At 35.2% G+C, this 60948-nt stretch overlaps 5 protein-coding genes and 1 non-coding gene across 6 annotated transcripts; 2 read left to right on the top strand and 4 right to left on the bottom strand.

Annotated features, from left to right (window-relative positions):
• Window positions 1-3249: 3249 nt before the first annotated feature.
• On the top strand, window positions 3250-6332 carry LOC107631156 (protein DA1-related 2). Its single transcript, XM_016334504.3, has 12 exons — window positions 3250-3573; window positions 3766-3932; window positions 4012-4099; window positions 4181-4301; window positions 4409-4544; window positions 4636-4719; window positions 4802-4921; window positions 4999-5211; window positions 5310-5372; window positions 5468-5583; window positions 5657-5715; window positions 5805-6332. Exons 1-12 carry the CDS (start codon window positions 3522-3524, stop codon window positions 6140-6142), a joined length of 1557 nt encoding a protein of 518 aa, XP_016189990.1. The 5' UTR covers window positions 3250-3521; the 3' UTR covers window positions 6143-6332.
• A 108-nt stretch (window positions 6333-6440) lies between these two features.
• Window positions 6441-9222, bottom strand: LOC107631155 (protein NRT1/ PTR FAMILY 5.6-like). Its single transcript, XM_016334503.3, has 4 exons — window positions 8849-9222; window positions 8557-8774; window positions 7813-8357; window positions 6441-7372 (listed from the first exon to the last, which is right to left on the bottom strand). The coding sequence occupies exons 1-4, from the start codon at window positions 8994-8996 to the stop codon at window positions 6541-6543; spliced, it is 1743 nt and encodes a 580-aa protein (XP_016189989.1). The 5' UTR covers window positions 8997-9222; the 3' UTR covers window positions 6441-6540.
• Window positions 9223-12963: 3741 nt separating this feature from the next.
• On the bottom strand, window positions 12964-15859 carry LOC107631154 (protein NRT1/ PTR FAMILY 5.6-like). The gene is made up of 4 exons (XM_016334501.3): window positions 15256-15859; window positions 14930-15147; window positions 14223-14764; window positions 12964-13912 (listed from the first exon to the last, which is right to left on the bottom strand). The coding sequence occupies exons 1-4, from the start codon at window positions 15392-15394 to the stop codon at window positions 13066-13068; spliced, it is 1746 nt and encodes a 581-aa protein (XP_016189987.1). The 5' UTR covers window positions 15395-15859; the 3' UTR covers window positions 12964-13065.
• A 649-nt stretch (window positions 15860-16508) lies between these two features.
• On the bottom strand, window positions 16509-18132 carry LOC107634666 (ras-related protein Rab2BV-like). Its single transcript, XM_088509248.1, has 3 exons — window positions 17995-18132; window positions 17719-17920; window positions 16509-17137 (listed from the first exon to the last, which is right to left on the bottom strand). Exons 2-3 carry the CDS (start codon window positions 17881-17883, stop codon window positions 16649-16651), a joined length of 654 nt encoding a protein of 217 aa, XP_088365374.1. The 5' UTR covers window positions 17884-17920; window positions 17995-18132; the 3' UTR covers window positions 16509-16648.
• Window positions 18133-21057: 2925 nt separating this feature from the next.
• Window positions 21058-21161, bottom strand: LOC148572515 (small nucleolar RNA R71). The gene has a single exon (XR_015908772.1). It is a non-coding gene; the product is annotated as a small nucleolar RNA R71 (small nucleolar RNA).
• Window positions 21162-47281: 26120 nt separating this feature from the next.
• On the top strand, window positions 47282-48994 carry LOC148572514 (uncharacterized). The gene has a single exon (XM_088510014.1). The coding sequence runs from the start codon at window positions 47282-47284 to the stop codon at window positions 48992-48994; it is 1713 nt and encodes a 570-aa protein (XP_088366140.1).
• Window positions 48995-60948: the final 11954 nt, after the last annotated feature.

The raw sequence follows: 60948 nt of genomic DNA, 5'->3' as shown, positions 1-60948 counted from the left end.
AAAAAACCCTCATGTTATCTGCAATTCCCACTTCTTTTTTTTCTCTCTGTTAGCTTCCATGAGGTGATATATTAAAAATGTTATTTTGTATACTAAAATTAGTCACATATATAGTGATAGATTTAGAAAATTTATGTTAAGGGCAAAAATAATACATATTACTATCAAAATATATATTAATTTAATTTAAAAATATAAAAGTATTAATGATTTGAATATAAAAAAAATAAAAAATTATATTAGTTGTTAACTTTTTTTGCTTCAAATCTTGAAGGTACTTTTCTTCTTGTTTTCATATTTTGAAAATATTGAATAATTGTTTTGTTATCAACTTGATTGAATGTCTCTCTTTCTATATATGTAACCAAACAATTATTCAATCACTCATCTCCTATTCGATTACGAAGTCGACTTTTTATTTTGGATTGTTGTCCAGGATCAGCTACTAGACTTTTCACATTGAATTCTAAGAACTTCTTTTTATTAGAAGAGACTAATAGAGTGACTTCAGAATCTAGTGGTAACTTTCTTCTGAAATATTTGTTTATTACTATTTCTATATATATATATATATATATTCTAAATTAGTAAATTGATCAATTCACTTTTAAAATTTATATGCAACATAATTACATATAATAGAATAGAACGAAAGATAAACAAATAAATAATAATGATCACTAAATTGTGAATAAAATAAAATATATAAATTCATGAAGAGAATAAAAAAATATATTAATACCTAAACTATAATTGTTTGAATTAAAATTTTCAATTGAAAATATCAAAAAGAGAAACAATGAAATTGAAAGATATATAGAGTCATAGATAGCTATATAAAATAAAATAAAAAATTTAAAATTTATCTTTTGATGATGAGAAGATGACCACTAGATAAAAAAGAGAAAAAAAAGGTTAAAAATATAAAACTAAGAAAAAAGGTTTAAGAGAATAAATGAGTAATGGCTGGAATTTGATAATAGAATAAGACTAAATTTAATTAGATTAACTAATAGTCAAAATGATAGAAAGATAAAATGGGTTTGAGCTTTTAATAATTGGGTTTAGTTTATTTATAATAGGGTCATTTAAAATTTAAAATAGGAACATATTATTTATATATATAATTTAAAATAGTGCCTCCATTAATATTTATGGGTCTGTGTCTCTACAAATATATTTGTGTATAAATATATATGTGATTTAATTTATTTTTAATATATATTTATATTTTAATATATATTTTATATTAGTAGTTAATTTTAATAGCTGATTTTAGTATACACGTAATATAATCAATAATATATTACCCGTGTTGATTAGTTGACCATTATTTCATGTGTGTATGAGTTAAGAATGATGAAGGGAATTTTTTTTTTTTTCTTTTTTGGTTGCTTGATTGTCATGTCAAATAGAAGATATAAAATAGAAGAAAAAGGGTTTGTTTTGTTATAAGGAATAAAAAAGGATAGCGATTTATATTCGCAACGTAGTAGGAATGGAATATGGAAAAGACATGGAAGTTGTCAAGCGTTATTATTACCATAAATAGACATACATCAAAGTCCAACAATAACCATTTTTCTCAATTTGTTCTATAAGAAAACAATTGATTTACTTAATTATTATTAAGTATACACAAGTTCATACTTAATACGTAGGACTACTAATATATGCTTTAGTTTCATCGTGATCATATTTCATTGACTTATTAAGTTATTATTATGAAGCAGCATAAATTAAGTAGCTATATTTTTGTTTGATGTGACGCAAGAGAGTAATAATTGGGTCAAGCTAGGTTGGGTTTAAGGGTATTGCTTTATTAGGGATGTTTGTATTTTTCAAAAGTATAAGATAATATTTTATGTCTAATAAATTAAAATAATATTGTTGTGTTTATGTTTCTACTTTTAAGAATTAGGGAGTTATATGTGATGGTATTTTTTTTTTCAATTTTAGAGCTTCTCTGATAGACATTATTTTTTAAAAGCCATGGTAGTTGTGTTTAGTAAACAATATATAAGTTAGTATTTGGGAAAAAAAAATTAGAATGATTAAATAGACATAAATATATTCAAGTGTAATTTTTAATTGGAAACCAATTTTTGTTGTTGCAAGAATTAACTAACTAAATAAAAAATAAACAAAGATTAAAGATTTGAATTGTTATTATTATAAAAGAAAAAATATAATAAATAAATAAAAAAAGTATACCTAACTAATTTTTAATTAGTCAACCTTAATATTTAAGTTTATAATTTAAGATAAACACAATAATTTAAAAAAAATTTAACTCATATTAACAGAAAAAAATTAGTTACTTAATATTACTCATAAATAAATATTAAGTGGTTAATTGGCTAGTTTTGTTTGAAAATGAATTTGAAGAAAAGGAGTTTGACATGGAATCAATTCTACGTATGAAAGCAGAAGAAAGCCATCAGACCACTAAAGAGACCTATTGATTGAATTGAGTTCCATTCCAACTCAGGACTGAGTTGAACAGAATCCATGGCTTCATGATGACTCTTTTTTCTTGTGAAAGAGGAATAATATACGGAAAAATGTTAGAATTTATTATTTTTAGTCATCACTTAGTCATCAATTTAATTTTTTCAGTCTAGTTTTTTTAGTCTAATAATTCAAAAACATATATGATTTTATAATTTAAACATTAATAACTAACTGATGACTAAAAATAATAAATTCTAATGCATCTCGCTCTAATATTTTTTTGATATATAATAATATCTATGCTTAGTAGATTAACGCAAAAGATGAATAATTCTGCAGCTAGCTACCTATAAGCTTAGAAAACGACCCTTCCCTCCCTAGTCCCTACACTACACAGTTGACTTCACCCAACTTCCTTTTACCGCCAAAATATAAAAGGAATGCTTCCAAATTCAAACCTTCAAGCATATCATGGATCACTTTAACCCTCTAAACACGTTACTTTTTTTTATATTCGATTAAAATATATTTGTACCACTCATTTTTTTCCCATACGTGTAGATATATTTTTTTTTAATTGTCCATGGTATTTTTCAATTTGACAGGTTAATAATTAATCCGTCGCGAATTATAGTTCTATTTAAGAGTCTGCAGCTTGCTTAAGCTGATGAATGAGTTGACTGATCGACTAACCCAAATTAATTTTATAGAAGATGATTTTTTCTGAAATAAAAGTAGCATGATATTTAGAAAAAAAAAGGAGTGATGTTATTACCCGTTAGAGTTTGATTGTGTGGAATCCAGCGTAAGTTAATATTCTGGTTCGATGAGGAAAAAGAAGCTATCCTAGCTTTCTGCCATTCTTTCTTTGTTCATTTACTTTACAAGCGAAGAATCTCTTCTGCCCTGTGCCACTTCCCCTCCTCCTGAGATTCCTCTCTTGTTTCTCTCACCCTCTTTTCCCCACTATTAACCATCTCTAATGCACCCTTCTCTCTCTATCATTGTCTTCCTTTTCCATCCTTCTTCAGGGCTCTAACATACATAACAAGCTTCCCTTCATCCTTATGGCTTCTCCTTCTTCTGATATCAACCATCTTTCACACCCTTGCATATATGGTACTCTTTCTCTATTACACTTTCATCTTCATTTTGGAAAGTTTTGAATAACCCCACCAGCTACTTTTTCAACTTTAAGTCCTTTTGGTTTTGCTGAATGGATATGCGAATTTGATTTGTTAAAGCATGTAAATATAGTATAATGATAATGGATTAGAATTAACTGGTGTTGTATGATTTGGTGGGAAGCAGGGGATTTTGTTTCTTCATATTCAGAGAGAAAGTCTGGGTTTATGAAATGGTTTGGTAAGATTTTCAAAATTGGATCATCAAGTAGAGGAAGGAGTGATAGTAGTGGTCGTCATCTACAGCAGCCTGCAGAGGAAAACATGGTTTGGCGAGCACCTTCTAGATCATTGGTAAACACCACCATTTCTTTGTTACCATACCAAAACATTCATTTATGTACTTGTTGATGACATTGTTGTTCTTGATTAGGATGACCGTGCTAGATCCCGGAAGGATGAAGAGGATTTGAACCGAGCAATTGCACTTTCTTTAGGTGAAAATTTCAAGAGACCAAATGGTAGGTACTAGGTACTGCTGAAGTTTCTTATTGTGAAATTGATCAAATTCTAAAGCCCCTTTTCCCCACTTGCTCAACAAGGTTATAGATGGCACACAGGCAGTGATGATATTGATGATTACTCAAAGGCCCTTCAGGATCGCATGCACTCATCTGCACATCCTCCATATACACCTGCACCTTTATATCCCAGAGGATATAGGTCTAATAATCTTGCATTACCATCTCCATATCTGCTTTCAAAGATGAATCAAGTGTGTATATATCAGAAAATGTGATTGCATATGTTTTCAATGAATGTGCATGCAGTTTGGCAAATGTAAGAATATGTGGAGGGTGCAATCAGGAGATACTATATGGAAATTGTTTGGGATGGATGGATACTTATTTTCATCCAGATTGCTTCCGTTGTCACTCTTGTCGCCACCCTATTACTGAACGCGAGGTAAGTTCATCCTTTTAGGATGGATTTGCATATACATATGTAATTATATATGCTTATCTTATTCATGTCTTGTTCTTTTTTTCTTTTTAAGTTTTCTTTGTCAGGGAGCCGTCCATATCACAAGACTTGTTTTAAAGAGTTAACACACCCTAAATGTGAAGTTTGCCATCAATATGTAAGACTAATTCATCTGGAATGATTTTACATTCTACTCATTGTATATATATGCACTTGGTTCTGATATATTTCACTCTCAGATTCCAATAAATGCAGCTGGTTTGATTGAGTATAGGTGCCATCCCTATTGGTACCAAAAGTATTGTCCATCACATGAGTATGATAATACAGCTCGCTGTTGTAGTTGTGAAAGATTAGAGGTACTCACTTCACTCTTGATTTCAACAACTTTTCCAACTTGTTTCCTTTCTCTGATCCTTTGTTTTCCATCTCAAAGTCGCGGAACGAAAAGTATTATAGACTGGACGATGGACGGATTTTGTGCTTCGAGTGCATGGAATCTGCTATAACGGATACTGGTGAATGCCAGCCTCTATACCATGCCATCAGAGATTATTATGAAGGGATGAACATGAGAATAGATCAGCAAGTTCCTATGCTTCTTGTGGGTAGAGATGCACTTAATGAAGCCATTGTTGGGGAGAAGAATGTAAAATTAACTATCAGAATTCACTCTTTTCTTTTTTTTTTCTCAATCATAGAATTAATTTAAGTCCTCTTACTCTATTTTCATTTATCTTCTTGCAGGGTTTCCATCATTTGCCTGAAACAAGGGGTTTGTGCCTCTCAGAAGAGCAAACTGTCACCAGTGTATGTTTAGAAACACTTGCTTGTTTATGGTTTTATCTTATTAGAATGTGTTTATCAATCTCTACTAATCATGATTTTGTTACTATTACTTTCAGGTACATAGATGGCCAAGAATGGGAGGGCATAGATTCATAGGAATGAGAACTCAACATCAAAAGCTGACTAGAAAATGTGAAGTTACAGCTATTCTTGTTCTTTATGGTCTTCCAAGGTAATTAACAAAATCATACATACACATATTGGACAACCTTGTAACAGTTGTTGACACTATTCACCTGACACAGGTTACTCACAGGTGCTATCCTAGCCCATGAGTTGATGCATGCTTGGTTGAGACTTAAAGGTAACATTATTCAACTTAATTGATTCTCATTATTACATGATGTGATGTTCATATGATAAAATCATCACTTGCCTTGACATCAATCACAGGTTACCGGAACCTTGATGCGGAAGTAGAGGAAGGTATTTGTCAGGTTCTATCATACATGTGGCTTGAATCAGAAGTGATGCCAGGGTCTAGTAGATACATGCCATCAACATCATCAGCATCTTCATCTTCTTCCTACTCCACATCATCATCATCATCAAAGAAAGGAGCAAGGTCTCAAGTTGAGAACAAGTTAGGAGAGTTTTTCATGAACCAGATAGCCAATGATTCGTCACCAGCATATGGAGGTGGGTTTAGGTCTGCAATTGAAGCAGTTAATAAGTATGGTTTGCGTTGTACCTTGGATCATATTCGTTTGACTGGTCATTTCCCACTGTAATAAGTTAAGAGAGGATGAACATGAACATGAACATGCATGTTGATGTATTGTATGAGTGAGTGGGAATGCAGTGTTTGAAGTTTGATGTAGAAGCTGGTTTGGACAGTTAGTCCCTCTTGTTATTTCAGGGTGTTCCTATAACTATAGTCCAAATTCAGATAATAATATTCATGCTTCATTCCCTTGTTTCGATTTATGTCTCTTCTTTATTCTACTAGTGATGTTGGCATATGTAGAGAAGATTCAGACTCACATTCACATTCTTATAAAAGCAAGTTTACTTGACAAGATGATAAGATTAAAGCTAGAAGTATGTGTAATAGATTTATTAGATCACAATCCTTGATAAACTTAGAAATTGGTACACTTAATAATGAGTAGTTCTCTCATTCCATGACTCATGGAATGATCTCAACTCCATCATTTGGCAATGTTCTCCTCTGCACAGTCTTATAAGTATACCTTCTTGCCAACAACAGAAACAGACACAAATTCAAACCGTTTATAACTGCCAGCATCCAATAAAACCTATCCAAACGGCTTGAATTTATGTCCTTCCCAATCCAAGCCTTACCATCTTTTCCTGTGACATGGTCCACAATTATGATCAGAAAACTGCTCACGAAGCTTCCAATTCCAATCACACTAAGATACAATGCCATTCCCAAACTCCTCATTGAATCAGGTACTTGGTCATAGAAATACTCTTGCAAACCAACTAAGGAAAATGAATCTCCAAATCCAAGTAACAAGTATTGTGGTATCAGCCAGAAAACACTACTAGTAGTGTTTTTCTCTGCAGCTCTTAGCCTCTTTGCTTCAACTAATGCTGCAACAACCATAACTATGACTGTGAATGTTAGGCCAATGCCAATCCTCCGAAGGATGCTGATCCCTCTTTCGTTCCCAGTGACTTTTCGCAGAACCGGAACAATGATCTTGTCATAAATTGGGACTGCTACTAAGGTGCCGAAAGCCGCGAACGAGGCAATGGAAGCTGGAGGGATTTTGAAACTGTGGGTTATGTTTAGGTTCATAGCAGCTGCTTGCTTCACAAAGAGTGTTGAGCCTTGTGCTACACAGATTCCAACTGTTACTGAAGTTAGCCAAATGGGGATAACATTGAGAAGAAGCTTTGTCTCTTCCACTCTTGTCACTGTTGCTAATCTCCATGGATTCTCTTTCTCCTCACTGTTTTTGTCTTCTATTATTGCAGCCTTGTCAAGAAACCTATTCATTGAATTAATGAATTTCAGTATTAATTTAAATCCAATCAACATTGATAGGTTCAACTCTGTCCTTCTTTGTAAAATTGACATTCATTAGAAATTAGCACACATGTATGTTCTATTGATTCAAATCAAGAGTAAACATTCAATTTAATCCTAAAATTTCAAGCTAGCTTAATTTTAATCTCTGATAAGCCAATTGTTAGTTATTTAGTTAACCTTCACTATTTTGTTGACGTGTCATGTTAATGATAGGTGGCATGACACATTCTTGGTCTACTAATAGTGATGATTAACTAAAAATTGATTGACTAAAAGCTACAATGATCTACAAAATATAACTTTGACAAAATAATAAAGCACATTTATAATTTTTAGGGACAAAATTGAACTTTTTTGTAACAATTGTAAGTATAAGATGTTAGTGTGATAGTGTGATACCTAAGTCTGCTAGTATGGCTTAGAAGCCTCCCTTGGGACTTGTCTGACTTTGGAACTTCATACAACAGAGAAGCACTTGAAGGATTGGTTAAGTTCCTTTTCCTTATGGCTGCAACTATGACCTGCAAAACTTGGGTTAAAGGGTTCCCTTCTGGTCTCCTATACCTGTAAAATGGCTTCCCCACATAAAATGCAATCACAGTAAGAGCCATAAAAATAGTGAGTATAAGGCCTGCAGCTCCCCAACCAACATAATCTTGAACATAGACAATCACAGTTGCACCAAGCAGCAATCCAAAGCACAGTGCAAAGTTCCACCAGTTGAAGAAAGACATCTTCTTCTTCCTATCTTCCGTGTTATCGTCGTCGAATTGATCGGCTCCAAAGCTCTCCAAGCATGGCTTGTATCCACCAGTGCCTAGGGATATACAATACAAGGCAAGGAAGAAAACCACTTCATGAACCTTCCTAGGCTTTCTACATATGCTACTTTTGCATGGCTTGAGACTTGGTATGAATTGAGACATTGTCAGCAAGCATAAACCCTGTTGCATTTCATGTATACACAAAAAAAAAAAAAAAAAATCCTATGTATCAAATTGAGTATTATGTTTTCTGTATTTCTTAAAAGACTATAAACAGTGACAGAAAATATTTATCTTTGTCTCAGAGACTAAAGTAACATAATGTTACTTGGTTATAATTGAAATACTTTGCACATAGATAAGAAATTTAAAGATTTACCATGAGGTATACAAAGGAAGAAAACAGAACCATAAGAAAACGGCCAGTGTAGGCATCAGCAACAAATCCACCTATAAGAGGCATGAGTGTTGATGTCCCTGTCCAATAATTTACATTCTTTGCTGCTGTGTTAAGATCTTCATGAATCACTTTAGTTAGGTAGGAGATGAGATTAGTGGCTATTCCAAAGAAGCTTATCCTTTCACTAAACTCAATTGCTGCACCAAAATTGAAACATCTTAGTTAAAGGAGTAGACAATTTTTGTCATAGTTTTTGGTTCATATATCTTACTGAGCACAAAGAGAGAAGCTTTCCATGCACCAGTGGAAGCTCGGAGAGGAACTCTTCCTTTGTAATCTTTAGATCCATCAAGCACCCATTTCTCTTCTTCTTCTTCTTCTTCTTTTTCTATCTTTCTCTTCTCCATTTCTTGCTCCATTTCTACTACTATTTGCTAATGAATGAGTAAAAGGAGCCTCACCAGTCACCAGTATGCTATGTTAAATAGAAAAATAAAAAGGTGATTTATGTATGTATTGTGTGGTTGTTGGATTCATTAGTGGCATTTAAATTCATAGTTGTGAAGTGGAAATGTCAAAACACTATTTTCTGCATTAGAAACAGCAGCATAATTAGGTGTACTTCTTGTCAACCAAATTAACACCACGGAAAAAAAATTAATTGTAGCATTAACTATTATAAGTGGTCACTAGCTACCATCTCATTTTGTCTAACGGTCATGATTCTTTTTCAACATGTTAATATCAAAAATTTTATTTGTATATTAAAATTAGCTACTAATAAAATTAGTTATTATGTATTTATAAATATACATTTAATGTATAAATAATATATATAATTTAATTTATTTTTAATATATATTTTATACTGATAATTAATTTTAATAGCTAATTTTGATATACACCTAATATAAGTGTTAAAATATCTATCTCTCCTTTAACTACTTTATTGAATTAAGAAATAGTACCATTAAAATATATTAAAATTAATTAGCATTTAATTAGATTTTTTTTTGGTGACTAGCATTTAATTAGATTTAGCATATTTAGTTATATATTTATTATAAAATATTACGTTTTTATTATTTTGATTCTCTTAACATCTATAAATACTTTTATAGATTAGATCATTACACACAATTTAAATACATACAAATCTTTTCTCTATTATTCTGTCTTATCTTTTTAACAAATACAAAGAAAGTCATGTAAAGAAAGGCTATTAATAGGGGTGGCAATGGGTAGAGTAGGGTAGGGTTTGGACTTTGGAGTCAACCATAACCCTACTCGCGGGTTGAGAATATCTCAATCCTAATCCTACCCGCTCTTAACCCGCGTGTACCAAACTCTATCAGCGGGCTACAAAAAAAATACAAAGTTATTATATAACTTGATGATAATTTAAAATAGAACTGACTTTTATGTAAAAAAAAGTTTATTAAATTATCAATTAATGATCTTCTTTTAATGACTAAGGATCTTTTGTATTTAGTGAGAAGTCTTTAGTTCAACATCCACTTAAAATATATTTTTATATAAGTATATAACATATACATATATAGGGTGCGGGTTGGTCGGATAGGATTGAGGCTCAACCCGCACCCTATCCGACCCGCACGAAAATCCTACCCGCACCCTACCCTACTCGCTGCGGATCGGATTGGCAATCCTACCCGATCGGGTGGGATCGAATTGGCTACCCGCGAATAGGGTACATATTGCCATCCCTAGCTATTAACTTGACAATTAAAAAAAAAAACTTAATAATAAAAATTTTAAATAAATTCAGTAAATCTAATTTAATTTTAAAATTTAGTCCAAGTAATACGAAACTTGTAATATATTTCCTTCTCTTCATGATAGGATTGAACATCTAGAACGTAGTATATTTCCAAAAGCAAAAATTTTTAAGTGATCGTTTAATTAAGTGATGATAATCACATGAAAAATTATAATTTAAGATTATTTTCAATGATATTTATATAATTGATACATTTAACTCATTTAGTACCCTTTTTAACTAGTTTATTTAAATTTGATTTATACTGATTAAATAACATTCTCTCTCAGTTCTCAAGTCTTTCACAAAATTTAAAAGAATAATACTTTACCTTCAAGTATTATATATTAGTACAAAGAAAAATGATATTTAAATAGATATTTTCTTTTCATTTATTTTTTTTCTACAGTACCTATAATCTAAAGGCCTTTTTAATAACAATTGTCTAATCAGTATTGTCTTCCTGATAATACAAAATATGATTGGTGTCATTATATTAGAAGTAGGGTTATTAATGGTTAATTTCTCACCAAGAAAGCTTTTGTGTTCTATATTAGAGATTCCTCAATAATATCATAATTAAATGCACGCGTGTCCTTCCTCCAAATTGAATCAGATTCTTGAGATAAAATTTAAAGCACTTCTGCACTTGTACAATTTAGGGTCTCTAAGTCATTTAAAGCACATAGTACCCACCCAAGTCAAATTATTCTATCATTATCATTAATCATGTAAGATTATTGAACTTTGCATATATATCAAAAAGAAGCCACTCACATATAAAGCCGTCTAAAACATCTTTTTTTTTAAAATATATTTTAATAATTAAAATTTAACATATATAATTGATTAAATCGTGTTATTTTTGTTAAAATTAGGTCAAAAAAATTAATTTGATCGAAAAATGATAAATCAAATATTAAATCGATCTAAATTAATATTATTTTTTTTATAAAAAATTACTATAATCCTTATTATAAAAAATGACTAAAATACTCCTATATATATATATATATATATAATACTACACATCCAAGTTTTTCTATTAACTAAGTCCAACCAAGTTGGTTTAACATAACAAAAATTAGTTATGGCTAACATTATTTCAAATTTTATTGTTTAGTTTGACTTAGTTCATAAAAAAATTTGGATATATAATATTACTTTTATTTATTTATATATATATATTTAAAAATTATAAATTTTAATCCTATGATAGCAGAAAAGTAAAGAGTTAGAATTTAAGATTTTTAAAATTAATATATATATAAAATAAGAGTATTTTAGTTATTTTTTATAATAAAAATATTGTAGTTATTTTTTATAAAAAAAATAATATTAATTTAAATTAGTTCAAGATTTAATTTACTATTTTTTCGGTCAAATTAATTTGACTGGCCTAATTTTAACAAAAATAACACGATTTAATCGATTATATATATTAAATTTTAATTAATAAAAAATATTTAAAAAAAAAGATATTTTAATCGTCTTTACGTGAGTGACTCCGATATATAAATCATCATTATATTAAGAAAATATGTTTGAATGTTAATAGTAAAGTATCGAACTTAATATGAAGGTTATAACTTATGATCATGCAGATACGAATAATTAATAAAAGATGGGAACCAGCTTTATAAAAGAATATAATAACGCATCTTGGAACTAATAATAAGAGTATTATTTTGATCGTGGAAAACGAGGAATTTAAGGGAAGACATAATATATGCAAGCTTTTCTCTTTTGCAAGTTGCGAAGAAGTAAAGAATATATATGGAGGGGAAAATTTTAATAGCTATTCATCTTCGCTCCTAAACTTTACGTTTGTCAAGAACCTAATTCTGCTGAAATTTAAATGCATGGAAAAAAATAGTTTTAAATTATTCAGCAAAATCCAACGCATCTCGTCTTCACCGTTTTCATCGGCTAAAATTTTATATTCTTAATCTTGTTCTTTTTCTCATAATTTTTCTTCTCATCTTTTTTTCTTTTAAGGTAATAAAGTTAATCTATGAGCTTTTTCTAAATAGACGCTAATTGTAATTAACATATGAAAACAATTAATTTTAAAATATTTCATTATATATAGTTTCAGCTAGGAAAATTATCTATTTAAAGAGGGAGGGAAAAAAAAAACAATTCGTCATGTTTTAAACCCCAAAACGTTCCCAAGTATTTTTGTTTATTTTTTGTTTACAGTCTACACTATATTATTTTTGCTTATATATGTAAAATACAAATAGCCTTAAGAGTTAAGACTCACTAGAATGTATCATAGCTTGTGAAAATTGATTCTAACCAATGATGAGTATGAAGTATTTTCTGATAAGAAGATTTATTTTATATATATATAATTTTAAATTGTTAGTGAAGTAGTTAAGAAAATAGTAAAAGTAGTATTACGTACTTTTAAGATGGCATGCATGCTATATTATATTCAAAGCCCTAGGAAAAATAGTAGTGGAGTTTAATCATCACCTTAGCTTGTCCATCATGTCAGAGATCTTCTTCGTCAGTTATATCTAAATCGGTATCACATAATTGAACAATCTTAATCATATTATACGTTGTTTGTGGATATGGATAATATATAATAATCTGCATTTAAATAAAGTAGACACAATAATATATATTCAAGATATGGTTCAAGTGAAAATACAACATAACATAAGAGATGACATGAAGTTGGTATGTTATGTAATGAATCATGGCATGATGATATTGATATCCACGTCATCATTTTCCAATGTTCTCCTTTGAACAGTTTTATAAGTGTACCTTTTTGCCAAAAACACATACACACACAAATTCAAAGCACTAATCACTGCCAGAAGCCAATAAAACCTGTCCAAATGACTTGAATTTATGTCCTTCCCAATCCAAGCCTTTCCATTTTTGCCAGTGACATGATCCACAATTGTGATTAGAAAGCTGCTCAAGAAGTTTCCAACACCAATAACACTAAGATACAAAGCCATTCCAAGACTCCTCATTGAATCAGGAACTTGGTCATAGAAATACTCTTGCAAAGCAACTAAGGAAAATGAATCTCCAAATCCAATTAACAAGTATTGTGGTATCAACCACACAACACTCATGGTTTTTTTCTCTGTTGCATCCATTCTTAGTCTCTTTGATTCTACTAATGCTGCAACAACCATGACTATGACTATGAATGTTAAGCCAATTCCCATCCTCTGAAGGATGCTGATGCCTCTTTCATTGCCAGTGACTTTCCTCAGAATTGGAACAATAATCTTGTCATAGATAGGGACAACTATTAAGGTTCCTATGGCTGCAAAAGAGGTAATGGAAGCTGGTGGGACATTGAAACTGTTGTTGCTTATCTTTAAGTTCATAGCAGCTGCTTGTTTCACAAAGAGTGTTGTGGCTTGTGCTACACAGATTCCAACTATTAGTGAAGTTACCCAAATGGGGATAACATTGAGAAGCAGCTTTGTCTCTTCCACTCTTGTCACTGTTGCTAATCTCCATGGATTCTCATTCTCCTCAACATTTTTGTCTTCGATTATTGCAGCCTTGTCAAGAAACCTATTCATTGAATTAATTAAATTTGAGTACTTATATTCCAGTTAATACAATAGGTAATGGTCTAATCTTCATGGTAAATTAACATTCATTCAAAAAGCATGTGCTTTCTCTGTTGTTAGACCGGGTTTGGTAAATGTTTGGAGCAGAAAAAAAAATCTATATTTCTGTCTACATGATTGAATCAATGTATCTCGATACAAATAAAGATATATAGAAAAATAACAATAATAGATAGATAAAAGAGAAGAGAATAGAGAGAGTGCATTCCATTGAGTTGTAAGCATTGAAAGTGCAAGATGCATTTTGATACCTGAGCCTGCTGGTATGGCTTAGAAGCCTTCCATGGGACTCTGACTTTGAGACTTGATACAACATGGAAGGACTTGAAGGATGGGACAATTTCCTCTTCCTTATGGCCGCAATTAGCACCTGAAAAACCGGGGTTAAAGGGTTCCCTTCTGGTCTCCTATACCTGTAAAATGACTTCCCCACATAGAAAGTCATAACAGTGAGTGTCATAAATATAGTGATGACAAGACTTGCAGTTCCCCAGCCAAAGTCATCTTGAACATAAACAACCAATGTTGAACCAAGAAGCAATGCAAAGCACAATGAAAAGTTCCACCAGTTGAAGAAAGACATCTTTTTCTTCCTCTCTTGGGTGTTGTCGTCATCATATTGATCAGCTCCAAAGCTTTGCAAGCATGGCTTGTATCCTCCAGTTCCCAAGGAGATAGAGTACAAGGAAAGGAAGAAAACTACTATATGGAGCTTCCTAGGCTGGTGACATAGATTGATGTTGCATGGCTTTAGACTTGGTATGAACTGAGACATAGTTAACAGGCTTAAACCCTGCTTTGACAACAATAAATGAGAGAACCCATTTGAGAAAGTATCATTTCTTGGGAAAATCTTGATAGTAAAAGAAGATTTATGAAGACAGGATCCTTGAATCTTGAGGTGTAATAATAAATATAGTATGGTGCATACTAAATGGATAAGACACTAGAGATATACCATGATGTATACAAGGGAAGAAAGCAGGATCATAAGAAAGCGGCCAGTGTATGCATCTGCAAGAAATCCACCTATAAGAGGTATGAGGGTTGTTGTTCCTGTCCAATAGTTTACATTTTTTGCTGCTGTGTTGAGATCTTCATGTATCACTTTAGTCAGATAGGAGATTAGGTTAATGGCTATCCCAAGGAAGCTTACCCGTTCACTAAACTCAATTGCTGCTCCAAATTGTAACACAATATTAACACTTGAAATAACATAAAAAAATGCTAGAAAGAAAGAAAATGCATAGAGAAAACCGATATGAAGAGGTTTATATATCTTACTGAGGACAAAGAGAGAAGCTTTCCATGAACCAGTAGAGGCACGGAGAGGAACTCTCCCTTTGTAATCCTTAGAAGCATCAAGCACCCATTTCTCTTCTTCTTCTTCTTCTATCTTTCTCTTCTCCAATTCTTGCTCCATTTCTAATGGATGATGTAGAATTATTGAAGGAGCCTCACTAGGAAGCTATGTTATATAGACAAGGAAAAAGGAAAAAGTCGAAAAAGTAACACGCATTTTATGGTTGGTACTTGGTAGCCTTTATTAGTGGCATTGAGATGCATGCATTGAAGGAAACTATTAACCAAGTTAGCAAGTTTCTAGATTTAAGAATATTGCCATAATTTAGTTGTAATTTGTGAGATTGATGTAAAAAAGATCATTGAATCTTGGATTGTAAATGACTCTACCCTTTATGTTCATCCAATTCTAGCAAATAATAATGGCGATCGGTGTGATTCAAATGACCATCGATCTATGCAGAATTGAATGAAACTGTGCTGCCATTAAAAGTACACACCTTAAATTGAATCAGATTCTCTTGATTGGAGTAAAATTTAAGGCACATAGGGCCTCTACACCATTCAAAGCTCACAGCAAGTCAAAATACAGATGCAAGCAATTAAATCATAACCTATAATGTAAAAAACAAAAAATACTAGTGGTAATTATAAAAAAATCACGAGTTACAAATTAAATTAAAATGTTTCAAGACAAGGTGAGAATTTTATGTATTAAAAGTCATGGAAAAGCATAAGTTCTCTTTGCTTGCCAATGGTTCCAGCCTTCACATTTTTGAAGGTTATAAGATGATCGTACGTACCATGGTATCATCTTGCTGGGACAGATACCAAAAAGGGGAACCATTGAACCAATAACTGGTATTTATTATGCAGGAAAAAAAAAGGTGCTGCAAAGCTATCACAGCCATACCCAAAATATCACATCCAATTAGAAGTGAATAAGGCATGGTTTATAAAGCTGTAGCTGGATTCTCTATTTTAAGCGTTTCCTTTATAAACCATGCTCTTAGATTGAGGCAGATGCCTATAAACATCTTCTGGATAATAAATACTTTTACCTCACATCACACTATCAGTACCCAACTCCAAAACTAAAATTGTTTTTAGTCATTTGAAGCAGATAAACAAGAGCATTCATACAATTTGAGCATTAATATGCATTTTAGAAAACAATACAGCAGAGCTGAGGATACAAAATTGTTAAAAACAGTGTGATATATATATATATATATATATATATAGATTCATTCTGAGCTGTGTTTGTTACAGAGACTACTATTGCAACTATTCCTCATTGTCTCTCATTAGTACTCTTTACAGTTACAAAAAAAGGAAAAAGAAGAAAAGCAAGAAAGCATGCTTGGAATGAATGTTAATTGGAGCAACACGTTGATTTGTTTTGGGCATTAGCGGGCATGTTAGCAGAAACATTAATGGAAGTGCCCTGAGGAATGGTAGAAGAAGCTGCTTGCTGTGCAGCCAAGGCCTTCTTGCTGATAATGTGATAAATATCAAACAAGATGGTCTGGAAGGCCTTGTCCACGTTGAAGGCCTCGAGGGCGGATGTCTCGAGGAAGGCAAGGCCTTCCTGCTCAGCTAAGTTCTGAGCATCTTCAGAGGAGACTGCCCTGAGATGGTTGAGGTCGTTCTTGTTTCCGGCCATCATGATAACGATGTTGGAGTCAGCATGGTCCCTCAGCTCCCTTAGCCACCTCTGCACATTGTCGAATGTTTGCCTCTTTGTTATGTCATACACCAACAATGCACCAACTGCACCTCTATAGTATGCACTTGTGATCGCTCTGTACCTCTCTTGTCCTGCTGTGTCCCATATTTGTGCCTTCACTGTCTTCCCTTCCACCTGTGTTTTGTGTTATTATATATGCCTTATTTCCAACCTACACTATTCACTCTTCTACCTTCTTTACTAACTAACTTGTTATCTACCTATTTCATCATGCTTAAATTGATAGGAAGACACTATCTTATTTAACTTAATATTTATAATTACATACTTATTACGTTTATTATTACTCAATTATTCCAACAGTAATTAAAGAATGCAAAATAAGATAATTTTGTGATGCTTTGAGCTGATATTATGTTCCAAATATTTTTGTTCGACTATGCTATATGTACACTAAAATCAGTATAAAATACGTATTAAAATAAATTAAACCATACATGTATTTATACACAAATGTATTGGTGGCTGATTTTGGTGTACGGATCGGATAGCATTTTTTATTTTCGTTTTATGTGATTTTTTTCTTTCACAAAATCATAAAAAACAAAAAAATCTAAAATGAAATTTCAGATAATTGATTTGTTGTTTTGCACTCTGAAATTGAATTGATAGTAACTATTGAAGAATACGGAAATGTTGGACATAAAGAAGAAGAAAAAGGAAGATTTGAAGAGAGATGGCATTAGAATACGTACCTGCAATGTTCTGGTAGCGAATTCAACCCCAATGGTGGACTTGGACTCCAAGCAGAACTCGTTGCGGGTGAACCTGGAGAGGATGTTGGATTTACCAACACCTGAGTCACCAATGAGTACGATCTTGAAGAGATAATCGTATTCATGGTCCACTTTGTATGCCATGCCTCTAATTTCCAAGACCTGAACCACCACCCTAAACCTGCATCCACATCACATCATATATCATATACATAGATCTGCACAAATATGCATGCATTTCCAATTAATTATTACCATAAAATTGAAGAAGAAGGATAGGATGGGGATGGAGATGGATTGAAAATTCAAATTAGAAATTGGGCATGCATTTTGAAAGGCCTACATTGAGTGCCAATAAACGAATGACAAGCCACTTTGGACGGAACCTCAAACTCTCAGCACTCGTGCATTTCCACCTCAACTCTTCAACTAACATTATATTCCTTTTATATTATTTTTATATATACGATAAACTATATCATATCATATCATATCATATGTCACTAAACATCTCATTTGGAAATTTAAGAGAACAACAAAATGAGTACATTCATATCTTTGGGAGTAACTAACTTTACCTAAACGGCTAAACATAGCTCAATCAGTGCTTAATAATTGAGGTTGCCACACAAACTTAATTACTTATACCAAAACATCATTTTATTATTTAATAATATCAACGGTATTGTAATAATAATAATAATATAGCTCAAATGGCATAGTCTCCCCATGTTCTACCATTTAATTTTGTTGTACAAAGGCAGATGAAATATTTGTAATAATTATTCTTATGGTTAATTACTCTATTAGTTTTATAATTTTATTAAATTTACAGTCAGATTTTTATATTTTTTTTATAATTAGATTCCTACACTACTTTTAGTTTTATAATTAGGTCTTTATCAATGTAAAAAATATTATAGTTAAAGGAATAGTTTTCGCAAATTGAAAATATCTACAATTAAAAACCTAATTAAATTTTGACTATATATTTTTTTGAGAGAAATATTCTATTACGTTTTTAACACGAAAAGGATCTAACTATAAAATTAAAAATAGTATAACAATCTAATTAAATATATATATATATATATATATATATATATATATATATATAATTAATTAATTATAAATTTGGTAAAATTATAACTAGCAACATATAAATTCCTTATTCTTATATAGGATCATATTATTCTATTTTCTAGAGAAAATAATTGATAAATAAAAATATATTAAAAGTCAGATTAAAACTAGTACATACACTTTAATTTGTTACACAATACCTCCATTTGGATGACTCAAAGTATGATCTATGGTCCTTAGTTCGGAAAACTTTTATATGCGTTGAACTTGAATTATATTTCCTCTGCATTTTCATTTTTCAAACACAATATTCAACCATGCAAGAAGCTCATAATTTATGCCTGCATAGTTCTGATCGGTTACAATTTACAATATTTCTTCGCTGATTCCTTGAAAAAGAAAACACTAGGGCACATTTGAATTTAGCACAGTTGATATAAACTAACTTGGTATACAAACACTAGGTCAATTTCTTAACGAGTTAATTTAGTCAACGAGGCAATCGTTCGAAATTGGAAGGAATATAATTTTCATTTTAAACCAAGATACTCCCTTTTTTTCTGGAACAAAATGTATGATGACCAAAAGTTTGATTAATGAAACTCTCGTTGATTGACTCGTCGGCTGGTTCTCTTAATTAATTCATGACTAAGAACACCAAAGCAATATATTCCACAAAGCTAGTTTGAATATAAATTTATACGATTACTAAAAATATCTTTATATAAAAATAATTATTTAGATAATTTAACATATTTAAGTAAAATACTGACAAAAACTTATTATACTTTAGTTATCATGAAAAACTAATTTGATCAGGTAATTCTCTTCCAAAAAAAAAAAAAAAAACTTTGGTAAACAATGATTCCCTTTTCAATTTTTTCTGTGAAATTGATGAACAAATTCAATGGACGCATGTGCAAAGCACTTGTATAATATATTAGTGTAACTTCCTGCAAAGTTCTCGAGTCTGTATTAAATAAGATTGGAATATTTCACTTTCAAATTTCCTACTGTCTAGACTAAGATTGGCACAATGTGTAAAAAATTAAAATAATTATACTATATAATATAAATTTAAAAATATTATATTAAACTAATTTATTTAATTAAATAGTTAGTTTATTCATCCAATATAATTAATTTTGAACAAATAATTTCATCTTTATTTTGGTGTGAATATTTTTCATAATAATTTTGATAGGTAATCAATTAGGATGACAGATAACTGCAGTCAACTAATATATAGACTGTAAAAGAAGTCTAACAAAGAGAAAAATAACTTAAATTCATATATAATTTTTTTTGAATTTTTTCTTTGGAAAAAACTTAAATTTAAATTATCATAAAAAATACCAAAACCAAATGAAAAGAAATATCCAAAATTTAAAAATAAAACATATAAAACCAAATAAAAACAAACATTTAAAATTATTGTGAAAAAAATAAAATAAAAAGAAACATCTGAAATGTAATGAAAAAAATCCAAAACTTAACAAAGAAAAGATATCTAAAATTATTTTTAAAAAATTCAAACTCTCCTTCTTCTTATAATTCGAACCCCCTCCCTCTCTCTGTGTTCAAATTCTCCTTCTTCCCCCTTCTTCATTCTATTCTTCTATTCTTCTACTCACATAAAGGAATCTCTATACTGTGGCATAGAGGACTCCTCTTTTCTGTTCTCTTCTTTTTCATATGAGCAGGAGCAAGGATAAGAACATTCTTGTTGAAGCTGATCTGGAACCTGAAAGGACTCTAAAGAGGAAGCTAAGAGAAGCTAAAGCACAACACTCTGAAGAGGACCTGACAAGATTTTTCTAAAAAGAAGAAGAGATGGCCGAACCCAATAACAATGGTGGAGATGCAAGAAAGATGCTTGGAGACTTTATTGCATCCTCTTCTGACTTCTGCGGAAGGAGCATCTAAATTCCTGCAATTGGAGCAAACAACTTTGAGCCTAAGCCTCAATTAGTTTCTCTAATGCAGTAAAATTGCAAGTTTCATGGACTTCTATTGGAAGATCCTCATCAGTTTTTAGCTGAATTCTTGCAAATCTATGACACTGTTAAGACTAATGGGGTTAATCCTGAAGTCTACAGGCTTATGATTTTCCCCTTTGCTGTGAGAGACAGAGCTAGGACATGGTTGGACTCACAACCAAAAGATAGCCTGAACTCTTGGAAAAAGTTGGTCAATGCTTTCTTGGCCAAATTCTTTCCACCTCAAAAGTTGAGCAAGCTTAGAGTGGAAGTCCAAACCTTCAGACAGAAGGAAGGTGAATCCCTCTATGAAGCTTGGGAAAGATACAAGCAATTGATCAGAAGGTGTCCTTCTGACATGTTTTTAGAATGGAGCATCATATGTATATTTTATGATGGTCTGTCTGAATTGTCCAAGATGTCATTGGACCACTCTGCTGGTGGATCTCTTCATCTGAAGAAGACGTCTGCTGAAGCCCAGGAACTCATTGAAATGGTTACAAATAACCAGTTCATGTACACTTCTGAAAGAAATCCTATGAATAATGGGACAACTCAGAAGAAAGGAGTTCTTGAGATTGATACTCTGAATGCCATATTGGCTCAGAACAAAATATTGACTCAGCAAGTCAATATGATTTCTCAAAGCCTGACTGGAATGCAAGCTGCATCCGGCGGTACTAAAGAAGCTTATGACCCTGAGAATCCTGTAATGGAAGAGGTGAATTACATGGGAGAATCCTATGGAAACACCTATAACCCTTCATGGAGGAATCATCCTAATTTCTCATGGAAGGATCAGCAGAAGCCTAATCAAGGTTTCAATAATAATAATAATGGTGGAAGAAATAGGTTTGGCAATAGCAAGCCTTTTCCATCCTCTACTGAGCAACAGACAGAGAATTCTAACTAGAGCCACTCTGACTTAGCAACCATAGTCTCTGATCTATCTAATACCACTCTCAGTTTCATGACTGAAACAAGGTCCTCCATTAGAAATTTGGAGGCACAAGTGGGTCAACTGAGTAAAAGAGTTACTGAAACTCCTCCTAGTACTCTCCCAAGCAATACAGAAGAGAATCCAAAAGGAGAGTGCAAGGCCATAAACACGTCCAACATGGCCGAACCTGGAGAGAGTCAAAAGGCAGTGATTTCCAATGAGGAAGACCTCAATGGACGTCCACTGGCCACTAAGGAGTTCCCTAATGAGGAACCAAAGGAATCTGAGACTCATATAGAGACCATAGAGATTCCACTGAACTTATTGTTGCCATTCATGAGCTCTGATGAGTATTCTTCCTCTGAAGAGGATGAAGATATTGTTGAAGAGCAAGTTGCTCAGTATCTAGGAGCAATCATGAAGCTGAATGCCAAGTTATTTGGTAATGAGACTTGGGAGGATGAACCTCCATTGCTCATCAATGAACTAAATACCTTGGTTCAACAGAAATTACCTCAAAAGAAACCGAATCCCGAAAAGTTCTTAATACCTTGCACCATAGGCACCATAACCTTTAAGAAGGCTCTGTGTGACCTTGGGTCAAGTATAAACCTCATGCCACTCTCTGTAATGGAGAAACTAGGGATCTTTGAGGTAAAAGCTGCTAAAATCTCACTAGAGATGGCAGACAATTCAAAGAAACAGGCTTATGGACTTGTAGAGGATATCTTAGTAAAGGTTGAAGACCTGTACATCCCTACTGACTTCATGATCCTAGACACTAGGAAGGATGAAGATGAATCCATCATCCTTGGAAGACCCTTCCTAGCCACAGCAAGAGCTGTAATTGATGTGGACATAGGAGAGTTAGTCCTTCAATTGAATGAGGACTACCTTGTGTTTAAGGCTCAAGGATCTTCTTCTGTAACCATTGAGAGAAAGCATGAAAATCTTCTCTCAATACAGAGTTAAACAGAGCCCCCACACTCAACTTCTAAGTTTGGTGTTGGGAGGCCACCATTAAAGCTCTGAGTCTCTGTGAAGCTCTCTAAGAGCTTCACTGTCAAGCTATTGACATTAAAGAAGCGCTTGTTGGGAGGCAACCCAATGTTATTTAATTATATTTATTTATTTTTCATTGTTATTTTATGTTTTCTTTAGGTTGATGATCATGTGAAGTCACAAAAACAAATGAAAAATCAAAAACAGAATGAAAAATAGCATCAAAAATAGCACACCCTGGAGGACAGGCTTACTGGCATTTAAACGCCAGTAAGGATAGTAGAATGGGCGTTTAACGCCCAGCCTGGCAGCATTCTGGGCATTAAACGCCAGAATGGGCATCTAACTGGCGTTTAATGCCAGGAAAGGTAGCAGAGCTGGCGTTTAACGCTAGGAAAGGTAGCAAAGCTGGCGTTAAACGCCAGAATTGGCACAGAATGGGTGTTTGAACACCAGATTGGTGCAAGGAGCAGAATGCCTTGACACCTCAGGATCTGTGGACCCCACAGGATCCCCACCTACCCCACCTCTTCTTCTCTCCTCTTCACACCTTTCCATAACACTCTTCCCCAAATACCATTAACCAATCCCATCAATAACTCTTCCCCAAATACCTTTCACCTATCAAATCCTACCCTCTTCCCCATATCCTCTTCACCACTCACATCCATCCATCATAAACCCCACCTACCTCACCATTCAAATTCAAACCATTTACCTCCCAAACCCACCCATTCTCACATGGACTCCCTCTCCCTCCTACCCTATAAATACCCCTCCTCACTACCTTCACTTTCACACATCACAAACACTTCTCTCCCTTAGCTGAACTACTACCCCCCCTCCATCTCCTCCATCTCTTCTTCTTCTACTCCTTTCTTTCTTCTTTTGCTTGAGGACGAGCAAACATTTTAAGTTTGGTGTGGAAAAAGCCTTGCTTTTTATTTTTTCATAACCACTAATGGCACCTAAGACCGGAGAAACCTCTAGAAAGAGGAAAGGGAAGGCAATTGCTTCCACCTCCGAGTCATGGGAGATGGAGAAATTCATCTCAAAGGTCCATCAAGACCATTTCTATGAAGTTGTGGCCAAGAAAAAGGTGATCTCTGAGGTCCCATTCAAGCTCAAAAAGAGTGAATATCCGGAGATCCGACATGAGATTCAAATAAGAGGTTGGAAAACTTTCACCAACCCCATTCAACAAGTCGGAATCTTAATGGTTCAAGAGTTCTATGCTAATGCATGGATCACTAGGAACCATGATCAAAGTATGAACCCGAACCCAAAGAATTGGCTTACAATGGTTCGGGGGAATTACTTGGATTTCAGTCCGGAAAATGTGAGGTTGGCATTCAAATTGCCAATGATGCAAGGAGATCCTCACCCTTTCACTAGAAGGGTCAACTTTGATCAAAGGTTGGACCAAGTCCTTAGGGATATTTGTGTGAAAGGAGCTCAATGGAAGAGAGACTCAAGAGGCAAGTCGGTTCAAGTAAGAAGGCTTGACCTCAAACCCGTGGCTAGGGGATGGTTGGAGTTCATCCAACGCTCTATCATTCTTACTAGCAACCAGTTTGAAGTTACAATAGACCGGGCTATCATGATCCATAGCATCATGAATGGAGAGGAAGTAGAAGTTCATGAGATCATATCCCTAGAACTCTATAAGGTGGCGGACAAGCCCTCCACTTTGGCAAGGTTAGTCTTTCCTCATCTCATTTGCACCCTATGCAATTCAGCTGGAATTGCCACAGAGAGAGACATCCTCATTGAAGGAGACAAGCCCATCACTAAGAAGAAGATGGAGCAAACAAGAGAGCCCACTCATGGACCTCAACAAGAGCATGAGGAAATTCCTCATCTAGAAATCCCTAAGATGCCTTAAGGGATGCACTTTCCTCCACAAAACTATTGGAAACAAATCAACATCTCCTTAGGAGAATTGAGTTCCAACATGGGGCAACTAAGGATGGAACACCAAGAGCACTCCATTATCCTCAATGAAATTAGAGAGGACCAAAGAGCCATGAGGGAGGAGCAACAAAGGCAAGGAAGAGACATAGAGGAGCTCAAGCACTCCATGAGATCTTCAAGAGGAAGAACTAGCCGCCATCACTAAGGTGGACCCGTTCTTTAATTTCCTTGTTCTTATTTTTTCTGTTTTTTGAAAATTATGCTTTATGTTTTGTCTATGTTTGTGTCTTTATTACATGATCATTAATATCTAGTGTCTATGTCTTAAAGCTATGAATATCCTATGAATCCATCACCTTTCTTAAATGAAAAATATTTTTATTTGCAAAAGAACTAGAAATACATGATTTCGAATTCTATCTTGAAATTAGTTTAATTATTTTGATGTGGTGGCAACACCTTTTGTTTTCTGAATAAATGCTTGAACAGTGCATATTTTTGAATTTGTTGTTTATGAATGTTAAAATTGTTGGCTCTTGAAAGAATGATGAAAAAGGAGAAATGTTATTTGATAATCTGAAAAATCATATAATTGATTCTTGAAGCAAGAAAAAGCAGTGAATATAAAGCTTGCGAAAAAAAAGAGAAAAAAGAGAAGAAAATGAAAGAAAAAGAAAAAGCAAGCAAAAAAAGCCAATAACTCTTTAAACCAAAAGGCAAGGGTAAAAAGGATCCAAGGCTTTGAGCATTAATAGATAGGAGGGCCCACAGGAATAAAATTCTGGTCTAAGCGGCTAAATCAAGCTGTCCCTAACCATGTGCTTGTGGCGTGAAGGTGTCAAGTGAAAAACTTGAGACTGAGCGGTTAAAGTCGTGGTCCAAAGTAAAAAGAGTGTGCTTAAGAGCTCTGGACACCTCTAACTGGGGACTCTAGCAAAGCTGAGTCACAATCTGAAAAGGTTCACCCAGTTATGTGTCTGTGGCATTTATGTATCCTGTGGTAATACTGGAAAATAAAATGCTTAGGGTCACAGCCAAGACTCATAAAGTAGTTGTGTTCAAGAATCAACATACTGAACTAAGAAAATCAATAACACTATCTGAATTCTGAGTTTCTATGGATGCCAATCATTCTAAACTTCAAAGGATAAAGTGAGATGGCAAAATTGTTCAGAAGCAAAAAGGCTACAAGTCCCGCTCATCTAATTGGAACTAAGTTCATTGATAAGTTTGGAATTCATTGTATATTCTCTTCTTTTTATCCTATTTTATTTTTAGTTGCTTGGGGACAAGCAACAATTTAAGTTTGGTGTTGTGATGAGCAGATAATTTATACCTTTTTTGGCATTGTTTTTACATAGTTTTTAGTATGTTTTGGTTACTTTTTATTATATTTTTATTAGTTTTTATTCAAAAATCAAATTTCTAGACTTTACTATGAGTTTGTGTATTTTTCTGTAATTTCAGGTATTTTCTGGCTGAAATTGAGGGACCTGAGCAAAAATCTGATTCAGAGGCTGAAAAAGGACTGCAGATGCTGTTGGATTCTGACCTCCCTACACTTGAAGTGTATTTTCTGGAGTTACAAAATCCCAATTAGCGCGCTCTTAATTTCATTGAAAAGTAGACATCCTGGGCTTTCCAGCAATATATAATAGTTCATACTTTGTCCGAGATTTGATGGCCCAAACTGGCGTTCAAAGTCAGCCTAAAACATCTTGGCGTAAAACGCCCAAACTGGCACCAGAATTGGAGTTAAATGCCCAAACTGGCACCAAAGCTGGCGTTTAACTCCAGGAACAGCCTATGTACGAAAAAACTTCAATGCTCAGCCCAAGCACACACCAAGTGGGCCCCAGAAGTGGATTTCTGCACTATCTGCACTTAGTTACTCATTTTCTGTAACCCTAGGTTACTAGTTTAGTATAAAAATCACTTTTAGAGATTTATTTTACGTCTTTGACCAGTTTTCACTTTGATACACGTTTGGAGGCTGGCCTCACAGCCATGCCTAGACCTTTTTCACTTATGTATTTTCAACGGTGGAGTTTCTACACCCCATAGATTAAGGTGTGGAGCTCTGCTGTTCTTCATGAATTAATGCAATTACTACTGTTTTTTTATTCAATTCATGCCTACTTCTTCTCCAAGATATACTCTCATACTTAATTCAGTTAAGTCAGAATGAAGGGGAGACCCGTGACAATCAGCCAATCTTCGTTACTCGCTTAGCCAAGATCCGCGTACCTGACAACCATAAGCGGTCTACATGATGTTTAACGTAGTCATTGGACGACAGCCGGAGTATATTCTCTTGGATATCTAATATACGGACCGAGTCCGTGAGATTAGTATCTTCGTGGTATAGGCTAGAATTATTGGCAGCCATTCCTGGGATCCGGAAAGTCTAAACCTTGTCTGTGGTATTCCGAGTAGGATCCGAGAAGGAATGACTGTGACGAGCTTCAAACCTGCGAATGTTGGGCGTAACTGACAGTGTGCAAAAGGATCAATGGATTCTATTTCGACGCTAGCGGGAACCGACAGATGATTAGCCAAGCGGTAGCTGTACCTGGTATTTTTCATCCGAGACGAGCAATCTGACAGTTGATTAGCCGTGCAAAAACCGTAGAGGATCATTTTCACTAAGAGGATCTTACAGCTTGCCATGGAAGGAGGTAACGCATGGTTGGAAGAAGGCAATAGGAAAGCAGAGGTTCAGAAGCAACAAAGCATCTCCAGACGCTTATCTGAAATTCCCACCAATGAATTACATAAGTAACTTTATTTTATTTTATGTTTTATTTATATTTTAATTATCAAAACTTTATAACCATTTGAATCCACCTGACTGATATTTACAAGGATGACCATAGCTTGCTTCAAGCCGACAATCTCCGTGGGATCGACCCTTACTCACGTAAGGTTTATTACTTGGACGACCCAGTGCACTTGCTGGTCAGTTACACGGAGTTGTGAAGAAAAGTGTGGGATCACGATTCCACGTACCAGTCACCGTAAATCAAACATGCGTCGTGAATATAACGCATGACTAAAATAAGAATTATTACCTCATGGCAACTAGTATCTTAGCCGGTGGAAGGGTCTGTTTCGATACGAGCGCAATACACGACATTCGCTCCCATGCCCAAACAAATAACAAATTAAGAGGGCCATCCATCTTCTTTGTATCATATCGTGATGTACGACATAGTGCTCTGTAAAGATGTGCGAGACATGCTGACCCCCAACTATAAGTATGGATCCGTTCGAAATCGCGAAGCAACGGTAGATACTTCACGTGGGTGTATGCGGTCGACTTATCTGCGAATAGGGTCGAACCCAATAAATAGAAAATCTGACATCTGACGTATCTCCTAATGGACTCCTCAGTGTCCAATGGCTCTGCGTCTCTGATACATCGAATCCAACCCATCTTTATATAGGATTTCAAAGAACGACTGACTTCTGGTTCACAACCGAATATCGCGATGCTCTGGCTTTGCAGGAAGTCGACACTACTATCTGTTCATCTACTCACAGGCTCTCTATCAATGGGTAGGCCAAATATATGAAGGACGTCTTCCAGTGTCACTAGAACCTCACCCACCAGCAATACAAATGTGTGAGTTTCTGGCCTCCACCTTTTCAACCAGAACAGCTAATAAGGGGTAAAATTCTCTTATTACCCCAATCCTAGAGACGTGGTAGAATCCCGTGGCGCGTAAGTAATTTTCGACTATCAGGTTCCACGTCTGTGGCGGATCCAATTTACGCACCAACAAATTTCTGTTAGGCTGCTGGTGCACGAAAATTACTTCACACTATGTAATTCCGCACAACTAACCAGCAAATGCACTGGGTCGTCCAAGTAATACCTTACGTGAGTAAGGGTCGATCCCACGGAGATTGTTGGTTTGAAGCAAGCTATGGTTATCTTACAACTCTTAGTCAGGATATTAATTTGTGGTTATCAATTGACTTGCAAATGAATAAGAGAGCATGAATTAAAGGTTACTTGTTATGCAGTAAATGAGAATATGTTGGAGTTTTGGAGATGCTTTGTCTTTTGAATCTCTGCTTTCTCCCTATCTTCTTCTTCACGCACGCACGTCTCTCCTATGGCAAGCTGTGTGTTGGTGGATCACCGTTGTCAATGGCTACCATCCTTCCTCTCAGTGAAAATGGTCCAGGTACGCTGTCACCGCATGACTAATCATCTGTAGGTTCTCGATCATACCGGAATAGGATTTGCTATCCTTTTGCGTCTGTCACTACGCCCAACACTCGCGAGTTTGAAGCTCGTCACAGTCATCCAATCCCAGAATCCTACTCAGAATACCACAGACAATCTTTAGACTTTCCGGATTCTCAAGGATGCTGCCAGTGAATTCTAGCTTATACCACGAAGATTCCGATTACGGAATCTAAGAGATATTCATTCAATCTAATGTAGAACGGAAGTGGTTGTCAGGCACACGTTCATAGGTTGAGAATGGTGATGAGAGTCACGGATCATCACATTCATCACAATGAGGCGCGAATGAACATCTTAGATAGGAACAAGCGTGATTGAATAGAAAACAGAAATACTTGCATTAATTCATCGAGACACAGCAGAGCTCCTCACCCCCAACAATGGAGTTTAGAGACTCATGCCGTCAGAGATTACAAAGTTCAGATCTAAAATGTTATGAGATACAAAATAAATCTCTAAAAGTTGTTTAAATACTAAACTAGTAACCTAGGTTTACAGAAAATGAGTAAACTATGATAGATAGTGCAGAAATCCACTTCTGGGGCCCACTTGGTGTGTGCTGGAGCTGAGACTAAAGCCTCTCACGTGCCTGGGCTGTTTTGGGCGTTCAACGCCAGGTTGTAACCTGTTTCTGGCGTTGAACTCCAACTTGTAACTTGTTTCTGGCGCTGGACGCCAGACTACAACATGGAACTGGCGTTACAACATGGAACTGGCGTTGAACGCCAGTTTACATCGTCTATCCTTGAGCAAAGTATGGACTATTATATATTGATGGAAAGCCCTGGATGTCTACTTTCCAACGCAATTAGAAGCGCATCAATTGGACTTCTGTAGCTCTAGAAATTCCATTCCGAGTGCAGAGAGGTCAGGATCCAACAGCATCAGCAGTCCTTTTTCAGCCTGAATCAGATTTTTGCTCAGCTCCCTCAATTTTAGCCAGAAAATATCTGAAATTACAGAAAAATACACAAACTCATAGTAAAGTCTAGGAATATAAATTTTGCCTAGAAACTAATGAAAATAAACTAAAAACTAACTAAAACATACTAAAAACTATATGAAATTAACCCCAAAAAGCGTATAAAATATCCGCTCATCACAACACCAAACTTAAACTGTTGCATGTCCCCAAGCAACTAGACAAATAAAATAGAATACAAATAAGTCAAGAAGCAATAATATCTCAGAGTTTTTGAGTGAAGCTCAGATTCTAATTAAATGAGCGAGACTAGTAGCTTTTTGCTTCCGAACAGTTTTGGCATCTCACTTTATCCATTGAAGCTCAGAATGATTGGCATCTATACGAACTTAGAATTCAGATAGTGTTATTGATTCTCCTAGTTTAGTATGTTGATTCTTGAACACAACTACTTTTATGAGTCTTGACCGTGGCCCTAAGCATTTTGTTTTCCAGTATTACCACTGGATACATAAATGCCACAGACACATAATTGGGTGAACCTTTTTAGATTGTAACTCAGCTTTGCTAAAGTCCCCAATTAGAGGTGTCCAGGGTTCTTAAGCACACTCTTCTTTTTGCTTTGGACCTTGACTTTAACCGCTCAGTCTCAAGTTTTCACTTGACACCTTCACGCCACAAGCACATGGTTAGGGACAGCTTGGTTTAGCCGCTTAGATCAGGATTTGATTCCCTTAGGCCCTCCTATCCACTGATGCTTAAAGCCTTGGATCCTTTTTATTACCCTTGCCTTTTGGTTTTAAGGGCTATTGGCTTTTTCTGCTTGTTTTTTTTTTTTTGCAAGCTTTGTATTCACTGCTTTTTCTTGCTTCAAGAATCATTTTTATGATTTTTCAGATTATCAATAACTTGTCTCATATTCATTATTCTTTCAAGAGCCAACATATTTAACATTCAAGAACATCAAATTCCAAAGACATATGCTCTGTTCAGGCATTCATTCAGAAGGCAGAAAGCATTGCCACCACATGTAATTAATTAGAATTTCTTGTATTAAAAACTCAAAAAATATTGCCTCCTTATCCTAAAGAAAATCTTCTATTTTATTCATGTTTAATGATGATGAGAAAAATAAATTATAGCTTAATTGGAGATAAAATAACTACTAATTACTACTATAACTACTAAGGTAAAACTCAAATAAGAACAATTATCACAGAGTTAAGGTTAAGATTAGGGCTCAACAACCTTGAGTTTGGGATATGGATGTTCCTCTAGTCTGTGGAGTGCTTGGTCCTTGAAGAGATAACTTCTGACGCTTCAGTTCCTTTAAGTCACGCCCTTGCTCTTCTTGTTCCCTGAGCAGTTTGCAGAGCATACTGTTTTGATTTTGCTGTTCTTCCTTTATTTGGTCCATAGATTCTTGCAACTTGGTAATAAATGCTTCAAGCTGTTCCCAATATTCAAATTGAGGGACTTCCGGGAGGAATTCTTGCGCCCTCCTCTTGGTGGGGTCATCCTGCACTTGTTGTTTTTCCATTGTGATTTTAGTGATTGGTTGCTCCACTGAGATATACTCTGTTATTCCCATCTTTACTCCAGCATCTTTGCAGAGCATAGAGATTAAGCTTGGATAAGCCAACCTGGCATCCTTGGAGTTCTTGTTAGCAAGTATGTAAAATTCAGATGGGATCAGTTGATGAACTTCTACTTCTTTTCCCAACATAATGCAATGGATCATCACTACTCTTTTAACAGTGACTTCAGAATGGTTGCTTGTGGGTAATATAGAATGCCCAATGAAGTCCAGCCAACCTCTGGCGACTGGTTTGAGATCTTCTCTCTTGAGTTGATTTGGGACACCCTTGCTGCTGGTGGTCCACCTGGCTCCAGGGATGCATATATCCTCTAGAATCTTATCCAGGCCCTTGTTTGTTCTCATCATTCTCCTATTGAAGGAGTCTGGGTCATCTTTCAGCTGAGGTAGCTTAAAGATCTCCCTGATTTTGTCAGGGTGGATGTGAACAATCTTTCCTCTGACCAAAGTTCGATAGTCATAGAGGGCAGTTCCAGATATTCTCTGCCTATTTATTTGCCACAGATTAGCGTAGAATTCCTGAACCATATTCCTTCCCACTTTCGTTTCAGGATTAGCTAGGACTTCCCAGTTCCTGTTTCGAATCTGCTCTTGGATCTCCGGATATTCATCTTCTTTCAGATCGAACTTGACTTCCGGGATCACTGATCTTAGACCCATTATTTTGTAGTAATGGTCTGAATGTTCTTTGGTTAAGAACCTCCCTTGATTCCAAAGTGGTTTTGGAATGCTCTCTTTCTTGCCTCTTGGAGTGGGTTGTTTTCCTTTAGGAGCCATGATCTTAGTGGGTATGGTTTAGTGATCACGGATAAACACACCAAACTTAGAGGTTTGCTTATCCTCAAGTAAAAGAAAAGAAAGGAGATGGGTAGAAGGAGAGCTTGTGTCGAATGGTGGATGAGAGGGGGGCCGAATGTGGTTTTAAAAAGGGAGGGAGTGGGATTTTCGAAAATATTAAAAAGATAAAATAGAAGATATGATTTAAAAAAAATATGATATGAAAAGATGTGATTTAAAATTGAAAAGATATGAAATATATTTGAAAAAGATAAATTTGGATTTTGAAAAAGATAATGTGGAGATTTGAAAAAGATATTGATGAGTTGAAAAGATTTTAGAAGGAAAAGAGATAGATTTGTTTTGGAAAATTTGAAAAAGAGTTGGATTGGATTGAAAAAGAATTTGTGTTTATGGATTAAGATACATTTGATATTTTTAAAGTAGGGTTTTTAGAAATTAGGGTTCTTAGAAATCAGGGTTTGTAACATGTTTATGCAAGAAATCATGAATTGAAACATGAAAATTAAAATTAAAATGAAAAATATGAAGTAAAAACGAATTTACCTCCTCCCCACCATCCTTGCGTTAAACGCCCAAACGCTGCATGTTTTGGGCGTTTAACGCCCAATTGCTACTTCTCCTGGGCGTTCAACGCCCAGCTGCTGCTTCTTTCTGGCGTTGAACGCCAGGAACTCCTTTCTCACTGGGCGTTTTTCTGAACGCCCAGGACGCTGTAAATCTGGCGTTAAACGCCTAGAAGGAGCTTCTTTCTGGCGTTCAACGCCCAGAAGATGCTTCTTTCTGGCGTTTAACGCCCAGGTAGCTATCCTTACTGGCGTTCAACGCCCAGTGGATGCTTCTTTTGGGCGTTGAACGCCCAATTGTGCCTCTTACTGGCATTTTCTTGCCAGTGAGCTCTTTTTCTCTGTTTTGTGTGATGAATCCTTCTGTAACCTTGTAAACTTATGCAATTGACTCTTTACCTTAGTATCAATGAACTTTATATAAACAAATAAAATCAAGAATAGGGCAAAATGCTAGAGGAAGTGATGCCAATGGCTGGGTTGCCTCCTAGCAAGCGCTTCTTTATTGTCTTTAGCTGGACCTTGCTGAGCTTTTTAATCTAGCCTCAGCCTTGAGCATTCTTGCTCAACATTACCTTCAAGATAATGCTTGATTCTCTGTCCATTAACAATGAACTTCCTATCAGAGTCAATGTCTTGAAGCTCCACATAACCATATGGTGATACACTTGTAATCACATATGGTCCCCTCCACCGGGACTTCAGTTTCCCGGGGAATAGCCTGAGCCTAGAGTTAAACAACAGAACCTTTTGTCCTGGTTCAAAGATTCTAGAAGATAGCTTTCTGTCATGCCATCTTTTTTATTTCTCCTTATAAAGCTTGGCATTTTCGAAAGCAGTGAATCTGAATTCCTCTAGCTCATTCAGCTGGAGCAATCTCTTTTCTCCAGCTAGTTTGGCATCAAAGTTTAGGAATCTGATTGCCCAGTAGTCCTTATGTTCCAGTTCAACGGGCAGGTGACAAGCCTTACCATACACAAGTTGGTACGGAGAGGTCCCTATAGGAGTCTTGAATGCTGTTCTGTAAGCCCACAGAGCATCATCCAAGCTTCGTGCCCAATCCTTTCTACGGGTACTTACAGTCCATTCCAGGATTCTTTTCAGTTCTCTGTTAGAAACTTCAGCTTGCCCATTTGTCTGTGGATGATATGGAGTCGCCACCTTGTGGCGAATCCCATACCGGACCATGGCGGAGTAAAGCTGTTTGTTGCAGAAGTGAGTGCCCCATCACTGATTAGTACCCTAGGGACACCAAATCTGCTGAATATATGTTTCTGGAGGAACTTCAGTACTGTTTTAGTATCATTGGTGGGTGTGGCAATGGCCTCTACCCATTTTGATACATAGTCAACTGCCACCAGAATATAAGTGTTTGAGTATGATGGTGGGAAAGGCCCCATGAAATCAATTCCCCATACATCAAACAACTCAATCTCCAAGATTCCTTGTTGAGGCATGGCGTAACTATGAGGCAAATTACCAGCTCTCTGGCAACTGTCACAGTTACGTACAAACTCTCAGGAATCTCTGTAGAGTGTAGGCCAGTAGAAACCACATTGGAGGACCTTGGTTGCTATTCGCTCACCTCCGAAATGGCCTCCATATTGTGATCCATGGCAATGCCATAGGATCCTCTGTGCTTCTTCTCTAGGCACATACCTACGGATTATTCCGTCTGCACATCTCTTAAAGAGATAGGGTTCATCCCACAAGTAGTATTTTGCATCAGAAATTAATTTTTTCTTTTGTTGCCTGCTGTATACCTTGGGTATGAACCTTGCAGCTTTATAGTTTGTAATGTATGCAAACCATGGTGTTTCCTGAATGGAGAACAAATGCTCATCCGGAAAGGTTTCAGAGATTTCAATAGAGGGAGAGGGCGCCCCTTCTACTGGCTCTATTCGGGACAGATGATCAGTCACTTGGTTTTCTGTCCCTTTTCTGTCTCTTATTTCTATATCAAACTCTTGCAGAAGCAATACCCATCTTATAAGCCTGGGTTTTGAATCCTGCTTTGTAAGTAGATATTTAAGAGCAGTATGGTCAGTGTACACAATCACTTTTGATCCTACTAAGTATGATCTAAACTTGTCAATTGCATAGACCACTGCAAGCAATTCCTTTTCTGTGGTTGTGTAATTTTTCTGGGCATCATTTAAAACACGGCTAGCATAATAAATGACATGCAGAAGTTTGTCATGCCTCTGCCCCAATACTGCACCAATGGCGTGATCACTGGCATCACACATTAATTCGAATGGCAATGTCCAGTTTGGTGCAGAGATAACTGGTGCTGTGACCAGCTTAGCTTTCAGAGTTTCAAACGCCTGCAGGCACTCTGTGTCAAATACAAATGGCGTGTCAGCAGCTAGCAGATTGCTTAGAGGTTTTGCAATTTTTGAAAAATCCTTTATAAACCTCCTGTAGAATCCTGCATGCCCCAGAAAGCTTCTGATTGCCTTAACATTGGCAGGTGGTGGTAATTTTTCAATTACCTCTATTTTAGCTTGATCCACCTCTATTTCCTTGTTTGAAATTTTATGCCCAAGGACAATTCCTTCAGTCACCATAAAGTGACATTTTTCCCAGTTTAAAACCAGGTTGGTCTCTTGGCATCTTTTCAAAACCAGTGTCAGGTGATCAAGACAGGAGCTGAATAAGTCTCCATATACTGAGAAGTCATCCATGAAGACTTCCAGAAATTTTTTCACCATATCAGAGAAAATAGAGCACATGCATCTCTGAAAGGTTGCAGGTGCATTACACAGCCCAAATGGCATCCTTCTGTAAGCAAATACTCCAGATGGACATGTGAATGCTGTTTTCTCTTGATCCTGGGGATCTACTGCAATTTGGTTGTAGCCTGAATAGCCGTCCAAAAAGCAGTAATAATCATGACCTGCTAGTCTCTCTAGCATCTGGTCTATGAATGGTAAAGAAAAATGATCCTTCCTGGTGGCTGTATTGAGCCTTCTGTAGTCAATACACATGCGCCACCCTGTAACTGTTCTTGTAGGAACCAGTTCATTTTTTTCATTATGAACCACTGTCATGCCTCCCTTTTTGGGGACAACTTGGACAGGGCTCACCCAGGGGCTATCAGAAATAGGATAAATAATCCCAGCCTCCAGTAATTTGGTGACCTCTTTCTGCACCACTTCCTTCATGGCTGGATTTAGCCGCCTCTGTGGTTGAACCACTGGCTTAGCATTATCCTCCAATAAGATCTTGTGCATGCATCTAGCTGGGCTTATGCCCTTAAGGTCACTTATGGACCACCCAAGAGCTGTCTTGTGTGTCCTTAGCACTTGAATTAGTGCTTCCTCTTCCTGTGGATTTAAAGCAGAGCTTATGATCACTGGAAGAGTATCACCTTCTCCCAGAAATGCATATTTCAGGGATGGTGGTAATGGTTTGAGCTCGGGTTTAGGAGAATTTTCCTCTTCCTGAGGAAATTTCAGAGACTCTTTCAATTCCTCTGAATCCTCTAGATCAGGTGGAACATCTTTAAAGATGTTTTCCAGCTCTGATTCGATACTCTCAGCCATGTTGATCTCTTCCACCAAAGAGTCAATAAGATCAACTTTCATGCAGTCTTTTGGTGTGTCTGGATGCTGCATGGCATTGACAGCATTCAACTTAAACTCATCCTCATTGACTCTCAGGGTTATTTCCCCTGTTGGACATCAATGAGAGTTCGTCTAGTTGCTAGGAAAGGTCTTCCTAGAATGAGAGTAGCACTCTTGTGCTCCTCCATCTCCAGCACTACAAAGTCAGTGGGAAATGCGAATGGCCCAACCCTGACAATCATGTCCTCAATCATGCCTGATGGGTATTTAATGGAGCCATCAGCAAGTTGAAGACATATCCGGGTTGGTTTAACTTCTTCAGTTAAACCAAGATTTCTGATAGTGGATGCAGGTATTAGGTTGATACTTGCCCCAAGATCACATAATGCTGTCTTGGTGCAATTACCCTCTAATATGCATGGTATCAGAAAGCTTTCGGGATCTTTAAGCTTTTTAGGGAAGCTTTTCAGAATGACTGCACTGCATTCTTCAGTGAGGAGAACTTTTTCAGTTTCTCTCCAATCCTTCTTATGACTTAAGATCTCTTTCATGAACTTGGCATAAGAAGGTATTTGCTCAAGTGCTTCTGCAAACAGAATCTTTATTTCAAGAGTCCTGAGATAATCTGCAAAGCGAGCAAATTGCTTATCCTGCTCCTCTTGGCGGAGTTTTTGAGGATAAGGTATCTTGGCTTTATACTCCTCAACTTTGGTTGTTGCAGGTTTATTTCCTACAGAAGTGGTTGAAGAAGCCTTTTTAGAGGGGTTGTCATCAGCACTTGTGTGTGTCTGATCCCTCACTGGCAATTGAGTGCCAGGGTTGGAAGCTGGAGTGACGTTAGACGCCAACTCCTCATCTGTTCCTGGCGTCTGAACGCCAGAACTGTGCTTCCTTTGGGCGTTCAACACCAGTTCCTTGCTTGTTTCTGGCATTGAACGCCAGTCCTGAGCATGGTTTGGACGTTCAGCGCCAGCCTTCCACCCAATTTCTGGCGTTTTAGCGCCAGAATCATTTTTCCCCGGGTTCTTACTGTTCTCAGATGGAAATTGGGTAGTTTGCTCATTTCTTGGCTTCCTACTGCCTTGAGGTGGGGTATTTAATGTTTTCCCACTTCTTAATTGAACTGCTTGGCATTCTTCTGTTATTTGTTTTGACAGTTGCTGCTTTGTTTGCTTTAATTGTTCTTCCATATTTATATTAGCCGTCCTTGTCTCTTGTAGTCTCTCCTTGAATTCGGCTAACTGTTTTGTTAGAAAATCCAATTGCTGATTGAATTCAGTAGCTTGTTCAGCAGGACTGAGTCCAGTAGTCACTGTTTTAGCCTCTTCTTTCATGGAAGTTTCGCTGCTTAAGTACAGATGCTGATTTCTGACAACTGTATCAATGAGCTCTTGAGCTTCTTCAATTGTCTTCCTCATGTGGATAGATCCACCAGCTGAGTAGTCTAGAGACATCTGAGCTCTTTTTGTAAGCCCATAATAGAAGATGTCTAGCTGAACCCACTCTAAAAATATTTCAGAGGGGCATTTTCTTAGCATCTCTCTGTATCTCTCCCAGGCATCATAAAGAGATTCATTATCTCCTTGTTTAAAGCCTTGGATGTCCAGCCTTAGCTGTGTCATCCATTTTGGAGGAAAGTATTGATTCAGGAATTTTTCTGTCAGCTGTTTTCATGTCTTTATGCTAGCCTTAGGTTGGTTATTTAACCACCTCTTAGCTTGGTCTTTTACAGCAAATGGGAACAGTAATAATCTGTAGATATCCTGATTTACTTTCTTATCATGTACTGTGTCAGCAATTTGTAAAAATTGTGCCAGAAACTCTGTAGGTTCTTCCTGTAGAAGACCGGAATACTGGCAACTTTGCTGCACCATGATAATGAGCTGAGGATTCAACTCAAAGCTACTGACTCCAATGGAGGGTATACTGATACTACTCCCATATGAAGCAGTAGTGGGGTTAGCATATGACCCCAGAGTCCTTCTGGACTGTTCATTTCCACTTAGATCCATGATGGAGAAAGGGAGATGATGTAAAAAAAATATATTTTTATTTATTTATTTATTTCAAAAATAAAATAAATTAAAATAAAATAAATAAAAAATGGGTGAAGATTTTCGAAAAATGGAGAGAGAGAAAAAAATGGTTAGAAAGTTTTGAAAAAGATAAGATTGAAAGGATTTGATTGGAAAAGATATGATTTGAAAAAAGATTTTAAATTTTGAAAAAAAAATCTGAATTTTAAAAGTAAATTTCGAAAATTTGCTTTAAAATAGAGAGAAAAGATATTTTTGAATTTAAAGAGGAAAGAGAAAAACAATAAGATATCACAAGATTTAAAATTTTTAGATCTAATGCTCCTTGTTTTCGAAAATTTTGGAGGGAAAACACCAAGGAACACCAAACTTAAAAATTTTAAGATCAAGACATAAGGAAAACTCAAGAACACTTTGAAGACTCACAAGAACACAAGAACATGAAGAAAGAACACCAAACTTAAAATTTTTAGAAAACCAAACTAAAATTTTCGAAAATTATAGAAAGATTAACAAGAAAACACCAAACTTAAAGTTTGGCACAAGATTAAATCAAGAAAAATTATTTTTGAAAAAGATTTTTAATAGAACCGGTGCCCAATCATCAAGAACATAAACCAATGCTCTAGCCAATTGAGCTGTAAATGTAACACTTGTTTTGAAGAAGTATTTTTTAATAACTAAGAATGAAATATATTTTTTTTGAAACGAATATAAAAGACTCTGACCCAAAAGACAAAATTTTCCTAATCTAAGCAACAAGATTCACCGTCAGTTGTTCAAACTCGAACAATCCCCGGCAACGGCGCCAAAAACTTGGTGCACGAAAATTACTTCACACTATGTAATTCCGCACAACTAAACAGCAAGTGCACTGGGTCGTCCAAGTAATACCTTACGTGAGTAAGGGTCGATTCCACGGAGATTGTTGGTTTGAAGCAAGCTATGGTTATCTTGCAACTCTTAGTCAGGATATTAATTTATGGTTATCAATTGACTTGCAAATGAACAAGAGAGCATGAATTAAAGGTTACTTGTTATGCAGTAAATGAGAATATGTTGGAGTTTTGGAGATACTTTGTCTTTTGAATCTCTGCTTTCTCCCTATCTTCTTCTTCACGCACGCACGTCTCTCCTATGGCAAGCTGTGTATTGGTGGATCACCGTTGTCAATGGCTACCATCCTTCCTCTCAGTGAAAATGGTCCAGGTACGCTGTCACCGCATGGCTAATCATCTGTAGGTTCTCGATCATACCGGAATAGGATTTGTTATCCTTTTGCGTCTGTCACTACGCCCAGCACTCGCGAGTTTGAAGCTCGTCACAGTCATCCAATCCCAGAATCCTACTCGGAATACCACAGACAAGGTTTAGACTTTCCGGATTCTCAAGGATGCTGCCAATGAATTCTAGCATATACCACAGAGATTCCGATTACGGAATCTAAGAGATATTCATTCAATCTAATATAGAACGGAAGTGGTTGTCAGGCACACGTTCATAGGTTGAGAATGGTGATGAGAGTCACGGATCATCACATTCATCATAATGAGGCGCGAATGAACATCTTAGATAGGAACAAGCGTGATTGAATAGAAAACAGAAATACTTGCATTAATTCATCGAGACACGGCAGAGCTCCTCACCCCCAACAATGGAGTTTAGAGACTCATGCCATCAGAGATTACAAAGTTCAGATCTAAAATGTCATGAGATACAAAATAAATCTCTAAAAGTTGTTTAAATACTAAACTAGTAACCTAGGTTTACAGAAAATGAGTAAACTATGATAGATAGTGCAGAAATCCAATTCTGGGGCCCATTTGGTGTGTGCTGGGGCTGAGACTAAAGCCTCTCACGTGCCTGGGCTGTTTTGGGCATTCAACGCCAGGTTGTAACCTGTTTCTGGCGTTGAACTCCAACTTGTAACTTGTTTCTGGCGCTGGACGCCAGACTGCAACATGGAACTGGCGTTGAACGCCAGTTTACGTTGTCTATCCTTGAGCAAAGTATGGACTATTATATATTGCTGGAAAGCCCTGGATGTCTACTTTTCAACGCAATTAGAAGCGCGTCAATTGGACTTCTGTAGCTCCAGAAATTCCATTCCGAGTGCAGAGAGGTCAGGATCCAACAGTATCAGCAGTCCTTTTTCAGCTTGAATCAGATTTTTGCTCAGCTCCCTCAATTTCAGCCAGAAAATACCTGAAATTATAGAAAAACACACAAACTCATAGTAAAATCCAGAAATATGAATTTTGCCTAGAAACTAATGAAAATAAACTAAAAACTAACTAAAACATACTAAAAACTATATGAAATTAACCCCAAAAAGGGTATAAAATATCCGCTCATCAGCTGCATCAACAAAAATATATTTATTAGTTTAAATAAATAATAATTCTTACAAATAATAAATCGACATCAATATAAATATTTTAAAATATTCACATATTTATTTTAAGATTTTATTTATTAAAATATTTAACAAATATTAGCATATTTTATTAACAATTATATAATTAATTAATAGTCAAATTATTTGTTAATAAACATACAGAAAAATACGTCCATTCTAACAAAAATAATTAAAAAAAATTATATATTAACATTTATTTATCTATTTCTTTAAATATTATAAATAAATATTTATATTTACACTTTTTTTTAAATAAGAATAAAAGACAAATAGGTCCCTAACCTTTTAAAACGAGGACATTTTTGTCCCTCAAGATTGGAAAATACATTTCGATCCCTCACGTTTTAAAACGGCCGACAATTATACCCCTCCGTCCATTTTGGACAAAAAAGGCAACGGAGCCAGCTGACATGGAGGGGTAGAGAATGACATGTCCGTTTATACTTGCTGAAGTGGATTGGGACAAATTATTAGTGGACAAATTTGTCCCTTAAGGCCAAAACGACGCCGTTCTTCCGATGAATTCAATATTTTGACACTCTTCTTCTCTACCGCGTTCAACTGCCGCCATTATCACCCTTCTTAAGGCCTGCAAGACCATTCATCACCTCTACCAAGTCCACGCCTCCATCATCCAACGAGGTATAGAGCAAGATCACCTTATCATCTCCCGCTTCATTTTCCTTTCCGCCTCCTTTGCCACCACTGCTTCATATTACACCTCCGTCTTCGACCACATCCTTGGCCCTTCCCCTTTTCTCTGGAACTCCCTCATCGGAGCCCACACCAAAGGAAGTTACTTTTTCGATGCCCTCTCTGCTTTTATTCGCATGAAGGCACATGAGTCTCTTTCTGATAGGTACACTTATTCTTCTGTGATTAAGGCCTGTTCAAGCATGTGCAGATCCTGCGAAGGAAAATATCTCCATGGCTCGGCGTTGAGGTGTGGGGGTTGAAGGTGATATGTTTGTTGGAACCTGTTTGGTTGATATGTATGGTTGATATGTATGTGGAAATGTGGAAATGTCTAAGAAGAATGTAGTTTCATAGACGGCTATGGTGGTTGGCTATGTGAAGGTTGGAAATATGGTGGAGGCAAAGAGGCTGTTTGATGAAATGCCTCAGAGGAATGTGGCATCATGGAATGCGATGATATGGGATTTTGTGAAGGTGAAAAATTTGGGCAATGCTAGGGTAGTGCTTGATGCTATGCCGGAAAAGAGTGTTGCTTCTTTCACGATCATGATTGATGGCTATGCAAAGGCTGGTGACATGGCTACCTCAAGGTTCTTGTTCGACTAAGCTTCGGAAAAGGATATTGGTTAGCTTGATGTCAGCTTCTTCTCAGTTGGTTGCCTTATATGTTTGTGCCATGTTCGGATATACCACTTCAACCAGACCAAGAAGGTGATGGCAAATTAATAATTTGTGTATTTAGTGGTCCCAGTTTAATGTGTTTGTGTGTATATTTCAAGGTCAATTTCAAGCATCTGGATGATGCTTTTGATATATCGAATGATCTCCAACATTTGTGCTCCCAGAAAATAGTGACTTAATTCTTGGAATGCAATTTTTTATGGTATTGCACAGGTGATACATACATGTATAAGGTTGCTACTTCTCTCGAAAAATCCTTGCAGGTATTACTGTATGTGTTAGGATTAGAATTAGTTTAAAACTCTCAAATTTAGGCCTTCATTTTAGTGCTAGTGTTTATATATATAGTCTTACATAAATATGGTTAGGGAAGAAGTGTTCTGTTCCTGCATTATTGCAGGGATTTGAGTATGTGTATGGTGACATTGTGAGTGGGGTCATAGATGTCAATGAATTAGGGTTCTTGGTTAAGCATATGGAATGTATGGTGAGGAAGATGGATAGGTATGTTAGTAACACTAAGAATTTGTATAGTGAAATGGAGGTTTTGAATCAATTAGAGCAAGCTATGAACAAGTTTCAGAATAATCAAAATGATGAGAGTAGGAGGGTCATTGAGCAGAAACTCGCATCACAGAGGCAAGATGTTAGGCATCAAGGACTAATTTGTCCATTAAAAATTTGTTCTCCATCCACATCAGCAACTAAAACGGACACCTAATACTCTACCCTTCCAGGTCAGCATGTTTCGTTGCCGTTTTGAAGCCCAACTCGATGTAGGGATCTAATTGTCACGCGTTTTAAAACATGAGGGATCGAAATGTATTTTCCAATCTTGAGGGACAAAAATGTCCTCATTTTAAAAGGTCAGAGACCTATTTGTCTTTTACTCTTTAAATAAATAAATATAAATGATTTTTTTCTAAAATTAAATAAAATATTTAATAACAATATATTTTATATATATTTATATCTTTATTATAATATTTATTTATTAATATTTTAAAATACATGTTCGCATCCGCATATTGATTTTTAAAAATTCAAAATATTTATTTATTTATTTATTAGTATATTCATAACAAAAATTAAAAAATATATATTCCATTATAGTATTTTTATAACAGAAAATTAATCTCATTATAGCAAAAAAATTATATATTTACGTTTATATAAAACAAAATAGAATATAATTATATTTTACAAATAAAAATTTTATTCTAAAATATTCATAAAATACAAAAAATAATATTCCTCATATATATATACATAAAAAATTTTAAAAAATTTAAATACATAAAAAACAAAATAAAAAAAATTTAAATACATAAAAAAATAAAATTTGTCAACTTATATAAGTTAGATGATTCAAATAATTGATAATATGTTCTTCGGGCGTCGTATAATTACGTACCATTTTTTAATCACTACAAACTAATAATTTTTTTTTTCAAAAATTTTTTTCTTCTTCTAAACCACTACTCACACTACACACTAATATCACTACTGCTATCAATACTCTCTTCACTACTGCACCGTATAATTTTTTTTCTTCTTTCAAATTATACATGCTCTTCCTCGTACACTCTCTTTTTTCTCTCTCGATTCCTTACTTCAGCACTATGATTGTGTGCTTCAATGGAAGGGAAGAAGATTGAATTTATAAAGGGTTGAGGGTTGCTCGCTGGTTACCAGATTGGAGGGCTGTTCCATGCATGCAGGCAGGCCTGCAACATGGCCCCCCGTGCTGCTGCAACATTGGAACTCAGCAAAAACCTGCATCGCTTCACGGGTTCCACAGCACCACGCCCCCGACGTGTTGGCATCACCACGCCTCCTGCGTGTTGACGGGTGCTGACACGCTACTGACGGGCTCAGGCACCACGCCCCTGGCGTGTTGAATCCGACACCACACTTCGACAAAACACCTCCTTCACCAATATTCAGCCAATACACCAAAAATAGTTCCATAAGAAAAATAATTTCTGCAACAACAACAACAACAACAACGTCATGTGTCACAGCGAGAGGGCTTCGAGAGTGATGATACGGGCATCACAAAAAGAAGACTTCCACAGGACGGTGACACGACAAGAGGAGAGGAGATAGAGAAAGAAGGGTCGGCTCCGCAACGAGAAAGGTTAGAGGAGAGGGGTGGATTGCGACGCAAAGAGTTGGAGGAGAAGATACGGTGTCACGAGAAGAGTTGAGAAGGGGAGGTACGGAAGCGCCGCGAGAGCAAATGGATCAGGAGGGAATGGTGCCGCGACAAGAAAGGTTGGAGGGGAGGGTGCGATGTCACGGTGAGAAGAGTTGGAGAAAAAGGTCGTGGCGTGAGGAAATGGAATAAGACGACACGTGTTATTTGAGTGCAAATTTCCTATTTTAAAATTCAAAAACTAATTTTTTTTTAAGAAATTAGCTCCATTTGATTGCATATAAAATTGTTTATTTATACTTTTCCTTTTTATTAACGAACCACATAAAATAAAAAATAATTGAGAATAAAAACATATAAAATATAATATAAAATTATAATAAACTCTATTCATCATCTCATATTTTACTATATACCTAGTAATAAGCGGATGTTGTTGTAAAAGCTTAGAGATGTTTTGTCCAATTTGTCCAATAATAACAACAAGAATGTTATTAATAAACATATTTAAATAGACCAAATAATATATATACACTCAGAATAATATTTATAATTAAAAAATGTTATTATTATTATCAAAATTTTAATATAAATATTAATTATATTTAATTAACCGTCAACAGTTAATTTAATTAAGCATTAATATATATTAAACTTAATTGATTATGAGAATTAAAGTTTTGCTATTATCATTACAAGGTAGAAATTTAACTATTTTTTATATTATAAAATTACAAAATTATTATCTATATAAAATTGATCATATGACACAATTACAAAAAACAATATGACATAAATTCATTCTATAACAATTTAGTATATATATATATATATATATATATATATATATATATATATATTTTAAACAGGGATGAAAATTGAAAACTTCTCAGTATTATTTTATTTGGTAAATCTTGATGAGTTTTTTACGGTTTTTTTTTTTTTTTTGTTTCTTTCGAATACTTAATAAATTTAACCAAAAATACTTATTAATATGTCTACTACTAATTACTATTTTGATGAGTTTGGAAAACTCTAAATTAATATGTGTGATGACTAAACATTATTAAAATTAATTAATTGCAAAATTATTTGATCTGAATTTTTATTCAATACATTGATGATTATAATTTTGCTGCAGGTTTAATCATGGGCCGAAAACAAATGTATTGTGCTAAGCCCAATTTACACTCAGCCTTGGTTTTAATAACAAAAATAAATGTGGCTGTTTTAATGTTACTTGGGCCCAAATAATTTTCTGCTCTAAGCCCAAGTGGGTTACATGCTTTCCACTTGCTTTATGCATGTTCCAAATTTTATCAGGAAAGCAAATGTTATTAATGGGCCAAGATCAAATATTGTTGCTACCAAGCCCAATGTTGATGAATGTTTCCATGCCTTATTCGAATCCATGAAGCAAATGAAATGCCTAAATGCTTCCAACGGATTCCACTTCATTATTTTGAAGGATTTCAAATTTAATTAATACATTGGAAACATAAGAAAGAGAGAGAAGATTGATTTGATGGCTATTATGACACTACACGCTACTCAACAAAGGGAAATGGGAAACTTGAATTAACTTTTACATTCTCTCTCTTTGTTCATTGATTATTGTTCAAACCCATTGAATATTTTCTCTTTCTTCTCTCTCACAACTCTTTCTCTCTTCGGTCTTTACTCAGAAAATATTGGCAGCCATGGAAGCAAAAGTAAGCTACCGAGATGAAGAGAAAGCAAGCCTAAAGACCATCACAATGATGGCAAGAAAACATACTAAAATAAAAATGAGCTGTGGCTAAGATATTCACCAAATGTGGTTAGATTTGGTGAGGTTATCTTGAGTCTTTCATGCTCAAAATGGAAGAAGAAGATTCGGCCAGCTGGAGGAGATTCTTGAAGCATGGCTTGTCTTCGATTCTGCTCAACCACCACAGGAAGTAGCTAGAGTGGCGAAGTGATGGTTGAAGGCAGAGATTGAAGCAGATGAAGTCATCATCATCATGAAGCATCAAGGGCCAGAATTTCATCTTGGAGAGCAAGCCAAGGATGGAGAGCTCGGATTGATGAAGGGTGATGATCAAGAAAGGACTAGAGGTAATTGCATGTTGGTTAATGCATGGTTATCTCTTCTCTCTCTATGTGGCCGAACCGGTTTTGTTGAAGGAAGAAGAAGTTGGTTCAGTTTTGGCTTCAATAAGTGGAGGCTCCCCTCTTCTATATTAAGGGTGGACAGCCACTGTTTGAAGTAAGGAGAAAAAAATTGAGAGTGCAAGGCACAGAATTCTCAGAGCTACCTGAGCTAACAGTTTTCTCTTCTCCTTCAATGTATTCTGTTTAGTGTTTTTCTGTTTAATTTTGTCATGTCTTGAGTCTCATGGTAAAAGGCAAACAGTGAGGTTTGTAATGAAAAAGCCATAGAGCGGAAAAAGGCAGAGAGTGCAAAATTAAAAGAAAAAGCCATAGATGTCTTAGAGTTCCTTTGTTCATCTATGTTGTGTTTCATGATTCTGTGGGAATCCCCTTGTAAGTTGGGTTAGCACTTTACAAATTGTAATCTGTTTGATTATAGTGAAATTCCATCATTGTTGTGATGGAGACTGGATGTAGGCTGCACTGCACTTAGCAGCCGAACCAGGATATATCTTGGTGTAATTTTCTTCCTCTCCTACTCCATTTCTGTTTTCTACTGCACAGGAGCAAAAACAAAAATGTCTCGTGCCAAGTGACGAGATAAAATGAAAATGTCTCGTGGCTAGGGACGAGCTAAAAACATAAAAGTCTCCTCTGAATCCAGCAAGTGTTAGCAAGCAAAAAAGGGGCTAAGATTCAACCCCCCCTTCTCTTAGCCACTGAAACCATCAATTGGTATCAGAGCTTGGTCTCAAAGAGATCAAGCTTTGCAGCTTGGAGTAAAGATCCTCATGGCAGAAAACAGTGGCGCAAATGTGGTGTCTTATAATCTAACTGAAGGACAATCAAGCAACAGACCCCCTCTTTTCAATGGGAAAAACTATACCTATTGGAAGGAGAGGATGAAGATATTCGTACAAGCAGTGGATTACAGACTTTGGAAGATTATCCTCGAAGGGCCTAAATTTCCAACTACCACAAGTGCAGAAGGAGTTGTTTCTATCAAACCAGAAGCAAGATGGACCGAGGAAGATAGGAAGAAGGTGGAGTTAAATGCCAAGGCAATAAATCTGCTCAATTGTGCTATCAGCTTTGAGGAGTACCGACGGGTATCAAGATGCACAACGGCAAAGGAAATCTGGGACAAATTGCAAATCACCCATGAAGGAACCACCATTGTCAAGAAGACTCGGGCAGATATGCTAAACAGAGAATATGAAACGTTTGCAATGAAGGAAGGAGAGTCCATTGATGAAATGTTTGAACGTTTCAATGCTATCATTGTTGGCTTAGATGCTCTGGGAATTACACATTCTGATTCTGTGCTAGTGAGAAGAGTGTTGAGATGTCTCACAAAAGAGTGGGAAACTAAAGCCTTAATTATTTCTGAGAGCAGTAGCTTAGACTCTATGACTCTTGATGATTTGAGAGGAAATCTTCTTGCTTTTGAAAATACCTATTTAAAAAAGGATACAAAAAAGAAAGGAATTGCATTTTCTTCTGTGACTAACCCCCTGGATGATGAATCCAGTGATAACTCTTCTGAAAATGAGTTTGTTTTATTTGCAAAAAAATTCAGGAAAATGGCTAAGCTCAGAGGCAAAGGCAGCAGCACAAGGAAAGTGAAGAAAGACCTCAGCAAGGTAACTTGCTACAATTGCAAGGAAATGGGGCATTTCAAATCTGATTGTCCCAAGCTGAAGAAGGAGGAAAAGCCAAAAAAGGGAAAGAAGAAAGGACTGATGGCCACATGGGAAGACTTGGAGAATGATTCTGATGATGATGATGAAGAAACCGAGACCAAGTCACAAACATGTCTCATGGCAGACCACATAGATCAGGTAGTCTTTCATAACCCTAATACTGAAGATCTCCATCTTATGATAGACCACCTTTCTGAAAAAATAAGATGTTTTCTGCTGGAAAATCAAGAACTTGAACAGCAAATTACCATTCTTAAGGCCGAAAACAGTTTTCTAAAAGAAAAAGTGAGAGAGGCTGAAACTGCGTGTGATCTTGTTGAAGAAAATAAACAGTTAAGAGCCCAAGTTAGGAGCTGTGAAAGTAACCATTGTGTTCTTGCATATGTGGACTGTTTTAAACAAAATGAAGAGTTGCTTAAAAAGGTTAAAAGACTTGAGGAAGACTTGGCCAAATTTACACAAAGTTCTGAAAGTTTAAATCACATCTTGGCTAGTCAAAAACCTCTTTATGATAAGGCTGGGTTGGGGTTTCATAAATCTGAAAATTCACATTTTGAAAATATTGCTTCATCTTCTAATGACACAAGATTTCAAGATCCCACCTACTTTAACAAAAAGGCAACTCCAAGGTTTTGTAGACTATGCAATCGGAATGGACACTTTCCCATTCAATGCTTTTTCGGTGAAAGAATGGTTGGTGACAAAGTTTATAAAATTGTTTTTGATTACAATGGCTTAGGACATAGAAGATGGTTTAACGTAAAAGGATCCAAAAAGATTTGGATACCTAAGGTTACTTAAGCATTGTTTTGTAGGTGTGCCTAGCATCCAAAAGGAAGGAAAATGTGTGGTATATGGACAGCGGATGCTCTAGGCATATGACCGGAAAGGCAACCTTCTTCATAAAGCTTGATGACTATGATGGAGGACTTGTCACTTTCGGTGATGATGCAAAAGGAAAAATTGTGGCTGTTGGGAAAGTTGGTAAAAACTTTTCTTCTTGTATAAATGATGTTCTCCTTGTACATGGCTTGAAACATAATTTGCTTAGTGTTAGTCAACTTTGTGATTTGGGTTTTGAAGTTATTTTTAAGAAATCTGTTTGTTTAGTTGTGTGTGAAAAAACTGGGAATGTTCTTTTTGAAGCTAAAAGATGCAACAATGTGTATGGATTAACTCTTGAGGATTTAAAGGAACAAAATGTAACATGCTTCACATCTTTTGAATCTGAAAAATGGCTTTGGCATAGAAAGTTGGGACATGCTAGCATGTATCAAATTTCTAAGCTAGTTAAAAGAAATTTGGTTAGAGGGATTCCAAACATCAAGTTTGATAAGGATCTTACTTGTGACGCTTGTCAATTGGGCAAACAAGTAAAATCCTCTTTTAAATCAAAAGATGGAATATCAACCAAACGGCCATTGGAAATGTTACATATTGATCTTTTTGGTCCTACTAGAACTCAAAGTTTAGGAGGTAAACATTATGGTCTTGTGGTGGTAGATGATTACTCTAGATTTGGTTGGGTACTTTTCCTTGCTCATAAGAATGATGCCTTTTATGCTTTTTCCACCCTTTGTAAGAAAATTCAAAATGAAAAGGATTTGAAAATTGCCCATTTAAGAAGTGATCATGGAAGAGAATTTGAAAATCAAGATTTTGAAAAATTCTGTGATGACTTAGGGATTTCTCACAATTTTTCATGTCCTAGAACCCCCCAACAAAATGGAGTGGTTGAAAGAAGGAATAGAAGCCTTCAAGAAATGACTAGGGCTATGTTGTGTGAGAGTGAAATTCCTAAATTCTTATGGGCTGAAGCTGTGAACACAGCATGTTATATTTTGAATAGAACAATCATTAGAAAAGGGTTAAAGAAAACACCTTATGAGCTATGGAAAGGAACCCCTCCAAATCTTAAGTATTTTCATGTTTTTGGATGCAAATGTTTTGTGCTTAATAATAAAGAAAACCTTGGAAAGTTTGATTCAAAATCCTATGAAGGAATGTTTGTTGGATATTCCACCACAAGCAAGGCCTATAGAGTTTATCTCAAGGAGCATAGGACAATAGAGGAATCCATACATATTACCTTTTGTGATTCTAACTTAATTCCCAGTATTGTGAAGGATATTGATTCAGATTGTGAAGAGGCTGGAACAAGTAAAGAAAATCCCAAATCTGTTCAAATTGAAGAATCTGTCAGTCCGGTTTTGTCTCGTCAGATTGGAGGAGACATTTCCATTTTGTCTCCTGAACAGGCACGAGCAACTGAAACAGTGAGACAACCAGAAGTTCATCAAAGCTCTACACCTGTCCGAAAGCCTAGAGAATGGAAGTCTATGAGAGGTTACCCTCATGATTTCATCATTGGTGATCCTTCTCATGGCGTAACTACAAGATCCTCCACCAAAAGGCAAACCGAACCCAGCAATCTTGCTCTCTTGTCACAAATAGAGCCCAACAATGTCAAACAAGCTCTTGAGGATCCATCATGGGTTAAAGCAATGCAAGAAGAGCTTGCTCAATTTGACAAGAATGAGGTTTGGACACTAGTACCTCATCCGGATGGTAAGAAAGTTACCGGTACTAAGTGGGTATTTAAAAATAAACTTGGTGAGGATGGACAAGTTGTTCGTAACAAGGCTAGATTAGTGGCCCAAGGTTACGATCAAGAAGAGGGTATAGATTTTGATGAGTCTTTTGCTCCGGTAGCTAGAATGGAAGCAATTAGATTGCTTCTTGCCTATGCCGCCCATAAAGGTTTCAAAATGTTTCAAATGGATGTTAAGTGTGCTTTCCTTAATGGCTTTATTGATAGAGAAGTGTATGTGGCACAACCCCCCGGTTTTGAACAAAAGGAGTTTCCAAATCATGTTTTCAAATTAACTAAGGCTCTTTATGGTCTTAGACAAGCTCCAAGAGCTTGGTATGAAAGGCTTAGTGCCTTCTTGTTGGAAAATCAATTTCAAAGGGGTACCACCGACACTACTTTATTTATTAAAGCATCTAATGATGACATACTTCTTGTTCAAGTTTATGTTGATGACATTGTATTTGGATCGGCCAACATTTCCTTGTGTGAAGAGTTTGGAAAACTCATGACTAGTGAGTTTGAAATGAGTTTAATGGGAGAGCTTACCTTCTTTCTTGGCCTCCAAATTAAACAAACTCCTAGTGGTACTTTTATTTACCAAGGAAAGTATGCAAAAGAACTTATCAAAAAGTTTGGCCTAGAAAATTCCAAAGCAATGAGTACACCAATGCATCCCAACACAAAACTTGAAAAGGATGATGATGGTCAAGATGTGGATGAAACAAGGTATAGAGGAATGATAGGTTCACTCATGTACCTTACCTCCTCTAGACCGGATATTGTTCAAAGTGTGGGTGTATGTTCAAGATTTCAATCTCACCCAAAAGAATCCCATCTTACAGCTGTTAAACGCATCATTAGATACATTAAGGGAACTTGTGATTATGGCTTGTGGTATCCTAAATCTGATGAATTTTGTGCAGTAGGGTTTTGTGATGCAGATTATGCGGGAGATAGAGTGGATAGAAGAAGCACGTCCGGCATGTGTTGCTTCCTTGGAAGCTCTCTCAACATGTGGTCAAGCAAGAAACAAGCCACAGTGGCTTTATCCACCGCTGAAGCAGAATATATTTCCGCATCTGCATGTTGCACTCAATTAATTTGGTTAAAAACACAATTGGAAGATTACAAATTAAAAATCAATAGTATACCCTTATTTTGTGACAATATGAGTGCTATAAATATTTCAAAAAATCCTGTTTTGCACTCAAGAACTAAGCACATTGAGATAAAGTATCATTTTATTAGGGAACATGTGCAAAAGGGTACTATTGATATTCAATTTGTAAAATCAGAAGACCAAATTGCTGATATTTTTACAAAACCCCTCTGTGAAGACAGATTCTGCACCTTGAGAAAAAGATTGGGAATGTTTGATTTAAGTTTTATTGAAAATTTGTGAATATTTGATTCTGTTCAGTTTTGTCTCGTAGGTTTGGACGAGATAAAAAACGCAAGCTTGATGGAGGAGCTCTGTTCAGGGGGAGGCAACACAAATTTAAATTCTTCTGGGCCCCACCTAATAAATTCTGACCCCACCATGGCAGTTTAGTTAGTTATTCCTTCCTTGAAAAAATAAAATCACAAAATTTTTTAGATTGTCTTTTCAAATCTAGTTGGAAGATACATGTTGTCAAATCATATCTTCTCCTTCCAACTAAATCCCTTGATTCAAGGAAAAACTCCCTCTTTATCACTTTTTGAAACTCCCATTTGGATAATAACCGTGCCATTATGGTCATTAACCTCCCATCATCTCTCTCCAATCCTCATTTATTGCACCTCTAACCTCCTTCCATCCTCCTCTCATTCGGCCCTCACCCCTTCATATTCAACCCCTCATTCATCCACCATGAAAAAGAAAACCGCTGTTAGGCGAAGTAGCCGAACCCCCATTCCAAAAAACCCACCTTTCTCATCACCTCCAACCCATACACATATCCATCTCCATTCTACCTCATCCTCTACTCAGTCACCTCCCTCCAAGAAAACCGAAACCATGCGCCGAAAGGTTATTGCTCAGAAAACTTCAGGGAGAGGCAAGACAGGGAAGAACAAGCAACCAAGTGTTGAAGAAGATGAAGAAACATCACATACTACTCCACCTCCATCACCACCAAAAAGAACTACCCCTCATGCAAAAAGCTCCCAAAAGAAACAGAAAACCTTTGCTCTGCATGACACAAGCGAACCCCCCAATCTGGAATCTCTAGAGTTCAAAAACAAATTCCACAAAACTCATTCACATTTTGATCCTTCTCGCTTCCACTCATGTGCATTCTATGAATTTCACAAAGACGTTCTTCTGCAGCGCAATCTCTGCCCCTCTTACTTGGTGAACCTTCCAAATCTTGCCACCAAAGGAATGAACTTTTCGTCTCTGTTTGATGCTCTGAAATGGACTCCTCTGACTCACATTCAGAAATTGGTATACCCGGGGCTGGTCCGGGAATTTTATGCAAACATGCGCTTGATTGGTGGGTCAATCCACTCTTATGTCAAGCGTGTTTACATAACCCTCACCCCTCAAACCATTGGTGCTGCTCTTGGGTATGAAGATGAGGGACCAAAGGTTTATATGGTTGATAAATGGGATGATCAAGTGGGAGTTACTCAACAAACTGTCATGCAACACATTTGTGCCAACCTCTCCGGGCTTGATGGATTAATTCCAACTCACAAATCCCTCGGCCCAGAGAACTCTCTGTTACACCGTATCATCACTCATATCATCACTCCTCAAAGTGGTTCTCATCATAGAGTAACAGTTTCTGACTCTATCATCCTCTTTGCTCTTATTACTTCCACTCCAATTTCATTTGCTTATATTATGACACGTCATATGTGGGAAGCAGTAAGAAGCACAAAAAAGGCTAATCTTCCTTACGGCATGTTTCTTACATGTATATTTGAATATTTTAAGGTTGATTTGTCTAATGAATCTGTTGAGAACAAAGTGTCACAGATTAAAGGAGGAGGAGTTTCGAACAAGAAAAGCAAGCAGTCTGTTGCCTCCGAACCCTCTCTAAGCGATTTGGAAAGCCACCCTGAACCCTCAAAGGTCACGGCATCCATCAGGGAGGCTCTCAGTGAATTCCGCAATATGTCCAAATTGATGCTAAAGTCAAGCAAGGCTGCCCGAAAATTGGCATATGCAAATGAGAAAGCCTGGAAGAAGTGCTATGAAAGGGTCGGTTTCATGATTCAAACCTTTGATGATGAAATGGGAACAGGAGATTATGAAGATGATTCTGGTTCTGAGTTCAATGTTTCTGATGATTAGTGACTATTCCTCTACTTTTATTTGATATTGGCAACAATAGGCTCAATCCTTCTTTTGTTTTTTTGTAAAGGCATGACTTGATACTCCCTGCCGTATGATACTCTGAACAATTACTGCTTTGTTATAAATATTATGTATTGCTCATGTCTCTTGTTGCAGGTTTTTATGCCCCTTGATGCCAAAAGGGGGAGGAAATTTAGATTCCAAAATTGAAATTGGAATAAAACAGGGGCTGGAAAAACAGGGGACAAGGGTTGAAATTTTCAAATTGAAAATTCATGACTATCCTTGTTCAAAGAATGCATTTGTTCTATTATGATCCTTGATGTATGAACTGCATTTGGTGTTTGATTTATGGTGATGCCTGGCTGATGGTTCATATTTGACAAACTTGTTGGTTTGAAAATTTATTTTTGGCAGTTCCTTTAAACTGTGTTATCTAACATCTGCCATGCTTTGATGTGCTATTATGTGTTTCAAAAATATTTTCCTTATTTTGAATGACATTGCTCTGGTATCTGGACTGGAAAATATTTGGAAATTTTCTGAACAACACTGGTTTGTGTTCTGTTGATATGTGTAAGTTTGAGCAGAAAATCAAATTATTGATAACAAATGAGTTTTGATTATCATCCAACTCTGCTCATAAATCAAGCATTTAGCATCATGTAATAAATATGCTAAATAACATTGTTATTTGAAGCTTGATTAAAATTGTTACAGGTTAATGCTTCCCTTGGTAAAAACAGCATATATTAAGGGGGAGCAATGTGACATTTTGAAAGGGGGAGAAATACAAATTTAAAGGGAGTACTCTTACTCAATTTTAAATTTCTTTCCTTCCATTTCAATTTTAATATTGTTTGTCATCAAGGGGGAGATTGATGAGTTTGGAAAACTCTAAATTAATATGTGTGATGACTAAACATTATTAAAATTAATTAATTGCAAAATTATTTGATCTGAATTTTTATTCAATACATTGATGATTATAATTTTGCTGCAGGTTTAATCATGGGCCGGAAACAAATGTATTGTGCTAAGCCCAATTTACACTCAGCCTTGGTTTTAATAACAAAAATAAATGTGGCTGTTTTAATGTTACTTGGGCCCAAATAATTTTCTGCTCTAAGCCCAAGTGGGTTACATGCTTTCCACTTGCTTTATGCATGTTCCAAATTTTATCAGGAAAGCAAATGTTATTAATGGGCCAAGATCAAATATTGTTGCTACCAAGCCCAATGTTGATGAATGTTTCCATGCCTTATTCGAATCCATGAAGCAAATGAAATGCCTAAATGCTTCCAACGGATTCCACTTCATTATTTTGAAGGATTTCAAATTTAATTAATACATTGGAAACATAAGAAAGAGAGAGAAGATTGATTTGATGGCTATTATGACACTACACGCTACTCAACAAAGGGAAGTGGAAAACTTGAATTAACTTTTACATTCTCTCTCTTTGTTCATTGATTATTGTTCAAACCCATTGAATATTTTCTCTTTCTTCTCTCTCACAACTCTTTCTCTCTTCGGTCTTTACTCAGAAAATATTGGCAGCCATGGAAGCAAAAGTAAGCTACCGAGATGAAGAGAAAGCAAGCCTAAAGACCATCACAATGATGGCAAGAAAACATACTAAAATAAAAATGAGCTGTGGCTAAGATATTCACCAAATGTGGTTAGATTTGGTGAGGTTATCTTGAGTCTTTCATGCTCAAAATGGAAGAAGAAGATTCGGCCAGCTGGAGGAGATTCTTGAAGCATGGCTTGTCTTCGATTCTGCTCAACCACCACAGGAAGTAGCTAGAGTGGCGAAGTGATGGTTGAAGGCAGAGATTGAAGCAGATGAAGTCATCATCATCATGAAGCATCAAGGGCCAGAATTTCATCTTGGAGAGCAAGCCAAGGATGGAGAGCTCGGATTGATGAAGGGTGATGATCAAGAAAGGACTAGAGGTAATTGCATGTTGGTTAATGCATGGTTATCTCTTCTCTCTCTATGTGGCCGAACCGGTTTTGTTGAAGGAAGAAGAAGTTGGTTCAGTTTTGGCTTCAATAAGTGGAGGCTCCCCTCTTCTATATTAAGGGTGGACAGCCACTGTTTGAAGTAAGGAGAAAAAAATTGAGAGTGCAAGGCACAGAATTCTCAGAGCTACCTGAGCTAACAGTTTTCTCTTCTCCTTCAATGTATTCTGTTTAGTGTTTTTCTGTTTAATTTTGTCATGTCTTGAGTCTCATGGTAAAAGGCAAACAGTAAGGTTTGTAATGAAAAAGCCATAGAGCGGAAAAAGGCAGAGAGTGCAAAATTAAAAGAAAAAGCCATAGATGTCTTAGAGTTCCTTTGTTCATCTATGTTGTGTTTCATGATTCTGTGGGAATCCCCTTGTAAGTTGGGTTAGCACTTTACAAATTGTAATCTGTTTGATTATAGTGAAATTCCATCATTGTTGTGATGGAGACTGGATGTAGGCTGCACTGCACTTAGCAGCCGAACCAGGATATATCTTGGTGTAATTTTCTTCCTCTCCTACTCCATTTCTGTTTTCTACTGCACAGGAGCAAAAACAAAAATGTCTCGTGCCAAGTGACGAGATAAAATGAAAATGTCTCGTGGCTAGGGACGAGCTAAAAACATAAAAGTCTCCTCTGAATCCAGCAAGTGTTAGCAAGCAAAAAAGGGGTTAAGATTCAACCCCCCTTCTCTTAGCCACTGAAACCATCATATTTCATTTATCAAATGTACATATTTATAATAAATACAAAATTAATTAAGACAATTAAAATTTTATACTGAGTTTTATATTCAAGTTAAAAATTATATATATATATATATATATACAACTTGATAGACACGCTAGTATAAAGAAAACTGACATATGAAACAACCTAGTCATGTTACACCGAAGAAGACGACAATAATCAATCAAGTTTTTTCTTTCGTGTTTAAGAGGTTTGACGATATGGAAAAATAGACTGTATACATGCAAAACAAAAATTATTGTGTGTTGATCCTTTCTCCAAAGCAGCATGCTAAGCACATTTTCTTTAATATGTATACATCACATAAACATCCTAAATTCCTAATTGACTTCATTAAAAGAATAACGATTTTGTAAACAATTTTTGTTGACAACTGTATAAAATATAATTACCCAAAACAATTTTTGTTGACAACTATATAAAATATAAAATATATTTTTTGTTGACAATTTTTGTTTACATTTTCGTATTATATTGCAGTTGCTAATATAACGTCACTGGGTAGAGACTTATTAGCTTAAGTGACAACTCTCTTAATCCTTTCATATCACACATGCATATATATTAGCGTTATGTCATAGATTTAACTAACTCTATAAGATTTAAAAATAAAAAAAATATTTGATATCTTATTAAAAAAAAGAGTGAGTTAAACACAATTCATATAAATCAGGTCTAATGTAACAATGAATTTCAAAAATAAATAATTTATTAGAAGTTATTTATTAGGTAGTGGAAACTCAATCTTCTATATCCTTCTAATATAAATTCATGTAGAAATATTAAGACGATAACTACTTCTGATGAAGAGAAGAAATTGCATGCATACCCCTAATATTATTTACATTATTCTTCAAATAAATGAGAATTAATTAATTTTATAATCAGTTGAAATAACCTAATAATTTCCGTTAAATTTCTCTTTTCTTTGCCTTTGAAAAGAAATATGCATTTTACTTCTACCAAGCAATTGTCAATAATGTTAATAATTGAGGAGGACCGAGACTTAATTAATAAAAAGTACATATGTCTGTTGGTTTATTAAACAAATGTTTTGAATTCAAATTATCATAAAATTACTTAGAGGAGTGTTAGGAGCCAGCAAATTTTGTATTTTGTAACTATCAATTGGCCATCAATAATATTTTTAATGGTGTGAGATTACATCTAATGGTAAGAGATCATTCACTTTTTTTTATGGTTAAGTGCTGGCCACAAAACACAAAAGTTGATGGCCCCTAAAAATTCTCATAAAAATAATTAATTTTTACATTGACTGCGTGAATGATTATTCAAACAAACAAATGTGATTGCACGAATGTATAAAATATTTTACATTATCAGTGCATCAAAATTAAACTACGTTGAAACTTTTTTTTTAAATCGATAATGATCGAATTCTAAATTCCTTTTTAGTTTTCCATAATATTTTTTAATTTGGTAGGTCAAAAATTAATTTGTCGCAAATTTAAGTTTTATTTAAAATTTATCACTAACTAATAAACTTTAACTCTTATTTAAACGGATTAATATAAGCTACTAGACCAATTTAAAATAATTTCGAATTCTAAATTTTTATTGTTATAAAAATTTTGATATTATATTGTAAATTATTTATTCTAAAAGCTTAAACAGTTGAATAGATATAAATGAATGATTGGACGTATATCTTGCACGTTGAGAGAAAAATATATGTTGGTTTGCTCTGGTTGAAATTAAAGGTAATTTGTTAGAATATTTTAATAGTAGATTAGAATTTTGATAATTTATTGGAACAATAATTGAGGAGAGGGAATAAGAATGAAGGAAGTGCTTAAAAAACGAAATTAAAGGAAATAAAGCAGCTTCCCTTGAATTTCTTTGCGACCAAGACTCTAGACGCGTGGATTGTTCGTTACCGTCGATTCTAGAAGTTCATAGCTTCATTCACTCATTAATATATAAGACAAACGAATCAGAACATACACACAAACGTGCATGCATATTATTATTTCTTATTTTTGTGCTTCATTTTCAAGTGTAATCTTCTATAGTTGTTTGTGTTTATTAGTGTATGTGATCATAGTGTTTTCACCAAAATGCTCAAACAAAAGTGCTTTCTTCTCTTCTTTGCTTCTCTCCTAATAATTTTTCCCAAACCCTATGCCGTGGAAGCCAGTCAGGTTCTAACCATACACAAAAAAGGTAATATGTTATATATTTCATATTTTACATTAGAGTAAATAAATAAAAATACACAAAAAAATTTGTAATTTATATAAATAGAATTTAATTTTGATGCATTGATAATATAAAATATTTTAAATTGTCGTGATGGCATTACGCGGTTAATAAAAATAATAATTATTTTTTATGTGATGGCGTTACGTGATTAAATACCTGCATAAAACTATTTTACACTAATACTACATCAACATTAAATTCATAAAAATATACAATATATATACCGTTAGTAAATTTGTAAGACATGATGAGTGTATTTTTATCCATCAAAATTAATTTTTTAAATATACTTTGATATTTATGAATTTTGATATATATTTTTGTCTATGATCATAAACTATGTGTATTTTTATTCATTTATTGTTTATATTATAGGGTTTAGGAGTTTTTTGGTTCAATATGTTTTTGATTAATATGTATGTATGTAATAGGGTACTACTCAAAGGGTGAAGGTTATTATGTGAGTTTGGGGGTTGTGTGCAAGTGCTGTGATGGTAAAGATGGAAAATGCAGAAACTCTACTACTTTGAATGACGCTTGCTCCAACCTTGTGTGCAAACCATGGAAATACTAGTAGCTACCTAAGTTATTATTAGGAATATTATATTTTATATATAAAGACACAATAAATAGATCATGTGATAGCAACATCTATTTAACGAAAGTTGGATATTTTTTTTAAAAGATAATGAATGAATAAATAAAATAATAAGTTCTACAGAATTTCTTTTCCGATCCACGGACTACTATATATATTAACTTCAATTATGTTATTATTTATAAGTGAATTCTAGCTAAATCCATCTTAATAAATAAAGAATTTGCTACTCTCAATGACATGTTTTATTATTATTGAAGGAATTTAATTGAATCATTATAATTAATATTAACCAGATTTTACATAACCACATATCCAATAACTAGAGATCAGAAAAATCATTAACTACTTCATTTTTTTGCTGTGAATTAACCATGAACTACTTAGAACTTGTTTGTGTGAGCTTCTAAAAAAAGATCTTTTTTTGAATTATCTTTTTTTAAAAGATCTTATGGAAAAGTAAAAATAATTTTATGTTTGGGTATCTCATGCAAAAAGATCTTTTTATCTATCAATTATGTTTGGGTATAAAGTATAAAAGTACTTTTTTGTTTATTTATTAAATGAAAAACATCTTTTTTTAAGAGAAAAAGATCTTTTAAAAAAAGATGTAAATTACAGCATCTCAAAAAAGATATTTTTTTGATTTTTTTAGTGCTTTTACTTTTATTACTAGAAATTTGCCAAATACGCTAAAAAATAAAAAAAAAGATATTTTTTCATTGAAAAAAGATCTTTTTTTATCAAAATAATGGCGCCCAAACAAGCACTTAAACAATGCTAATAATATTTTGGGTTTGAATCAGATTTGCCACTGGAGGCCACCACAAATTTTTTAACCCCAAATTTGTTTGGATAATAAGTATCACTGGAAAATAGATTCTGTAGAGTGGAAGCTTTTTTTTTTCCCTCCAAGTTCCTTAGTTCACACTAAAAGCTTATCCTTCAATGTTTTCTAACAGTCATTAGTAAATAATTAAAAGGATTAATCATCCACAAGTATGACCAAAGAATATTTGATTCAATGGTTAATTTCTCTTTTCTTTTCTATTTTTTTGTGTGGCTGAAAAAGATTAAAGGATTCGATAGTTTGAGGAAAAAAAGTGAAATTAAAAGATAGAATTTTTGTAAAAATCCTTGTAATTTGCAGAAATTATTCAATTCTAATTGGCTGATTTGGTTATTCAAACTCAAGCTAAAGAGATAGTTAATATTAATTAGGATGAGTCAATTAAATGTTTCCATTAATCATAAAATATGTCATAAAGGGTAGTAAAAAAATTTTAATTAAT

This window comes from Arachis ipaensis, chromosome B3, assembly GCF_059453495.1.
Source record: "Arachis ipaensis isolate K30076 ecotype BB chromosome B3, ASM5945349v1, whole genome shotgun sequence".
NCBI classification, from domain to species: domain Eukaryota; kingdom Viridiplantae; phylum Streptophyta; class Magnoliopsida; order Fabales; family Fabaceae; genus Arachis; species Arachis ipaensis.
Note: the sequence above shows the minus strand (reverse complement) of the source record. Positions and strands in the feature narration are given on the sequence as shown.

Excerpts from the sequence above, each read along its gene's own strand:
- LOC107631156 (XM_016334504.3), top strand. The coding sequence starts at position 3,522 with ATGGCTTCTCCTTCTTCTGATATCAACCATCTTTCACACCCTTGCATA. Across the intron at positions 4,545-4,635 it reads ACCCTATTACTGAACGCGAG|TTTTCTTTGTCAGGGAGCCG; the intron begins GTAAGTTCATCC and ends TTTCTTTTTAAG. Across the intron at positions 5,584-5,656 it reads GTTCTTTATGGTCTTCCAAG|GTTACTCACAGGTGCTATCC; the intron begins GTAATTAACAAA and ends CACCTGACACAG.
- LOC107631155 (XM_016334503.3), bottom strand. The coding sequence starts at position 8,996 with ATGGAGCAAGAAATGGAGAAGAGAAAGATAGAAAAAGAAGAAGAAGAA. Across the intron at positions 8,358-8,556 it reads CTTCCTTTGTATACCTCATG|GGTTTATGCTTGCTGACAAT; the intron begins GTAAATCTTTAA and ends GAAATGCAACAG. Across the intron at positions 7,373-7,812 it reads AGCCATACTAGCAGACTTAG|GTTTCTTGACAAGGCTGCAA; the intron begins GTATCACACTAT and ends TTCAATGAATAG.
- LOC107631154 (XM_016334501.3), bottom strand. The coding sequence starts at position 15,394 with ATGGAGCAAGAATTGGAGAAGAGAAAGATAGAAGAAGAAGAAGAAGAG. Across the intron at positions 15,148-15,255 it reads AGCTTCTCTCTTTGTCCTCA|CAATTGAGTTTAGTGAACGG; the intron begins GTAAGATATATA and ends AATTTGGAGCAG. Across the intron at positions 14,765-14,929 it reads CTTCCCTTGTATACATCATG|GGTTTAAGCCTGTTAACTAT; the intron begins GTATATCTCTAG and ends TTGTCAAAGCAG.
- LOC107634666 (XM_088509248.1), bottom strand. The coding sequence starts at position 17,883 with ATGGCATACAAAGTGGACCATGAATACGATTATCTCTTCAAGATCGTA. Across the intron at positions 17,138-17,718 it reads TCGCTACCAGAACATTGCAG|GTGGAAGGGAAGACAGTGAA; the intron begins GTACGTATTCTA and ends CACAAAACACAG.
- LOC148572514 (XM_088510014.1), top strand. The coding sequence starts at position 47,282 with ATGGCAGAAAACAGTGGCGCAAATGTGGTGTCTTATAATCTAACTGAA.